At 37.6% G+C, this 60,135-nt stretch overlaps 1 protein-coding gene across 3 annotated transcripts; it reads right to left on the reverse strand.

Annotated features, from left to right (window-relative positions):
* Nucleotides 1-7,849: 7,849 nt before the first annotated feature.
* On the reverse strand, nt 7,850-47,210 carry smarca2 (SWI/SNF related, matrix associated, actin dependent regulator of chromatin, subfamily a, member 2). Of its 3 annotated transcripts, none has more exons than XM_027138282.2 (35): nt 47,064-47,210; nt 43,784-44,033; nt 43,553-43,682; nt 41,815-42,168; nt 41,379-41,477; nt 38,210-38,498; nt 37,156-37,282; nt 35,518-35,691; nt 34,889-35,062; nt 34,631-34,801; nt 34,180-34,230; nt 33,945-34,075; nt 33,575-33,632; nt 33,343-33,443; nt 33,000-33,147; nt 30,844-31,007; nt 26,553-26,619; nt 25,606-25,716; nt 25,231-25,473; nt 24,968-25,081; nt 24,740-24,847; nt 24,573-24,659; nt 24,420-24,466; nt 24,076-24,242; nt 23,672-23,835; nt 22,525-22,752; nt 17,333-17,404; nt 17,082-17,159; nt 16,720-16,938; nt 13,232-13,449; nt 11,552-11,657; nt 11,100-11,201; nt 10,518-10,638; nt 9,889-10,025; nt 7,850-8,824 (listed from the first exon to the last, which is right to left on the reverse strand). In XM_027138282.2, exons 2-35 carry the CDS (start codon nt 44,009-44,011, stop codon nt 8,789-8,791), a joined length of 4,824 nt encoding a protein of 1,607 aa, XP_026994083.1. In that variant the 5' UTR covers nt 44,012-44,033; nt 47,064-47,210; the 3' UTR covers nt 7,850-8,788. The 3 variants fall into 3 exon arrangements, with proteins under 3 accessions (XP_026994083.1, XP_026994084.1, XP_047674125.1); XM_027138283.2 differs by lacking the exon at nt 47,064-47,210 and adding an exon at nt 44,426-44,578; XM_047818169.1 differs by lacking the exon at nt 17,333-17,404.
* Nucleotides 47,211-60,135: the final 12,925 nt, after the last annotated feature.

Genomic DNA, 60,135 nt, shown 5'->3' on the forward strand with positions numbered 1-60,135 from the left:
GTTTCTTCTGAACTGTTGGAAATAGAGGGGAAAAGAATTGCTGTCTGTACTTCCTATCGTAACCTTTATAAAAAGAACCATCAGTTTTGGATCGTTATTTGCTGCCTTGCAAAGAATGCCAAATAACAACAACAACAAAAAAAGATTTCTAAATTCCACGTTTATAAACTCACAAAACATGAGCTAAGGAGATGGAATAATTTTCATGTCCAACAATAATTGTGTTTTGTACACAGGCCAGATGAGAAGACTAGAGGACTCGTTCTTTACATGTGCAATGGGTGAACGAATGAGAGAATGTGTCGTTGTGTGTTCTGCAAATACTGGATCGGCAGTGGAAAAGTGGCAGCATGTGTATACAGCTAAGTCCTTCCAGTAAGAGGGAGTGAAAAGAATGCCTTTAAACATCTAAACACACAAAAGAGATGTGAGAGAGGGTGAGAGAATGACAGAGAGCATAGCGCACTGAAATATCTGCTGCTTAGGCTCTCCACAATGCACACACCTGCTCTGCGTGCGTGTGTGTGTGATGTGTGTGTGTGTGTGTGTGTGTGTGTGTGTGTGTGTGTGTGTGTGTGTGTGTGTGTGTGTGTGTGTGTGTTAACCTGCATCCTTATTTTGGACATGAATTCCTCCAAAGTACAGATCCCTCTGAACACTGTGCTTCATCACCACCCTGGGTTTCTCCTGCTTTAGCAGCCTAACGTCACCAGAGCCACTTCTAAAAAGGCACTCATAAAAAGAAAATGGATGGAAAAACATCTGTTCGGGAGCAGAGAGGTGCTCAAATGTGGATATGACACAACAAATAATCATTCAGTTATCAATAGTAAGCATGAAATGATTTCGAGGAAGGTGGTGGAATCTGCTTTGACTTCCATTTGCCTTCAGGTGGAAGGTTTTGTAAAGTCTGCACTAGTGAAGTGTTTTTACTAATTGTGATCCTACGGTTCTTTCATTTAAATCCAAACTATTCCACTCACATAATCATGCACAGAATTGTAGCTGAGAGATAAAGGTCATCGTTGACACTGGCATTTCATTAATAACTCATAAACAGTCCATGAACTCTATTAGTCTTTCACAGAACCACAGGACCTCTTGACTTGTACAAATGGCTGGTCTTAAATCCATTTTCCCTGCCTATTTTTCATGACCTTTCTGCCATGTCGACTAAATAACTTGCTGGAAATGTGTTCACCAGCATTTCTTAGAATCAAATGCGGTAAAATATCTGCTTCAAGTGGTAATTGGACTGCGTCAAAGTGAGGCTCAGAGGGTTCAGAGACTTTGCTTGCAGTTTGCAGGTTGCCAGCAGATTATAGGAATAAACAGACCTGTGGGCGGAGGAAGCATTAGATTTGTGAAGCCTTGGGAAGCCTTTTAAGAAGGACGACAAAAAGAGATCCTCCTAAACCTAATGAGGCATGAACGTCTTCTGGCAAATTCACACACTCTGGATTAGGCAGAGAAGTCAGCACATTCCATATCCATACTGAACGTATCCTGGGGCCCAGAAAACGTGCGGCCCATTTAAATTTTCAACACGCCGTTGGATATGAAACGTAATTTGTATGAAGCTGAGCATGATCACTTGGGAAAGATCCATCCTGTGCTTATTCACTGAATCAGCATTAACACGTTTCGTTGAAAATTCTTGAAAAAAAAATCAAAAAATAAACACAAGAGCATATGGGCTAGACTTTTTCACACCTATTGAGTAAAGGAAATCATCCATCGCTCAGACAGCAAGAAATCTGCTTCTAACAACGAAATCCTTCACAAGTGGTGCTTGTGTGGTGGCTTGTCAAAAGCAATTAAGTTGTAAATCAGCTGATGATTGCAAGTGAATGTGAGAAACTGCCTCATTTTATCTATTCAAAAGTCAACACCGAGTCTTACCATCGCAGCTCAAACACTGCTCTCACACAGGCATGCCAACCTCAAACGTTCCTCAGTCTAGGTTATTAATGTGAGGGGCTGATAAAGAATGGTGCTGAACTGTCATAATGTTTTGGGGTATTTTTTTTTTTATCAAGTTCAGACAGTGACTGGCAGCCAGAAAAATCAACTCTGTATATATGAATTTTACCCAAAACCCAGTGACCTGAGCCTTAAAAAAAAAGAAAAAAAAGAAAAAACTTACTTCAAATTCATTCATTCATTTTCTACCGTTTATCCAAACTACCGCGTGTCACGGGGAGCCTCAGGTGTCATCGGGCATCAACCCTGGACAGAGTGCCAAACCCATCGCAGGGCACACACACACACACACACACACACACAACAGACAATTTTTCCAGAGATGCCAATCAACCTACCATGCATGTCTTTGGACCGGGGGAGGAAACCGGAGTACCCGGAGGAAACCCCCGAGGCACGGGGGGAACATGCAAACTCAACACACACAAGGCGGAGGCAGGAATCGAACCCCCAACCCTGGAGATGTGAGGCGAACGTGCTAACCACAAAACCACCGTGCCCCTTGCTTCAAATTATGTGTGATAATCTACTAGGCAAACCAGTAATTTAAGTTAGTTCATGTATTTGGTTAATTTGTTTCACTCATGTTTTTCGACAATTTACAGTCTAATGTGTTTTCTTTATATGTTTTTGTTTAATGTATAATATTTAATATATGATATGATATATGATATTTCTCATAACTGGGTCAAAAGATCCTACATTCCTTTTTCTGGTAAATTGTGCTAGTTACGATGAAAGAACACGTTACTTCTTGAACACAACACAATACACAAATAAACTGGATTCAGACAACAGCTGACCATATCCCCATCCTACATAAACTCATTCGTTTATTTGTTCATTAAATAACAAGCATTTGGAGGCAGAGAAACTAAATGTCTGCTATGTACAGATGACATGCTGGTGCTGTCACCAAAAGAGTGACACAAAAACCTCTCACTGCAGGATTATTACATGGATTATTACTGCTGGAGTATCTTCAACCACTGAAATCTTGTGGAAAAAACGTCTCACAAAGAAAGCCAACGGTGTCCTGACTCATTTATAATCAGTCTTGCGGCGGCAAAATAATTCAGGCATGTGGAATGGAACATCATTGTAGTGGACAAAAGTGTTAAACCAATCCATCCAGGCCAATTTAAAACAAGCAGAGAAAAAAAACAGAATTGAAACTGATTCCAAATTGACACCATACCTTACTATCATTAAAGATTGCCAAGATCCTGTCAAAGTAGTGTTTTAGTGAGCGCAGGCTGCCTGAAGAGAGACTGACAGACAGAGTTGGCAGCTCAGAAGGAACAGACTGTGCTGCACTTCCTCCCTGAATGCAGCAAATACACCATTAGAGACTCTTAAAGCAAATTCTACTTGAATTCCTTCATATAGGCAGTCTAGTTCAACTCACCTTACCAACTCATCATATGGGAGAGAAAGCAGACTGCATTCAGCTGGCAGCTCAATGTGTCCTGTCACTATATGAGGGAGAGAGACTGACTCTTCAGTAATTAACATCCATCCGTCTATTTTCTGTAAAGCTCATCATACTCAGGCTTACAGGGAACCGCTAGTCTATCCCAGAGACTCAGGGTACAAAACGGAGGACACACTGGACAGGGGTGCCAACCCAATCACATACATACATACACATATCCACTACACACTACAGACAATTTAAAGATGCCAATCAGCCAGCAACACATCTTTGGACTGGTGGAGGAAACCGGAGTACTGTACCTGGAGGAAAAACCAACCCGCATGTCGTAAACTCCATACACATGGCGGAACCTGAGAATCGAATCCACAACCCTGGAGGAGTGAGGCCAACATGGTGACCAATCAACATGGAGGCCAATCATGGTGACCAATTCGACTGTTACCCCCCAAATCAACCATCACCCACCGGCCACGCGAATATGCAGCAAGTTAATCTCATTTACTTTTTCCCACTTCTTATAATTCAAATTCAAATTCTATTTATTTGTATTGTGCAATTCCCATTGTCTCAAGTTAGCTTTACAGTAGTATGGAAACAGAAAAGAGAGAGAAAAATATAATAATAATAATAATAATAATAATAATAAGAAGAAGAAGAAGAAGAAGAAGAAGAAGAAGAAGAAGAAGAAGAAGAAGAAAAAGAAAAAGAAGAAGAAGAAAATAAGGATATAAATAAGTAAATGAATATATACAATTAAAGTTTAAAATTAATTTATGTATAAAATTAAAAAATGAACTTAAAATGTAAAATACTATATATCTATCCCTATACCTAATGAGCAAGCCGGAGGTGAAGGCGGCAAGGAAAAACTCCCTGAGATGATATGAGGAAGAAACCTTGAGAGGATCCAGGTTCAGAAGATTGATTGTGTGACACTGGACAGTAAATAGTGTAAATGTAAATAATGTAATTTCTACAAGTTTATAATAGTGCAACCGAGAGCTCCTGAGGAACTAATGGGTCATCGGAAACTGAGTTCAGCACAGACCGGATTGCTGATAAAAACCAGACCATACAACTTCTTCTTTCCCATTGTTTTCTCTTTTTTTGCCATTTGTTTACAATGTCTTCTTATTTGTGTATGTGCAGATTTTTTTTATGCTTTAAAATGTGCTAAATGTGTATTACTTAATACACTGGCAACATTATGGTACAAAAACTATAAAGCTAAAGTTAAATCCAATTGAACACTAATGTAGGGTATTTTATTTTATTATGCTAGACTATTCTCTGGAGATGTTCCTAATTATTTTCTTACATGGTAACATTGTTGACACCCTAAAATGTTATTAAAAACAAAAAACCTCGATAACAATCTGCTACTCTTAAATTGTGCTCAGTCTCTGTGGACTCTGTCATTTCCTTTGACCATAAACTGTTTCACTGGGATAAAGTTACAAGTTTGCACAAAAATAAAATCAATATAAGTTGAAAGCCAAAGTGATATGGACACAAAAGTCACATCTGTGCTACACATAGGTTTTTCGGAGCGTGTCTGAAAAAATAAATAACAAAAAAGAAAAACTTGGAATCTTGAAAGAATCAAGAACTTTATGAAGGGATGTTAAGGGTTCTTAGCTTCCTAATAGTGTTTTCTTGGCGTGCTGGTGAATAGGAAAAAACTCTGCTGCAAGGTTCTACACAGAATCATTACATGTAAAACCTGAGGGACATTTTGGATGCCGGTATAACACGTTACAATCATTCACGCTCTCGTAGATCACAAAACTCGGGACTTCTGGTAGTTCCCAGAATATGTAAGTCTACTAAAGGCGGAAGAGCGTTTTCATATTTAGCTCCCAAATTTTGGAATAGTCTTCCAGATAGTGTTCGGGGCTCAGACACACTTTCCCAGTTTAAATGTAGATTAAAAACTCATCTCTTTAGTCAGGCGTACACATGTACACATCCCATAATATTGTGCACTATTATATCAGATTTGCAAATATTATGAACAGCAGATATGTTAATCCCTCTCCACTGCTTCTCTCTTTCTACCCATCCCGAGGCATCCAGAAATTGTACCAGCTCTAATCGTCTTCCGTGCGATGAAGATTTTGGACCACTGAGACAAGGCAGTCCCAGCGAATCCTGAGGCATCCAGAGATCTATCTGACTGTATATTTATAATTACACCCATACCCAGTGTCACCCATATGAGGATGAGGTTCCCCTTTGAGTCTGGTTCCTCTCAAGGTTTCTTCCTTACCATCTAAGGGAGTTTTTCCTTGCCACTGCTGCCTGAGTCAACCCAGACTTGCTCATTGGGGATATATACATACACAGTGTGAGCTAAATCTATCTTATCTTAATCTTGAATTTTGTATTCTATTAATCTTTATATTATTCTTTATAATAACCTTTTGTTCTATGTTAATGTTCTGTAAAGCTGCTTTGAGACAATGTCAATTGTAAAAAGCGCTATACAAATAAACTTGAATTGAATCGAATTATAATATTTATGTGCTCCAGACTACTGTACTGTGAAAGGCCTCAGCTTCAGCTGATGACAGTCATAAGCTCCAACAGCATTTGTTACTATACAATAACACAGTTGAGTGTAGTGCATCATGCAAAAGATACGACATTATGCTCTTTCATTTTGTTAGCATTGTCTTCACTATAAGTGCAACAAAGCTGTGATTTCACTCAGAAGTACTTAAAGTTCATAGCAATCAACTCCACCAACTGCAGATTGTTGAGCAACTTGTAATAACAGTTTATAACCATCTACTTTTCATCATTTTTTGTTCCCGGGGTCTCACTTATCACACCAGTCTGTAACACTGGTGTGAAAAGCTGTCCAGTGGCTAAAAAGCACTTTTGCGAATTTACAGCCAGCCAAGATTCTTCATTCTTTGCCAACAGCAAATTCTTGTGAATAAAGGTCTGCTGGAGGACAGTGTGTCTCGGTGCTTAGATATGGAGAAACATATTCCATCTAGTACCTTTTCAAGTGGTGCAGATTTGAGTTGCTTGGCTTCTTTCCAAGCCAGCTGAATCAAGAGATACAAAGGATCGATTTATGCGAGTACTTTTAATAATAGAAAGCACCTGGCTCTTTCATATCAATCATACATGACTACGTTTCCCACCAATCTGAAGGACTCACAAAGGCTACAGAGGAATAGCATGGAATGCACTGGCACCTGACATTATAGCTGACATCTCGGGTGCTGAGACACGGATTACCGTCCAATTTATCTCTTTTTTTTTCAGAAGCTTAGCTCTATCTAAACAGCTCTGTACTTCAAAGTGCACGACAAAAACAGGGGCAGCAACGGATGGCTGCAGACTCTCAGGCAAAATTGGCTTAGTCCAGCTCCGTTTAAATTGTGCAATCACTCACACTAAAATTGAGCCTTTTTGATCTTTGGGGGGAAAATTAGCTTGATGCAAGTAGAGGCTAAGATTTCCTTTCTACTGTTCCCCGGTGCTCGGCTAGGACAGGGTATGTAAGGACAATGATGGATGCTTTATGACCATCTTTCAGTGGTTCAAAACAGATTGTGACATGTCAAATTATTTTATTTCTTATTATCAATGATCCATCCCAAGTACTGTATATTACCTTGAACATTATGCCATTTACTATAGGCCAGCTACGGTCATTTATTAAAACGGTGAGTATAACATGTAGCATTATTATTTAACGTTATTACAAAGAGTCATTAGTTTCAATGAGTACTTATAAATGCCTGGCCTGGAAGTAGAACTACGAGAGCATTTAAAGGCAGCATACTTTTCAAGAAGAATTTCAGATTACATATATAGGATCAGTATGTTTCTGGTAGACTGGCTGATTCAAAGAAAAGTATTATAATCACATAGAAATGTCTGACGTCGTTAAAAGCCCATTATATCGCAGGATTATTGCTGCTATAGTGACATCTTATTTACGAGGACTTGTATGGCAGATGTTTATTCTTCCCTCATGTATGCGTAGGCTTCTAATTGATAACTAGTGTAAAAATGTCTTTAATTCCATTTGAATGTATATTTTTTAATAAATATGAGATTATTCTGATTATTTTTAGGCATGTTACTTATTGTCTTATTTGAGACAATATACCTATTTCAAGGTATGGGTGCAATCAGTGTTCCAGTTCATCCCAAAAGTGTTCAGTGTGGTTGAGGTCAGAGCTCTGTGCTTGAACCTTGAGTTGTTATACTTCAATTTTGGCAAACCATGTGTTCGCGAGGCTCGTGTTGCACACAAGGGCATTGTCATGCTGGAACTGCTTTGGGCCTCTTAGTTCCATTGAAGGGAAATTATAATGCCTCAGCATACAAAGAGATCCGTAACCATTGTTCACTTCCAACTTTATAGCAATAGTTTGGCAAAAGACTACATAAATACAGCAAACCTTCAAAATCAGTGACATTTATTTGCTTTGGGGTATGTGATACAACCACAAAGACACTGTGCAAAGAAAGCAATGATTATGACACTTCAGAAAAGGTGACATGCATAAAGCAAAAATATATAAAGATACACAGAAGAGATTGCTGGACAAAAGGACAAACATCAGGACAGATAAAGCAGACACTAATACTGGTCAATGCAAGCTCATAGCAATACACAATGTACTTTTGTAATATCCAGAATTTTAACAAAAGTTAAAATCTATGAAAAAGATAATATAAAAATATCTAGAGCTGTGACGGCTGCTATTAATCTGCTATCATGATCATCAGAAGCAAGAGTGAAGTGTCACGTATAAGATAATTCTGTTCAAGTGTCTACTAAAACTGCAACAGGTTTATCTGTGGGCCAAATCATAGTCAAATTCTTTCCACGTTTAAACATCTCTACTGAATGCACCTACATTATATGAGTTTATTCAGTTTAAGGCCATGAGCTCATCTGGTAAAAATGTTAGAGTATATGAAATTCAAAGATATTTATTTGACACAAGTGTGCCGTTTACTTGATAAAATCATTTCGATAAAAATCTTAGATATTTTATATGTAAATTTTAAGCAGGAGAACTGCTATTTATATCGCAACAATCTAAGCAGAGATTTCTGTAGAACGTGTTTTTTTCTGTGCTAAAAACATTTATAGATGGGTAGAACATGTACAAGCGCATAGGGTCAGTTTCATCGTCACGCTGCTTATGGTGAAGCCAAATGAAAGACAAATAAAACAGACATGTTCCAAAACTGTCAAATGAACCGAGAGCAATCCAGATCTAAACGTCGCATTGTTTTCAAGGACTTTGGAAGGTACATGAGTAGGTATGATGGCAATGGACCCAAAAACAAGACGAAACATATGACAGAAAGGAAGAGACAGGTCTGTGGTCACTCGTCTTCTGTGCGGCTGCCATCGGACTGCTCCTGTGAAACACACCAACACTTCAAATAAGATGAGATGGCAGATGGAAGTACATATCAGAGTTGTAATACCAACAATCAACAATCTGCAGTTCAGGATTAACAGCCGGTCTCAAGAGACTTGGCTGCTGTCACATGTCACACTTGTGTGGGATAACGAGACAAAGCATGTTGCCCAATGCTACACTCAAATATTAACAGATGCTCTAATCCTGACTGGATTAAAAATTGTGAGGAACGATCATGGGCCTCTATTATGAAATCAGGATGAACAGTAGGAGGGAGGCGAAATGCTGACAGAACAACAAATAAATCTTGATCCATATCAATAACTGCCTCCTTGGTATATTAATATGAGTCACTGCTCATACACTACATGGCCAGAAGTAAACGCCTGGCTGTCAGACCTAAATGCGTTCAGACGAACATCCCGTTCCCATTGGATTGTAATATGGAGTTGTCAGTGCGTCGCCTTGACCAACACAAGCTTTATGTTTCTTTTTCTTCAGTTTTTATTTAAGATTGAGAAATCTGAGATTTTTAATGAACTGTGTGTTTTACTACTGTAGTGATAACACCCATGTGACCCATGTAAACCATGAACAACAAAAATGTAATATATGAGCGACGATCTACTTTTAGAATCAAAATAAACTGAATAAATAAGTGTGTTTGTTTTGAAGGGTAGCTAAAGGTAACGTAAACACAGATCAGATTCCATATTTAGGCAACGTGTGCATTCCCACGTATTACATTTCGGCTCAGATTCAGTGAATTATGTCCACAAATGACATTAATTGTTAGTGAGTACTTTAAGCCTTCTATGTTGCTAAATGTCGAGCATCTGAGACACCTTTTTTAAACAGCACAAAGAACACGGTCGTAAAACAAAGCTATGTGCCGCAATGTCAAAAATTCAGGAACAGAAAATTTGGACTGAAGAAGAAAAAACATTTTTTGTGCTGTCAATGTAATACAATGCAACCAAATAATATAATGCTATATGCAGTCTGGTGTATTCGAATGTGTAGTTTGTAATGTGGCAAGGTGATTTGAGATAAACCTACATTCTCTTCCTGATCATCATCACTGTCGTCGTCACTGACCACAGGCTTGGCCTTGACCCGGCTCGGCCGCTTCTTCCCCCTTTCTTGGCTGCGCTCTTCCCGCTTGCTCAGCTTGATCTTTAACTTCACTGACTTAGCTGGGGTGGAAACCATATTGCGAAAAATAAACCAAAAAAAATATATTACCACACATACAATCTTCCTTAAAATTCCAGTGTGTGAAAATTACGTTTTCTTTAGCTTCTAACGTGACACAGGCCTTATGCTTGCAATGGGCAGAAATCACACCAACAAGTAAATTAATCATTAAGAATGACATCAAAAGTGAGCAGCAAAGTTACTCTAAGTCAGTTAACTTAAAGCCTTCTGTGTGATGAAAAGGAAAACCTAGTTGTTTTATAAGGCAAATGCTAATGTTTCAAGCTGATGCAACCACATGAAACATTTATGCAAAATTAATCAAACGCACTGTTGCTGTGTGTTAAGTTTATTTTGAAATCCCTACATGTTTTATGAAATTTTAAGATCAGTGTCTTAAAAAAAAAAGATATATGTTTGGTTATTCATGGAGTCCATAAAATGATGCTTGGTCATAGAGCCATAACAGGAAAAATCAGATCTTTTCTTACACTCAGCATCGGACTCATCCTCATCGTCTTCCTCATTGCTGTCATCCTCACTCTCCTCTTTGGCAATCTTCTGCCTAGCACTCCTAAATACAGACTGCAGGACTATGGAGTCCTCGAAGATCTAGAAGATGGCATCATATAAGCTCAATTATTCATTAATAAAGGAAAAGTTAGACATAATCTGAAAAGCGACTGAAACAAAGCTTGATAACCTCTAAAGTTTTTTTTAAAAGTGTAGTGTGTAAGCTGTGTTAACGTGCCTGAAATAAAACTACATAACCTGTTTAGTGGAGGCACAGAATGCAAAAAATTCCTGGTTCTCAAAGAATGTAGAGGGAGTTGTGTTGAAATACAAATTCTCTTTACAGATGTGAGCATTTTGAAGTAGATAAAATGATGGAATCAATTACAGAGTAGAGAATTTTGGCCCGTAAACCTGCACTTCCTGGCAAAAGCTCCGCGACATTGCAAAAGAACATTCTGTGGAAAGTTAGTCTCAACTCTCATATGGCCAGTATTTAAAGAACCAAGTCCAACTGCACTTCTGGTCTGAAACTATAAGATGTGCTTTCAAAAACTCACCTGAGAGCCTTCTAGATTGTAGGTTTGAGCATTGTGGCAGAGGAGCATTACGTCTTTTTCCAAATCTCCCAGGCTCCTGTACTTATGGTTGCGCACTCTGTCCTACAAATATACACACCACTGATTTAATCATCTCTTAGAATTGGAAATGACAACATCTAAAAAAAAAAAGATGGTCCACTCGTAACCTTATATTCCAAGTGAAATGAACCCAGTAACATCATATTAATTCAATGTCTCGTTGTGAATTGAAAACCTAATTTTACATATCTGCTTGTTCCTGTGATTATCTGTCCTGAGTAATTGAAGTGTCACTCAAGATTTTATCTATCTAATAATGTGTCACAACAGTGAATAAGGATGTTATTAGAGAATGGAGTTACATCTGAGAAAGGGAGGTAGCCATTGCTTTTACCTGGTTTTTTTTTTTGGTTTGTTTTTTAAAAACATACCTTGATCTTCTTGAAGTCCACTGGTTTCCTTATCAGTTCGTAGTACTCTGGGAGCTCTTTCCTGGAAGGCAGTTGTACAAACACCTCACTGAGCTGACGGCCTGATCTGTAATTTGGAGAGAACAGAACCTATTTTAAGAAGATTCCTCTGGACTAGATGGAGAATAATTAAAAAAAAAAAAAAAAACGTGATTGATTTTCACAGCTCCAGTGGAGAACCAAAAAGTTACGCATAGGATGAAGATATTTAATGTCAGTTTTTAAACACCACACATTTCAGTTTAGTACACTTCTTCTGGCAATCACGGCATCTACTTTGTACACGAGAGGCCGTTTTAAAACAACAAATCTGACGTGGATTGATTAATAATTTATATTTTATTTCTGTTTATACATTATAGTTTTAATTTGTTATTTTAGTGAATTTCAATGGGTCAGAAGATGGCTCACGAAGTTGACTGTTGCTGTAAGCAGACTGGAAGACTGATGATAATTAGTAACAAGAGAATTAGCAATTTAGAAGCTTGTGTCTGGGCAATAGCACAATTTAAACCTAACTTTAAAGTGCATCTGTAGTTGTTCTGTGTCTTAGGAGCAGATTCCCAACAAGTGAAAGAAACAATTATATACGAAAATGGAAATCATCCAGAGATGAACAAATTTTGGTCTATAATGTTTAACTACACCCCGAGACAGCAACAAAGAAACTGGAAAAGGTATCAGAGACACTGGGCACATTTATAATAAAGGGCATTTTGGTGTAATTACAGTCTGCTGGATACTTCTATCTTCTAGAAAGAGATTTTCAGAAATAACTCATAATCACACTCATGACCATTTACCTTCACACTCCATGGCCTATTTTATATCAGCTATAGGGATAGTAAATGGAATTGACCAAGAAATAGCATTTTGCCACTAGTGACACTATGAACAATCAAGAAAATTACCATAAATATTGTGCTGAGTATAATTAAGAACTCAAATCGTTTGTAAACAGGAGTAGGGACAGTTATAGAAGCATCTTTAAATGTTTTAGGCTTACTTGCTTGGAATGAGTATAAACAATATGAATCAACCTCTGAGATATATCAATAAGTTCAGTTTTGGTCAAAATGAGCAGGAACCATATATGCTGTAACCATGGAGACACGACAATGCAGCGTGAGCTAGAATTAAAGTGTCGGACCATGCATGACCTTAGTGCTAACGTGTCCTGCCTGTTGTTCCACTTGACTGACAAATGGTGCTTACTCAATCCTTATAGCAAGTGGCCCCAGACTTCCTTAGCTACATGGCAGAACTGCCAGGCAAACCCTATGTGATATTCCCTACTAATCGATGTCAATCTCATCTTAATTATATACAGTTAAAACAGGTCACCACTGCCATGCAGAAAAATATCAGCACCTTGTGAAGTAAGCACGGTCCATTCAGTACAACATCACAGACGTCCCATCTTTCCATAAAAGGGGACAAAAATATCAGAGTATGTGTGCCTCAGTATGTTACATAACCTGCAATAAAATGAAACGTTCTTGGCTTCCCCTGTTAGTGTTTTGACTGGGGTAAATTGATAAAGAGTTTTTTTTGACAGTCAAAACAATAAGAGAGATCAAATGTGAGACAGAGGAAGATCTGAGTCACACACAGGAGAAATAAATTTCTATACACTCATACCCATCTCTGTAGTTGATGACAGTGTCAATGATGGCGCTCATCTGTTTGGTGAGTTTGGGGGGGTTGGGAGAGAGCTTTTCGGCCGGAGGTCTTCCCCTCCTCTTTTTCGCCTTGTCGCTGTCCTCACGTCGGCTGCCTTTGTCTACGTGTCTCCTGCGCTTGCGCTTCTTCAGACGGATCTCCTCTTCCATCTCCTCCAGGTTGCCATCTTCAATGGCCTGTGGGACCAGACACACGAGAAGCTTTACAAACTTGTAAACAAATTTTATAAGTAGGACAATAGCAAAGGTAGAGAAAAAATTGATTTCATAATCAAATACAAATATAAATCTAAAGTGCACATGTGTAATACAGGAAACAAATTTATTTATATTTATATTTCATTACACAGCATGAAGACAAAAGATTACATAACATCCTGCAAAAAATGCAAATTTCACCAAGCGTATAAGAAAGCATATGTGATGAAAATATTCACATACAGTATGTTTTTTCTGGTTCTATATTAAAATGTATTCATTTGTTGAGAATAACAATGCAGTGATAATCCTAACTGCTTCCATAGTGCGAAGATTTTCTCTCTTCGACATGCTTTTGATTTCCAGATTCAAATAACACAAAACAGACGTTATTTCTGTTTTAAGAAGATGCGATATGACTAGGCCAGTTTAATTTACTTCACTTGATTCATATTCATTCCTGAATGTACAATAATTTCACAACATTTCTGTGCACACCATGAGATACAAGGCAGAAGATATAAGGCTTGGAGAATGTACATATCCATGGTGCACAAATCTAGCTGGCTCTATATGGATTGTGATTCATTTCTAGGGACCTAATGCCTATTAGTAATACTTTAAGTATAGTATACATTAAAAAAACTTGAAATAAACTTTAAAAAGGAAAAAAAGGACTCTGGGTAAAACTCTTTATCTTGTAATGACCTTTAAACTTTCATGTTTGGGCTTGAATTCCAGCACATAATAGATCCATCATAACAATCAAATTCTGCTCTTGTCTATTACTTCAACACACCTGCTGAAGATGAAGCCAAGTGCTTAGACAAGGAGGCAAATAATCCAAGGTTATCATAGTAAGGAGATGCTAGCAGTGTTCCAGACCTAATGATGTATTGCAGGTACTGTGTGGCTAGACCGTTCGATTTCAAGAACTAATCAGGAGGACAACAGACCCGAAACAGAAGGTCACTACACACAAAATTGAATGTGTGCCCTTGTCTAAACGCTCAAGCTCTTTCATTTTAAATCGATTAAACGCTGCAACTTTTCTGAGATTCTGAGGAATCCTAAAACCTTAAATGACTACAAGGCGGTTATATTTCACCGCAGAACTACAACGAACAAGAAACAAGATGAAGCTTATTTTCCAGGCTGAAATACACGTTCGGCTTTCGTCACATTAAAACGCGTTACTAAATTGTGTGTGAAAGGAGAAGGGAAGGATTACGACACAAAATCCCCTGAACATGCAGTTTATTATAAGGATGCAGGACTGCTCTGAGAGAGAGAGAGAGAGAGAGAGAGAGAGAGAGAGAGAGAGAGAGAGAGAGAGAGAGAGAGAGAGAGAGAGAGAGAGAGAGAGAGAGAGAGAGAGAGAGAGAGAGATATTATCGATAATTTCCTCTGGAACTTTCTATGTGTGGTGTGGTCTTAGCATGAACGATTACATCAAGATGTTGTCTAGCTTTTATATTGAACTTGTACAACGTCTCAATAAGGCTTATTGTAATTCAGACTGTTTACAAACTCAGTGAGCCATGAGAATCTAAAAACACGTTATAATGCTTCATGTACGGTTGTATGAAAACTACTTTCACAAAACCACTCGGATTTATGCTAGATTGACTCCCAAGATAAGATCTTCATCTCAGTCAAAACAACATACTGTAATAATGACAATCTGAATAAACAAACAACAAACAGTTTTTGTGCCGCTCATCCAGTCTCTGCCCAAATGTACTATGTCCAAGTCTCTCAACTTTCTTCACTAGAGCTTGGCTTCTTGGGGCAGGTTCAGAGCAAACTAGGAAACAAGAACGTGAGCTGGCATCTAACAAGGATGTGTGTCTCAGGGAAATGGAGGTGCAAAACAAGCCGGTTTTTAATGAGATGTCAGATGGCCTGTTTGGGCTAATTTATGTTGTTTCATTTGCAGGACTGTCTGAGAAGTGCTTTTCAGTCATGTCACAGAGACAATTACGCACTAAAAGAATAGAGAGAGTAACACGAGTTGGGAAAGATATCTAATTAGATTCTCTCTATTCAACAATATGCAAAATATTGTTTGCAAAAAAAAAAAAGAATTCATTTATTGAGATGTATTCTGTTGTGTGAGGTGCAGAAAGAATAATAATGTAATAGTGTAAATGAACAAGTTCAAAGTTACACATAAGTAATTGATGTTACAAAAATATTCAGTTATAATATAACAATTAGCAATGAAGATTTATTATGAAAGGCAATAATTTCTTTAAAGAATAGGATTTATAATGATTAAACCTGAGAACATGGTCCAGATCAGTGAGAGAGAGAGAGCAAGAGCAAGAGCGAGAGAAATATGTTCAAACCCAGAATATCTGGTGAATGTAAATGTATTTGGACTTTGATTCATACAAAGCTCCAGAGTGACTCAATATGTATGGCAACTTATATATTGTGAGACGAGGCCTGCACTGCCTCTTTTCAGCTGTATTTCTTTGCACTTCACTGTGCTACAGGCTGGGTACTGTATGGACAATGCCATTTCAACATCGCCAGTGCTGAAGCAAAGAGCAACATTTTCACTACTGTGAAAGTAAGGAAGAGTGCGGCATGAGGACATATCTGTGTTTTTTTCCTCCTCTTGTCCGCAGCTTTCTGGGTCCCACCTTGTCGCAGAGTCTCTGAAGCTCTGCACCACACCACCAACACTTAAGTTAAAGCTTTTTATTGCACCATTCCTGCATTTAAAGACTGCTTCACGTATCCACTGTGAATAAAACTGCACTTGCCGTGTCTGTGTTCGGCCAATCACAGCCTGAGAGTGCACATATATACTGTATATATGGTATATGTTGGACTTAATATATAAGTCAACGTAAACCAATGAGGTGATTTAGAGTAATCCTTTCTCTATTGAGGAGAGATTCTTCTACACATCATTTTGTCCAATATATATAATATAGTAAATGTTGCTCATCTGACAGAATCTATGATCTGTAGGTCATTTCTGTAAATCTGCCTGGTTAACAAATTTCTGCAGATGTTAACATGATTGCATGTGCTGATTTTAGTACATTAGCAGGGCACCTTTTTAAACGGTTTGTTCTTTACAACAAAGTCAGACGATTCTGTTAGTTTCAATTAAATATTACATCAAGACCTGGACTACACTAGAGGCTAGGTTTGGAGACAGAATGACATCTCAATATCTTCACAGTGCTACCTTTCAATTAGTAAAAAAATTAGGTGAAATTTTGGCCTTACTCTCAGCCACTGTTTCTCAGTCAGCGTGTCGCTGTAATCCACGTCCCTGCGGTGACGTGATCCACGAGGGAACATCTTCTCTTTCTCTTCCTCGCAGGTGAGCCGCTCCACCTCAGCATCGTCTTTAATTATCCAAGACGGTAGCTCGTCCTCCTCCATTAGACGAGGCTTACGCTTAGGGTTACGCGCATCTTCGCGACGGCGATCCAGGTCCATGCGCTAAAGGAACAAGACAATTTTATCCTCATGGCTTGCTGTTAAACTTATATGAAGCATTTTAAACTGATATAGATACACACATACACCCACACATGGATATAAATATTACACACTCTTGCTGGAAGTGATCATGCCATTCTTACCATGAAAAGCTCAAATTCATCCTCATTACGGGCAATCATTTGATTTAGCGTTTCATCATCTGGAACTTCATCTTCCTCCTGATATTATAATAAAATACACAAATAAAAATTATAACGGCTGAAGTGAGGCAAATGTCTGTCTTGTTTAAAAACTGTGTTAAGACACTGCTCAGTTTTTTTATGACTATAACAAGGGTTTAGAACAAAATCACATGGCAAACACAAGTAAATATGTAAATTCCTGTAAAAACCTGTAAAAGCAGTGGAGCAGGTACAGTCCAAGCTCCAGGGTCCTTGGATTGGTCCTGAGAGTTGATTACTGTCTGTGTGGATTAGTTACATCCCCAAAACCAACTGTTAGTCTAATTCATTTAAATTGTCTGTAATTGTATGGGCTGTGTATGTATGGAACTCCCACCCAGGTTGTATCCCTATTGTGTGTCAAATATACAGATAGTGGATGAACTATAGCCTTTGCCATGATAAAGCATGTGCTAAAGATGAACAAATCACTAAAATGAACTCTCATCTGTACATCTAACTGAAATTACAGGTCAATCTTGTCTGTTCAAGAGCTCTTGATGACCAGAAAACAGGCATTTCAAAGGGAAACTCTGCTCACTTATAGATGAATACTGACATGGGCTGCAATTTGCTGGACAAAATATGGTGTGTTTCACTCTGTGTTCATAACTAAATGTTAAAAAGAGATTAATGGGTGTTATTACCCAGGCATATGTGTTGTGTTTCATGTCTTTCTGCATATATTGTGATAAAAGTGAAATGCTGCCCTGATACACACCATCATCGAAATAAAACATTCACATTAAAACAGCAAAAACTGTAATCGCACTAGAATAACTCAATACCCCCCCCCCCCCCCCCAGCACCTAAAAATGAGAATATGGCTAACAAAGACAGACAAGATAAGGAAAGTATTAGTATAGGTTATATAACATATACTGCATTTACAGATATTGTAGTTGTGCATACAAATTTAAATTTACATACAAATATGCCTAGAATTGTTCTGATCACCTGCAGGAGCTTGACTGTGATGAGGTCTGCTGCCTACCAATCACAGCTCTCTCGCTCAGTCTAAGCAGTTTCTAATTCATTTTCCAATAAATGTGTTGAATAAACCTCATAAAAGTGAGTTATTTTTTAATTCTGATCAAATATACTAAGACACAAACCTAGGAAAGGGAGAAACACTTTCTTTTTTTTTTTAACAGTCGGTATTTAATGCGTTAGTGTAGATAAAAGAAAAATAAATACTTTAAAAAACAAATAAAAATGAATGAATAAATCAAGCAAGGAATCGATTAATTATAAAATATGTAACAGCCTTCATCTTGAAGGCAACCTGACCTGTCCTTAGCCTGTGCATTAAAAAAAATTAGAAATAGAAGGAAGGTAATCTGTGTACAACAGAACTGAAGTTAAAACTAAGCAGTGTGTACAGAAAGCTGCCAAAAATGTGCAAGTACGTTAGTAAGAATGCGAAGTGCCGTGAGCGGCATGTCAATGTAGTTTAGAGTTTCAAGACAGTCTTTATGGAGTCCTAATGAATCTAGTGGACATAACCGCGTTACATGGCGCCTTCCAAGCCTCTCGGTTTTAGCCATTCACTTTTTTAGACTGTTTACTTATGCTCTGCCTAATGTATCCCATTCCTTGAAAGGTGCCATAATGGTGGTTAAGACACTGGAATAGTGATCAGAAGATTATGGGTTCAAATCTCACCGCTGGCACTGCTGGGCCATTAAACAAGGCTCTCAAGCCTCAACTGCTCTGAAATGCTGTAAACGTATATAGGGCTGCAGCATTGGATTGTTCGTATTACCTGGTCCTTATAAACCAAGGATATAAATCTTATATGTTGGTTTGGTTGTGACACAAAAACTCTATATGACATTTAAATAAAGAACACAAAGATAAACCTTTTAAGAAAGCAAACCACTTTTCTTGTTGAGAATATAAGTCTATTTACAGATCTGAACACTGACCGGACTAATAATTCTGTCACAGTGCCTCCACTTTCCTTTTGTCCTAATTTTAGACTTTGTGTAATAAGTGCTTGTTTCATAATTTATGCATTTAAACAGTTATACCTTTTAAAAGTTACATAATAATGGAAGCTCATTTTAAATTCACACAGGATTTACAGATTTAATTATATACCGGTGAACTGTGACAGATTTCAATCTAAGTTCAAGGTATGCTAGCTGTGTCATGTATATTTAGATTGCGAGTTATTACATTTTCCTGAAACCTTTAGCCAATCATAAAACTAGCAAGAAAACTAATATTACACTCAGACAGTAATGAAGCTTTAAAATTGATAGGGCCATCATTTAGACCTTAAATGTGATGCAAATGAGAGAGACAGAAAGAGAGAGAGTGAGGGGGGGGGCAGAGGGGAAAAGAGAGAGAGAGAGAGGAGCAGGAAAAATGTCCTCACTAGGATAATATAATGTACTATAACGCTATGGCTGCTTATTTACTTCATATCCCAGTTAGCAGCTTTCCTATTATAATAAAAATCTAAATATAATTTAAAAACCTTTAGTGGCCTACTACTATAAATACTATCCTACTATACACTATATTTTATATATTTTATACAAAGAAAACTATAAGTTTTTTCATTCATTTTCTACCACTTATCCGAACTTCTCGGGTCATCTCAGGCGTCATCGGGCATCAAGGCAGGATACACCCTGGACGGAGTGCAAACCCATCGCAGGGCACACACACACACACTCTCATTCACACACAATCACACACTCTGGACAATTTTCCAGAGATGCCAATCAACCTACCATGCATGTCTTTGGACCGGGGGAGGAAACCGGAGTACCCGGAGGAAACCCCCGAGGCACGGGGAGAACATGCAAACTCCACACACACAAGGCGGAGGCGGGAATCGAACCCCCAACCCTGGAGGGGGGGTGTGAGCAAAGCCACCGTTCCCCCCCATAAGTTTTTTTATGTAATACTATTATCTTACTACTATCTATGGCCAAAATATTTAATATTCAGTAATTACTTCTACTACTTACTAACAATTTATTTGCATTCTTTCTACTAAGTCTAAAGTTGCAGCCAAGGTAGGCAAGTTAAACTTTTCCACACACATTTAACACCATATCAGAGGAAGTTCGCAGTGTTGTCCTTAATAGAACTGCCTGATCTTAATCGAATTCAACCTACCAGAAACCCAATCAAGATGTTCTGGGAGGATTTACAGTATATGGAAAGGCTGGACAGAGAAAAGAAGCTCTATGAAAAGCTACTGTAGAGCATCTGAGCATCAGAATGGCTGGAAAAACGGACTGTTCATATTAAGAATAAATTCTTTGGATGAATGTATAGCTGCCATACATACTGTAGGTATACTTTAATATATTAAGTTATTGCATACTGTCAAATAAAAAGTCCATTTATTAAAAATTGCTACATGGAAAAAGAAAAGTCCTGTTGAAAGTAAATGTATATAAGCAGTGAGACTGACCGCTTGGTGTTTTGTTCACATATGAAATTGATTAAAAATCTATGGTCACTCAATTTTAATCGTAATCCATCTCAACAGAGAATTAATTTTTTATTTAAGAATTAATATTTTAATTCTTATTTTAGTAAATAAAGCAGGACCAGTTCTAAAAAATGTGATGGTTAAGACCACAGGCTGTTGAAAAAAGGAGGTGTTTACGGCATTCAGCATAACTGTGATCTCAGACCAAGACTCTAATCAAGAGCTCCATTATCCCACCTCAACACACGTTCACTATCCCAAATATGCTCTGGACCCCTGCATTTCAAAATCCACATTATCATTCTAGTTTCCTGCAAAAATACTTGAACCAAACATCCTCAGTTTAGCAACACCAGTGCTCAGGAAAGGCCTGTTGAAAAACTTGTGCACAACCAGGTAGAGCTATTACCTGTGTTTTGGTGGCATATATCGAAATATTTTCGGGTGTCATATCAGTGTGTGGATGAATCTTCTTGTAGCAGGTTTCACTGCGTTTTTTAATTTCAATATCATTTAAAGAAGAAATTGTTAAACCATGGCATTTATTTGGAAAATATGACTTGATAATGCAAAAGATTTTTTTCTTATTTAAGGATAGTGGTCATGTGAACTCATAAATTATCACACAGTTGTTCGACTTCTTTTTTAAAACCTAATGATAACTGAAACCTCCTAAAGAACCCTCATCGTAAATTAACGTATCCTTGAATATTTGGCCACACACAGGTTGACACATGAGGTTTAAATGGCTATCAAAGTGAAGTAGAAAAGGAAAACGATATCTCACTTTTTAAATACTAGTCAGTACTGTTCAAGCTGATAAAGAGGCAGAAAATAAGAGCTTCTGTTGATACTAAGCCACTGTCAGGAAGACCAAGAAAAATTTGAATTGTTCGGGATGCAAAGAAAACCCACAAACATCTTCGAGAGATATACAGGCTGCTCTGGAAAAAAAGTGGTGGTGGTGTTTCAAGAAGCACAATAAGGAGGTACTTGAAGACAAATGACCTGCATGGTCGAGTTGCCAGGTGAAAGCCATTACTGCGCCCATGCCACTAGACGGCCCACCTTCAGTACTCCAGACAGCACCTAGACAAGACTCACAGCTTCTGGAGCAGAGTCATTTTGAGTGATGAGACAAAATTGAATTTTATTGTCTCAACTTTATAGTCAACAAAGCCTACGGTGAAAAGTACACCATCCCCACTGTAAAGCAGTGGCTGTGTGATCTCCAATGGCACAGAGAAGTTTAATGGCAAGATGAATGCAGCATGTTATCAGAAAATACTTGCAGACAATTTGGATTCTACAGCAAGAAAGCTGGAGCATGAGACGCTCTTGGATGCACCGACATTACAGTCATCCAAAGTACAAGGCAAGGTCGAGCCTCCAATTGGCGACAGCAGAAAAAGTCGAAGGTTCTGGAGCGGCCATCGCAGTCTCCTGACCTCAATATCATCGAGCCACTTTGGGCAGATCACAAACTTGCAGTTTGTGCAAGGCAACCAAAGAATTTACAGGAACCGGAGGCATTTTGCCAAGAAGAATGGGCAGCTATACCACCTGGGAGACCTAAGGGCCTCGTGCACAATTATTACAAAAGACTGCATGCCATCATTGATGGTAATGAGGGCAATACACGATATTAAGGACTAAAGATATGCAAACTTTTGGACAGAAATTATTTCCTTATTTTCTTTTTTGTTATGCTTGGTTTGATGATTGTGCCATTTTGTTTGCCTTACATATTAACTTATAAGAAAGAAAATACATTTGTTTTGCCTTCTCACTCACGTTTTCTTTAAAAAAAAAAATGGTACACATCGTGCAACTTCTTCAAAAGGTATGCAAACTTGAGCACAACTGTACCAAGGTTGTTTCTTTGTCGGTTTCCTATTGGCTCACCTCATTCTGCTCCTCGTGTTCCAAGATGGCCTGCAGGAAAACCCTGCGCTCGTGACCAGAGGATTTCTGGTCAAACATGCCGGCCTGGATGACCTTCTGATCAACGTTAAGTTTATATTTTGCAGCAGCGAGGATCTTCTCTTCTACGCTGTTGACGGTGCAGAGACGCAGCACGCGCACCTCGTTCTGCTGTCCAATTCGGTGAGCACGGTCCTGAGCCTGCAAATCCTAAAGACGGAAAGAGCATTCCAAAGAGTCGGTGCAACTAGAAACGTTATTTCCATGCATTGTGATGAAACGTAACCCTTATGTTTTCTTTGTTTCACAATCATTCAATCAGTGTTTTAAAGATTTTTTTGAAAATATGTAATAAATAGGCATTTTTAGTCCCTGTTAAATTATTTTCCTCTTCATTTTATTTCCTGTACACACCCAAACATCAGAAGAACTGTAAACAACTGAGATATATTAAGTATTCAGAATAAACATCTGTACTGAATGAAATCTAAATCTTTCCGTAAACAGTGCACAAGTAGTGAACTCAACAAAGGGTTTCATTACTAGGTTGAATATAGCAGGTATCCTCACTGGTGACTGTTACAGAGAAGGTCAAACTATTAATCATTAGCAATTATGTAGGCCATTATCAGGCATACTACGTAGCTAGCTCAAGAAGGTGAAGCTGGCTGACTAGCTTTCATATTTTGTGCTCAGCGGTTAATGTGCTGGGCTACTGTTCAGAAGGTCATGAGTTCAAACCCCAGCACCATTAAAATGCCATTGAGAAATGCCGCTAACTCTGCAATGCTTAATTGTATAAATGAGGTATAGGTAAGTCGCTCTGGATAAGGGCGGCTGCCAAATGCTGTAAATATAAAACTACAGTAGTAATGGGTTCATTGGGAGAATTTAAATGTTTTTAAATGTCAAACCCAGACAAACAGAGTGTTAACTTTAGCCTGAATATAAGTAACCCTCAGATGATGCAACTTTTTCCAAATCTTTATCCAAAAATATATATTATTATTATTATTATTATTATTATTATTATTATTATTATTATTATTAAAATCTATTAAATAGCTGATGGGAGCTAAGCTCTAAGTTTTCAATAACTCTTAATATCTTCAGTCAGCTAAAGTCAAACCTGGTGGGGATTCCAGTCACTATCAAAGATGACAACAGTGTCAGCAGCCTGCAGGTTGAGGCCCAAACCCCCTGCCCTGGTGCTCAGCAGAAAGATGAAATACTGAGATCCCTCATCATTAAACTTCTTCAGCAGTGCAGCACGATCTTCGGACTTGGTTGTTCCTGGAAAACGAGACCAAAAAAAGTTTCCTGGCTTGAACCAGCAATGGAACCCAACTATGTTTAGTATATATATAACACTTTCCTCATTAAAATTTATATAAGCTAAAACACCTACTGATGAATTGAAGTGAAAACAAGATTCTAAAGTACTCAGATGATCGTCAACAGTTGTTCATTGCACGTGTTATTCGACAACCTTCAACTTGCTTATTTGGTAAAACGAAATAATGTGTTGATCACCGTCTAGACGTAGGTAGAGGAAGTTGCGGTAGGAAAAGTAGTCCTCCATGATGGTCATTAGGGAAGTCATCTGACAAAAGAGCAACACTCTGTGATTCGTGACCTGCAGCTTAGGCAGGATGCGGTCCAGCAGCTCAAATTTTCCCGAAGCACGATACAGATCAGGACTGTAAGACAAAAAGAGAACATCTCATAAATCTTCACCCATGGCAGACCACTTGCAGATTGGCAGAGCGGAAGGCAGCGACAGGTTTTGTAACCCAAATACGAATCAGGTCATAACTAATCCCTTTGGCTTGTTATTGAGGTTACGAAAGACTGGGTTTAATTTAAAAACTGCTCACCCATTGATGATGCCATTTGGGAAGCCTAAGTGCTCTGCAAAAGATTCCTAAAAGGGGAGACAGAAAATGGAGTGTGTACAGTTAAAGACACCTTCCAAGAGTGAGACATTTGGATGCACTTTGCATTCCAGCAGTTTGTCAGCTGGCACTTACCTCAATGTGCTGGAACATATAAGGGTGGTTGCAAATCTTCTTCAGCTGCATGATGGTGTTCATCAGAGTCTTTGCCCCTCCTTTACCCTGTGGCAGATGAAGGTAAAATAAGGATCATGAATGCAAACAGACTAAGCAAAAACTCTCCTGCACTTTCTTTCACTTACCTTCTTGTCTTTCTCTGAGCCATCTGTAAGCAAAATGCCTTTGGCTTGCATGTGCCTGTATAGAACTTTCTGGATAGCTGACATGTCACATTTGATCACATACTCCACCTGCAAAGTAAGGGGGCATTTAAAGAAAACTTTAAATAAATACAATAAACTGAGAGATAAAGATGAGATCCTGGTATGATCGAATTAACGTAGTGACTATCTACAGTAGTTAGCCATCACCTTTTCAGGCAGCTGAGACTCAACTTCCTTCTTTAGTCTACGAAGCAAGAATGGGCGCAGCACTTTGTGAAGACGGCGGATGATCAGGATGGTCTCCTCTTCATTTAGATCCACCTGTTACAAATTTGTTACTATTACAACCTTTGTTGGCTTATAATGTGCACTCACAGGATAAAGAAAACGATAATATTATTCATGAAAATGCAGGCAGATAGAGTAGGGATCAAAGAGTAGCATCCTTGAGAGCTAAAAGATTATCTTACCCTTTCCCCAGTCATTGCAAATGGAGCGTTGAACCACTGCTCGAAGGTGCTGCAACTTTTAAAGATTGTGGGAAGGAGAAAGTTGAGCAGAGCCCAAAGCTCAGGCAGTTTGTTCTGCAGAGGAGTACCGGTCAGCAAAAGCCTGCGTGGGGCAACGTAATGTGTGTTCAACACCTGTGTAAGCTTGCAGTGGTGGTTCTTCATACGATGCCCTTCATCCACGATCATGTACTTCCAGCGGATCTTAAAAATAAAAGAATAATACACAAAGATGTAGAGAAATACTTGATTTGCTCTATTTTTTTTTACCAGAATAAGGTACATTAGCAAAAGCAAAACCAGCCTGTTTGTGTGTAACTTACTGCATGCGCTTACCTTAGCTAGAATCTGTTTGTCCTTGATAATGTACTCATATGTGGTTATGAGGACGTTGAACTTCCCGCTACGAAGTTGAGGCACTAATGACCTTCTCATCGATGGCATGCCCTTTCACAAAAAGAAATAAATGAATAGAGAGATAAACAGAATGACTGACAGACAGTCAGTAATAATTAATTAATTCAGTAAGTAAGTAAGTAATTAAAAATAAATATTTATTTAACTTGAAAAATACCGTTTTCGGGTAACAGACTGACATTCTCAAAATAACAGCAGTGATCTAGCTGTAGTTGTCTACTAACTTTAATACTTAAGCGTGCGAGTCAGTCAGGAGAGAGATGGAAGTAAAGATTCCACCAATCTCCTGACTGCCAGGCCTGAAGATTACATGCGGGGGAAAAAAAAAAACACAAGTAGGTCCTCTGGAGAACCCAATAATCTCCTGGATTAACCCTTTACACATTTAGACAAAGAGGGTAAAGCAGGCAGCCTTTTTTTTTTTTTATAGAAATCCTTTTTTTATAGAAATCCTCAAATGCTGGAGCAGCGATAAAATTGGAATCCAATTCATCCTTCTTCGTATTTCTTTAAAGCATGCAAGCATGCACCTCTTTCTGTGTCTCCTCATTCAGCAGATATTTGCTGAACAAACAGCGCAAGAAGATTGTGAGATTTCACCTATATTATTTGTAAAGCCTGTGACTGAATAGGCTTTATAGCCTTGGCTATGGGCTTGACAATGGTATGGGGATCCTTGCCTGAGATTATAAATAGACTAGAACAAGATGTAATCTTTTTACCTTTAATCAAATTCCTTTTTGGGTAGAAGAGGCCATTCTAAGCACAGCAATGCCTAAAGTATTCCCAATAATGGCATACCAAACAAACATTTAAAAGAGAGACAGTTATATGTTATGCCTGGACTGTTAGCAGCAAATTCATACCTTGTAAGCTATTTTCACAATGGATGGAGCCCACTTGTCAAGTTCATAAACCCAGTTGGACAAAGTCCTATAAGAAAAGAGAAAAATAATCAATCAATGCATTCGAAAATGATCTGTGTAACTCCCTTCATACCCAAATAAACCAACAAATGTTTCCTTGTTTGCTAGTGTTTTTTGCACTGCAACTACGCAGCTAACGCATTTAACAACACTTACAAAAAAGTGTTGTAACAGCTATGTTAAAGCAGAAGCGCTTTATGTCTTAGTTAATTTTGGATCGTAGTGATTCAGATTGGTTTTTTGCTCATTTAGAAAACCATTCAGACACAAATGATAAGGACAGTGTGTAATTATGAAGGGGTGGGATTTTCTGCATGTTGATTTAGCCATGCAGAAAATTCTCATGCTGTGAACATCTCTGTTTCTTGGAGTTTATACAGCTGAATATAACATCTTGGATTTCTTTCTATTGTCATCCATTATGCAGAGTTTATTTTTAAGTTTCTGCTCACAGCTTGCTTGCCTTCTAGTTTTTGATGTATGCCAAGTCTACAGCAGCATTATAACAGACTGGAAATGATACACAGACAAATGCTGTCTAAAGACATTTTATAACAAAAGTACCATTTGCGGAGTGAGAAAGCCGTTCCAACGACATGCATGAGTTTTTCCACACAAATAAATGACAGCTGAGAGTGCAGTCTTACAGCTTACGCTCAACAATAAGGCATTTACAGCATTTAAAAGGTTATCTCTATACATTTTTTAATTATTTAGTTCTTATTCATGCATCTTATTAGGAGGTTAAAACATTTCAGTATGAGTCAACATGTTTTATAGGTGGTTTACATGAATCTTGTGGAGAGTCAAAAGTAAAGCAACATTGTCAATAGTGGTTAGTGTAGGTAAGCCACAGAGACAGATATATGATATTTATACAGTGAAATAAAAAAAAAAGCTTTGGTTATCATAATGGATTCTTCTTATCTACACTCTCAATTTCAGGAGACATGTTAGACAACCATGAGCAAGAAAATTGTGTATAAGATGCCATGGACATACAGTATGAGTAGATGTGGATATAAATATTTGTACATATGAGAATATATATATATATATATTATTCTAAGATATCTAGGCCCCCTCCATGCCAAAGGATTCTACTTACTTTATACACTTTATACCCATATGTTACAATTCACACCACTGATTTTCAGTAGGCTTTGAACCCTTTGAACTCCTTCCCCAATCTCCTCACTATGTGAAAGGACAATGTGCTTGTGGGTTCAAATCCTTACTATTTCAGACATCTGAAACTTTTTTGTTATGGCCCTAAGCTTAAATATATATTTTAAATATAAAAATATTGAACGAAACAGCAAATCTGTAATATTGACCACGTTAGCTCTTTTGTACAAAAGGTCAGATTTCGTGTCTTATCCCTTTTGTTGATCTAACATGGATCACCAGGCTTTAGACAAACTTGCAGAGTTTCTGCAACTATGAAATTCAAATACTACGAAATTCTAAAATGTGTGTTTACGTTTCTAAAATATTCATTGTTTCACAAGTCTTTGCTGATAATTTCATTTACAAAGAAAAACTTCATGTTCAACTGGAAAAGAATGCCAAACTGGAGCAGTTCTTCTAGTGCTCTCAGACTTTTGGACCCCACTACATACTGTATATGTACAGTTGTGTGTGTGTGTGTGTGTTTGTACATTATATGGCTAAAAATATGTGGCCCTCTGACCATCACATGTTTATGTGCATGTTGAAAATCCCATATCAAATCCATGTGCATTAATATAGAATGTGCTGCTATAGTAACCTCCATTCTCTGAGGACAGCTTTTTTTTCAACATTTTACAAAGTGTCTGTGGATATTTAGGCATAAACGCTTTAGCGAGGTCAGGCCAATGACTATACATACACATGGTCATCGTAGCACAGAGAAAAGCAGAGTAAAGCTAAGGCTTCCAGTCCATTCCAAAGGTGTTCAAATTTGAGGTCATGGCTCAGGTCAATCGAGTTCTTCTACCCTGCCTTCACAAACCATGTCTTTATAGATGTCCCTTTGTGCACAGAGGAATTGTCACATTAAAACCTGTTGTTATTTTAATTCCAGTTATTGGAAATCTTAATGATGGTGCATACATGACACTGTAGACAAGTGTGCTTCAAAATTTGTGACAGCAATTTAGAGAAGCCCTAATATATATATATATATATATATATATATATATATATATATATATATATATATATATACACACACACACACACACATATATATATATATATATATATATTTTTTTTTAATTAAGGCCTGCCCAACTTCACTAAAGCACTTGCGGCAGAATTAGCACAAATCCCCAAAGCCACGTTTCAAAACCTAGAAAAAAGCCTTCCTAGAACGGTGGAGGCATAATCATAATTCCAATGGAACAAGTCCATGACAAGTAGCATTTGTGAAATATTCCATTTGGATTCTCTTGGTGCAAGCAGTGGAAACCAGGAAAGTGCAGGTTTAATAAGCAGTTGCTTAATATCAAGCTTGACCAGTCAGAATTCGATTCGGCTCGATCTCAGGGAACAGCAGTGAAGCACGTCATTTACAGTACATTTTAAAAAGCAATGATTCTCCAATGAAGCCTCCACAACCTGGCCAAAGGCTTTGTAAATCATCTCATTCAAAAATTAATAGTATATTACTATTACTAATTACTAATAGTATTATATTACTGGTTCATCCCAGTATGGCTAACAAGAAAGTTATCATCAGGTTATTTTAGTTGCATCTTAATGCTTTTCTAACAACACCTTCACATACTTTGCCACATTCAAGGGAAATGTTTTTAGCTCCACCGACCTGCCATAATGTTTTTATTATGTCATTTTAAAATGTGTATATTGATAAGTGTATATTGATATGTACATGTATATTGATAAGTGTACATCTCCAAACTCTTTCACATATTGTCACATGTGCACACTGTAAACATGTTTTCATCTGTGAAGAGAACAGGTCACCAATTGCCTACAGTACATGCTCTGTAAGGCTCTTGTATTGCTCCTCCTCACACAAAGGATCATATTCCGGTCCTGCTGCCGGGTTGTTGCCCTTCTACGGGCCTGTTCAGCTCTCCTTATGTAACTACCTGTTTCCCAAAACCTCCTCCATGTTCTTGAGACTGTGCTAGGAGACATCCTGGAGAACCGGGACTAAAAGTAGTGACAAGGACCCTAACAAAACACAAAACTAGAGACAAATCAGTCAGAAATGACAAGGAGAGCACAACTGTCTTTGGCCACAACTGGCAAAACCATTCCCTTTTTTAGGGTTATGTTGTGTTTGCCTTTCCAATGTACCTGTTACTTTCATTTGCACCAAAGCAGGTGAAACTCATTCTGAATCAACCATGTTTCTGTCTGGACAGATTGATTTCCCTCAATGGAGTTAGTGTTTTAATAGTGATAATGTCTAATGTTAAGTCCTGCCCATGATTTTGAAATGCAGACATCATGGTGTGCTCAGATATCCACATCCATTTGGCCATGCAGTGTATAAACAAAATATTAGGGATGGTGTCAATTTTTTTTAAAAAGAAGTGCCTATTCAACAATAGGAATTGTAGCTAACAAGAAGAGGCTACAAGAACTGGAAAAAGTAAGTGAGATTAAAAACCCACCCAGTTCTAACCAGTTAGAGGAAAACAGAAGGAGGTGAGAACTCTGTAGAAACCTTCTCTAGGCCAGCTTCATTCTTTTATTGGCACTTTATTTAAGATCCTACAGATCAGGGGTCTTCAATCCTATCCACAGAGGACTTGTTTGGCTGCAGGCTTTCATTCCTACCCGGCAGGAGCCACACCTGATTCCACTTGTTTAATCAGTTCATCTTGGTCTTCAATTAACTACTAAGTGTGCCTCCTATTAGGCTGGAATGGAAGCCTGCAGCCAGGTTGAATGGTTGCAGATAAGACTGAAGACTCCTGCTATTGAAAATAGTGAAAAACTGATCCCAAGCAAGCATCTAACTTTAACATATAGAAATAGACTTTATTTTTCTAGCACTTAACCTAGGGGTTTTCAGCTTTGACAAACCATGGAATTGAAGAGGTGAGTGGAAAATGTTTACTACAGATGTACGTTCAGTTATTTGTTTTGCCCTTTAACACTGTATTAATGTTTAATATGCCACTGCCTTTCAATAAGCCCTTTATTATCTAATTTGTAGTGCCTTTTTGTGTTACCCAAGCATGGTCTGTCTGTCAGCATGTTTACTTACGACAATGGCACGATGATCAGATATGGACCATTAAGTCTCTTGTATTCCATTAGGTATGTGATGAGCGCAATGGTTTGGATGGTCTTCCCCAGCCCCATCTCATCTGCCAAAATGCCATTTAGATTATTGTTGTACAGGGACACCATCCACTCCAGCCCCTGGATCTAACCAAGAGAGCAAACAAAAGTGTTATAGTTTGTCAGCTTGTTAGTACACATCCTTCATTTAATATTGTTCAGCTCTAATATTTTATTTACAAGACAGCTCCTATCATTTAACACTAAAATATACACACTTCCTTACATAGTAATTTTCATTAATTGTTTAAATGCATATACTTTCAAATTTTTTTTATTTCTTCATTAGAGCTACACAAATTTGAGTCTGTTTAGCTCCATCACCTCCAAAGCAGAGATCAATTTCATATCATGCCAAAATCACTGCTATAGGCAGAAAATACAGAAACATATTTCTAAAAATACAGAAATCAAAATATAGATATTGAATTTCAGCATCAAAAAGTAAAATACAAAAACACACCATTTTTGCCTGCTTTATCGAAGATTGCATGTTTTTCTCAACTCCACTAATGACTAAAATGACCCCTAGTAGCATTTAACTAAAATCCGTGAATTTAAATCAGTTTAACTACTTATCGCTACAACATCCCTTGCCAAGCCTGTTTAAAACCCCTAGAAGTCTGACACTTTCACAGAAGTGCTTAAACAAGCAAGAGAAGTGATGATAAGAAAAGAAAATAATGTTCTCTAAATCTACAGATAAATCCCAAAGCAGGCTGTAGCTGTCAAGGGTGTGATCATGTACAAGATAGAACCAGGATGTGGCATTCAAGGGTAACTGGATTCCATGTTGTCTATTTATTTTCTATTTCAGCTCAGTATGGTGTTGGAAATAACAAAGATCTGTTGTATACCTACTGAGAATAATAGTAAGTTGCCACAGCAAAAAAGCCCTAGGTTATTTCATGGTTGCGTTCCTTCTTTTTGTATATCAAATATAGAAAAAAACATGTATCCTGGTTCTATATTGATTTGTTTCTAAAGGCCAAATTTGCAGAAAAGAAAAAAAAAATAAGATCTTTTTGTGAATAGAATCATTCAAGGGGTTGTGAATAAAATTATTCAAAGGAGACAAATACAATAACAGCAAAAATATCTGAACAATACATTTCAGCCTGTAGGCCTACTGTAGCAGCATTTATGATGGTGCAAAGGAATTAGTCACTTGGAACAAATGTTTGTAATAACAGACCACAAGAGATAATTAAAAGGTATTCTCTGTCTACACTGACGTATACATGGCTACATCTAGTGTAAATTAAATATTGCTGCAGCATGATCAGTGTGGGCTGCCTACCTCTTCCTCAATACTCATTATGATGGCAGATGCAACACTATTCTCATTTTTACACAGTGCTCTTACTGTGTCTGGTGTGAAAGTGAATTTGTCTTAGTAATATTGGCATACAAATTCCTGTTCGTTGAAGTCAACCATATGTTAAATTGGTATATGGAGATTAGGTTTAAAATCAGCTGAAGCATTAATTTGAAATGTTTGCATCATACAGTTGAAATTTAACACACTTTAATTTTTATTTGTAGAATGTAAATTCTTCAATGTCAGGAATGGCTGGGACTATTCCCTACCTGTACACTAGGGGGACATCATGGCGGTTTTTGTATCTTGTGCTATGTGTTTTTGTTTTGTGTGTCTCCTGTGTTTGCCCTGCCCTATCCTTAATCCCTTCCCACCTCCACACACCTGTTCTTTGTGTTTTTCTATGATTTTCCTCCCCTATTTTATCCTGTGGTCTGCGTCTGATTTTGTTTGAGTCCTTGTGTTTGTGTTCCTGATTGTGTTGCCCTGTCTCTTGTTTTTGTTTTTGTTTCCACGTTCCTAGTAGCCTTTGTTGCCTTTGTGTTTTTTTCCTAATAAAACCCCTTTTTATGTTATCCCTGCTTTTGGGTCTGTATATTATACCGATGAAGGCTCCCCCATTTCGTGACATTTAACGGTTTAATCATAACACATACATAAATGATGATAACTTTGCATATCACTAAAGTTTCTAATCATACAGCATTCAGTCAATTTAGCTGTTTTTTAAGTTAAAATGCTCTGCATTTTATATGCACCTGGTATTGCTTGAGTGTCCCGTTGATCAGTAAGGATGACTGCTTCTCCACCTTCTCAATGACCGCATGGGCTACTCCATAGTAAGACTGCAAGCTGGTCTGTCCAGCATCAACACTATACTCATCATCCACATCTTGCTTGGCCGACCTACAAAAACCAAATAAGACATGTGGCCTCACATCCTATTTAACTGATGAAATCAGCTTACAGCTCTGCCTATACTGTGCTTATCTTAACAACAAATCATTGTAATCCAGTGAGTATAACAAACAAACCGATATCAAAGCAGGTAAAGAATAAAATCAGCAGAGACTATTTTTAAAAACAAACATTGGTACGTACTCTATGATGTGTTTTGCTGCTCGTTCAGACACCTCATCGCTATTGGGATCAAAAGTTTTCTTTTCTTCTGTTTCTGCCCGAGAGACCACTTCTTCTTCATCCTAAGATGTCAGACAAAAAAATAAATGCAGAGCATCTTATTGGCTCAATAAAAAATGACTAGAACAGGTGTGTGTGTGACTCACTTGCAAATTTGAACGTTAAGGCTAAGAAGAATATTGCGAATGCTCACCTCCTCTTCAAACTCTGAACCGCTCTCTTCACTGTCTGACCTTGGCGCCACTTCATAGCTAGAAGGGTATACATGACACATAAGTGCTTGGATCTGTGTACTCAAAACCTTCTTTGTTTATATTAAAAAAAGAACCACTGTCTTTTACTTTATGCAGTTAAAATGTTTAAATTCTGTGTGATGAAAAAAGCTGACACAAACTGGCTAGAAGATATTAGTCAAAAGAGTACACAAAAACTAATATTTAATAAAAAATATATAGTGCAAATGTAAAATTCTGTTTTCTGATTTGCACTGAATTCTAGGTTATGTTAAAAAAATCCAAAACACACATGAAACAATGATGGGGGGAGGGGACAGACAATCTTACCCAGGATTCATCTCAAGCCAGGCCTCCAGTTGGCTAGACTTGGGAGCATCGGTGCCCTGTAGCACCTTCCCCGTCTCTGTCTGAATGACTTTGACTGGGAGTTCACTCATCTGACTGCTCTCATCAATGGGCTGTGTGAATTAATCAACAACAGTTTGTATATCTGACTGCTTAATGCTGATAACTGCTGCCATACAATAGATTAGCAGCCTGTCTCTCTAAGGATTTCACTCACCTCCCCATCAGGTCCGATTGCTCCAAGCCCTTCAGTATCTCCATCTTCCTTCTAAAGGTTTCAGGCACAGGAGAAAAGTGCATTTAAGTATATTAGTATATTATAGCATCTGCTTTCAAATTTGCATTTTCAAAGTGATGAAAATGCACAATAATGATGTTAAATGACTCACAACCCTGCAGTAGCCATTTTTGCAATGCCATTATCTATGTTGGGGTTTTTTGTGATTTTCTGATTTTGTGTCTGTCTTAGTTGTTTATTCATAGTTGCCCAGATACCATGAATGTTTAACAACCAAAGAAAGAAAATAAATGCTAAGATTCATTTGGCAGGTTTAAACATAGCACCCTTATTGTGGTGTGTATATATGTTTGTATATGCTGTATATATTTCAGCATTTACATTTAAATAACTGTGTCAGTTATAAATGCTAATCCGTGTGATCATCCACCTTCTTCTTCTTCTTCCTCTTCTTTTTTTCCTTGGCAGCCTGGGCAGCCTTGTGTTCATAGACCAGGGTAGTGAGGTTGGCCACATACTCGTCGGTTTGCTGGAGCAGGTAAGCTAGACGCTTGTCCTTCTTCTGGTCAATCAGCTTTCTGTAGCCCTCTTCATCCTCTGCCTAAAGAGAACAGACAAATGTTGCATGGATGTTCTTCAGATGTTCCTGGATATATGGGTCTGCATTATGATTATAATTATAACAAACCATCAGCCTTCTCATTCTCTCTTTCTCAATTCTCTCGGTCTCCTTCTTCTGCTCCCTCTCTGTGTTGGCATGCCATGTGGCCACAGCCTTGGACAACTTCTGAATCTTTGCAGAGATTGAACGGTGATACTCCTTGAAGTCTTTAGCATGCTGGAGGATGCTGTTGAGGTATTCCTGAAAATAAACAGGTACATGTATGATCATTATGTGCATCACAAAAGATGTTGCTTCAACGAATTTAAATTGAATTCTAAATGAAGCTTTACTTACACATCATTTTTTTTTTTTAGATCTTATGTTTATATTACAATATTATGATCAATTCATAATATTGTAATATTATGATCAATTCATTAAGCCATTTCTCTTAATTGCACTTGTACTATATTATTTACTAAAACGTATCCTGGGTGGATTAATAGAATTGTTGCAAAGAAAAAAATGTAAAAGAAATAACATGGAGTAATAAAGTGACATGTATTATGGCAATGTCACGGTTGTGGCTCAACTGTACTTTTTTAATCGAAAATAAAAAAGTCTGTTCTGTATAAATGTAAGTACAGTGAATAGAACATGCAGGTTGATATTCATGCACTGTAAGATCTATGCGAGAAGACCTACTACAATACCTGATGTTTCTGGCGGCGTTTTCTCTCCTGTTCAATTTTCTGCTGCTTTTCCAGCTTCTCTGTCATGCGTGCCTCCCTAAGTGTCTGCCTCTTACTGCGCTTGTAGGCCTTGGAATTCAATGCCGTCTCCAAAGTGGTATCTTTGCGCATACAAGCCACAACGTCCTGCCGCAGCTGAGGGGATACATGAGGGTAGTACTGGTTAATAGGTTAATCATATAGTCAAGGTTAATAATATGCTTGGCATCCATGTAAATTTCAGGTCAGATCAAAACCCAATGCAAAGGTTAAAAAAGTGTCATAAGTTATCTAATTTTGTGATCATCTTGTTCTTCAGACCTGGTAGAGACCCAGTATAGGATGGTTTATAACTGGCAGTGTTTACATGAAGTAAGAGCTCCCCCTAATGAACATCCTGGAGCACTTCATAAGCTGAACTGGGGTGTTTGTTTCAGTCACTGGTACACAGCAGTTAGAGAGAGGGAAAGGTGTGAACATTTATGTACAGGCAAATAAACAAGTTATTTGATACCATTGTCTCCAGATAGACAAAACAATCTACCATAGTTATACCAAAAATTAAGGTTAGAGATACCACCAAGCTCTCGCACTCTATTTTCTTCTCTTCACACTACATAACTAGGCTAGTGGTGGCTCAAAAGGTTAGAGCTGTATGTTATTGATCAATAAGTTCAGGGATTCGATCCCCAGCACTGCCAAGCTGCTACCATGTAGCACGGCCTTTAGCGCTGTTTACTTAAGGGGTGCTGCACCACGGTCGACTCTGCACCCTGTGCCCTGACCTCAACTTTCTTTCACTGTGCTTTAATGTATATGTGACAGACTAATTCTTCAATTATTTTTTTGGTTTAGTTTTTATTTATGTTTATACTGTATGTGAAAGAAATAGAACATCTCTGGCAAAGCCAAAGTTTGCCCTGAACATTACCAGCATACAGGGAATACATATGACCCTACATAGGAGTCTGCATTTGTCCATTATGTACCTATCTTGGCAACGCACTAGGCAGTTAATGTCAGTCAGAGACCAGGTTCCTGTATACTGTAAAGGGGATTGAAACCTCATTCAAATAGATGGCAGATACCGGATACCACAAATGGACTGAAAAGATGACCTTGCAAACACATTTAAATTTATCTGCACATGTTCATGTAGGAATTTCTGGCAACATCTTAACCAATAAGGTGATTTGGCTTGTTTTATTGTAGACTTATTGGATTCAGCCTCCCATGCACCAATCATATTTCATCTCTGGTAAAAATACAAACATTTTTGGGTTTATCAACCCCAACAAAACATCAGTTCAATTAAATTTTGTTTTATATTAAGCTTTAAACAAATATGAATACACACACACAAAAGCACTGATATTATGGATGCATATTAAGCAAATTAGGAATGTTTCATACTACAAATAATATTGGGGATATCTTAAATAAATTATAATGTAGCAAGTGTGTGTTCTAGTCCCCTCAATCCATCAGTGCTTATGGCTGGTACTCGGTTCATCTTTCATTTTTTAATTTGTATGTTTGTACAATTAGGAATACATAATTATCACCATTTAATTGGACATAATCGGTTAAGCATTCCTAATGATATCATAGAGGCTTTACCTGACGTTGAAAATTAAGAAGCCTTAAGGCCTTCAGCTCGACTGTTGCTTTAGTTCTCAGGTCAGGAGGCAAAGAACCAGGCAAATTTTCCAGCTCTTGAATTCTGTGGGCAATCCTGGCCTGCAGCCTTTTAAGAAAGAAATATAAAGTTTAAGGCTTTGTAATGTAATGTGCAAAACAAACAATTTGTTACAATGCATTCAGCGTTCACTGCCTCTCAGACAGTGATTTAGGTCATTTTAATCATTAAGTCATATAGTATCATTCATTAATGTTAATTGTGTGTCTGTGTGTGTGTGTGTGTGTGTGTGTGAGAGAGAGAGAGGGAGAGAGATTTTGTTGGTGACATTGAATGCTACACTTGAGTGAAATGCTCAAAACAAATTTCTCCTTTATTCCCATTTCAAAAATTGTATTTGTGGGAGCCCTGAGAACCCTGCCAAAATATGTCAAACTCTGTTAGTATGAAGACTAAATGGAAAAAAAAAGTCATTTTAAAAAGTAATGTCTGGCATACAGAAAATATCACATAATTTGACTTTTGATTTGACTGCTTGTCTGGTAAGGGCCAGCTGCTTTATATGATAAATACAGAAAAAGACAAAATTTGCATGTTCTTGATTTGTCAGACAGGTTTGTTGAAGAAAAACAGAAAAGAAGCAGAATGGCTATGACTTTTACACAGATAGGCCGTTTGTTGTCAACCCCTGCAATCATACACTTTCTACATCACAATCCACTGGATTATACCATCACTGGATTGACAACCTGAAATTAAGGACAGTGTGGTCAATTTGATGGACATTTTGTTAGAATCCGAGCTGAATGCCTGGGCAAAGTATGTTTACGCTGATGATCCATAAACAAATTATATAGTATTTTTTTTTTTCTCATTCATGGAGAAACTCCAGGATCCACTGGAATAATGATGGTTATGAGAGTCACAGGCAGTGTCACTTTAAAAGGCTGAACTGCAACGTAAAGTTTTGCTTTTTATTAATTGGAGAATTAAGTGAAAGAAAAAAACAAGTTTTTACAACTTTTTATTTTGTACCTGTACTCTCGTTCTTGTAGAAGCTCCACTGGGTCCAGGCCCTGCGGCTTTTGAATGGGTGTGATGCGGTTCTGCTTCTGCTGCAGCTGGATCATTAGCGAGGTCTGTCCAGGGCCTTGTTGCTGCTGGGGCTGCTGGGCCTGGGGTTGAGATTGGGACTGTGGTGTGATAGATGTACTGGGCATGGCCTGGGTGGCTGTGGGAGCCTGAGGAGGAACAGGAGAGGGCCTGCCACTAGGGGCTGGCACAGGGAGCTTCTGGGAGCTGCTACAGGCTTCAGTGCCTTGACCTAAAATCAGGGAGGAAGATGTTACAAAAAAATGCCTCTAAGACAGGATTAGGCATGGATCTGAGGATGCTTTGCTTTGAAGATCCCAAATGAATAAATTAGAATCAGAAAGAGCTTTATTGCTAAGTATGCTTGCATACAAGGAATTTGTTTGTCATAAGCTTCCAGTACACAGAGACAAGATGAGATTACCAAAAAATAGTCATAAATAAATTGTATGTACAGTTTTGCTATAGATGGTAGAATAGAATACAAAAGAACAAGATGTAGGGATGTACTAGGATGGAGATGGTAACAATTAAATGTAATTTTATTGCACATTGTTATTGCATAATGTTGGGAACAATTATCTATTCATGGGGTAGATTGCCTAGGGGAAGAAACTGTTCTTGTGCCTGGTTGTGCTGGTATTTGGGGCTCTGTATATCGCTAACCAGATGGTAAAAGTTCAAAAAGTGGATGACTTAGATGTGAGGGATCCAAAGTGATTTTTTTGAGTCCTTTTCCTTATTCTGGATATATACACAGTTCTTGGAAGGTGGGCATGGGAGCACCAATAATCCTTTCAGCAGACCAAAGCATTCAATGTAATCTTCTGATATCTGATTTTGCTGCTGAGCCAAAACAGTCTGTTATTGAAGTGCACAGAACAGACTCGATTACAGCTGAATAGAACTGTTTCAGCAGCACCTGAAGTCTGCATACTGTATGTCCCTGATTTCTTGAGGTGTTGCAGGATGTAATGCAAGTTTACTGCATCATTCATGGACCTGTTTGCTCTATAAACAAACTGAAGGACCAGAACCAAATTTTCGAACGACTTCATGACGAAAGATATCAGCGCCACAGGTCTGTAGTCATTAAGTCCTCTTATCTTGGGTTTCATCGGTATGGGGATGATGGTTGAACGTTTGAAACAGACAGGGACTTCACACAGCTCCAGGGATCTGTTGAAGATCTGTGTGAAGATGCGGTCCGGCTGGTCAGCACAGGTTTTCAGACAGGTTGGTGTCACCCCATCTGGGCCTGGTGCCTTTCTTCTTTTGTTCTTTCTGAAGACCTGACACACATCATCTTCACTGATCTGGAGCGCAGAGGGGGGGATAAAGGTTACTGGAGGTGTTAAAGTTTGTGTAAAGAAATGATCAGAATAAGTGTGGGGGTTTTGAATTTACAATAAAACTCAGTCAGATCTTCAGCAAGTTGTTGATTCACCACAGTGCCCCATATGGTGTCTTGTAGTTGATGATGGATTTCAAACCTTTCCAGACTAAAGCTGATTCCTTAGAGGTGAACTGAACCTCCAACCTTTTAGCATAGCTCTTCTTATTTAAGGCCCTATCTCCATTTCTGTAGGCATCCTCTTTGGTCTGACAAAGATGTAAACCATGGCTTATCATTGTTGAATGTTAGATGACTTCTGGTAGGGATGCATATGTCCTCACAGAAAATGATATACTGTATGAAGTTACAGTCTCAGCGAGCTCGTCCAGATCATTGGGAGCAGCTTCAAAAACACTCCAATCAGTGAGGTCAAAAAAGGCTTGTAAAACCTGTTTTGTTGGTCCATCGCTTTACATTCTTTACTACAGGTTTAACAGATCTAAGTTTTTGCCTGTAGGTTGCTATAAGGTGAACCAGGCAGTGAACAGAAAGACCCAAATTTGCCTGTTGGGCTGAGCCATATACATTCTTTATTGTGGTGTAACAATGGTCCCGTATATTACTGTCTCTGGTGGGACATGTAACGTGCTGTCTGTATTTTGGAAGTTCATGTGAGAGATTTGTTTTATTAAAGTCCCCATGAATTATTATAACGGAGCCTGGGTGGTGGTGTTCTGTCCCTTTAATATGATCAGCGATTTTTTTGTAAAGCCAGGCTCACGTTTGCTTGCGGTGAAATCTAAAAACTCAAACTCTTCAAAGTACTCAACAGTACTCAAACACTGTTATATCTGTACATCATCCTCTACTGATGTAGAAGCATGTCCTGCCGCCCCACAATTTTCTCGCTGATTCCGCATCACGGTCTGTGCTGAACAGCTGAAAGTTTAGCAGATGTAGCGTATTGTCTGGCGTGGCATCTTTAAGCCCGGTTTCCATGAAACACAGTGCAGCAGAGTGTGAAAAATCCTTATTTATCCAAAAGAGCAGAAGGCGTTTGTCTGTTCTGTTGTGTAGAGAGAGGAGGTTCACCAGGTTGATGCTAGGCAGCATCAATCAAAATCCGCTCCGTGTGAGCTTCATGAGAGCACCGGCTCGCTTCCCCCGTAAGCCAGTGACCAGTGCCGCCGCTCCGACAACTACTCTTCTTTTTGAAGAACACAGTTTGGTTTTCTGAAACATTTGCAGAGTTTTTATCCAGACTGAGATTCACCAGTTGATTGCCCCTGCTCAAGGTTAAGATTTGTACAGATTTATTTGTAGTTTGCATCACTGTGGCTCTGTTTGTTCATTGTGTAATTGTCATCAAATAAAGTACGTTAGTGATTGATACTAAGATCACTTTGGGGATCAGTGGAGATCTCAAGACCTGGATCTGAATTAAGTGTTTGTACTTATTACTTATTACTGTTGGTACTGAGTTGGTCAGAAGCATCTAGTGTTTTGACTTGAACCTACCTCCTCATTTGACTGGCACTGAAACCTTTCAAGCTATTTCAGGGGACTGGCTAGAGGTTTGTTCGGATATTACAACTTCTTAACACTATTTCGAAGATATAGGAAGCAGGTTAAAAGCACTGCATATATTTTGTAACAAGGATTGTTGAAATCAATATCAGGCTTGGCACCTTCTAAGACAACAGCAGAAAACGAGAATTCCAGCGGAAGCGGAAAGTCTCAGTTCAACGGAAGTGTGTGTAAGACACTCAGAATTACCTTCTGCCCATGGTTTTGGCCCGGTACTTGGAGCATGTGTCTGCATGCCTGCAGTGGAACATGGGCCAGATGCAGGGCTTCCGTGGGGTACAGACATACCTGTGAACACAACACAACCAAATATGGAAAAGTAAATGACTATTTAAGTGAAGCAAAATATCCAATAGTACCACCTAGACAGTGGGCTTTAAGGTTACTGTAATAAATAAAACATAATTTTCGACTATAGGCATAAAAATATTATGCAAACATTTCACAAAAATCTCGAACTAATGTGATGGATAGTTAATGGAGCATGGTTGGCGTTATACAGCCCAATGAATCCAATATAATACAATTAATCTGCAGAACATGCAGATGCATCTTACACCACAATTAATTATATGCATCTTACACCACAATTAATTGGATTAGATCTACTAATCCCAGTACACACCTGGAGGCCTGTTGTAAGGTCCAGTGTTAACAGGCTGCTGCTGCTGCTGCTGCTGCTGCTGCATTGTGGGAAGGCCCCTCTTACCCTGCACAGCCAGTTGCAGGTTATCAGGCAGGGGCTGTCCCCGGCCCAAGATCTTGTAAGCCAGAATCTGAGCGCGGAGCTGCTGCAATTGAATGGGGCTGAAGGTTGAGTGGCTACGACCCTGCTGCCCCATTGCCTGAGGCTCCATTGGCATCATTGGGCCTGATTGAGCCTGAGACATCTGTGGTGGTGTAGGACCCCCTCCAGACATGGGGCTGGATACATGCTCAGGTACAGAGCCCATTGGGGAAGGATGAGGCGACATGTATCCTAGAAATAAACAAGTCGTGTATTCACAAAGAAATTCCCCTCTAGAACAATTTGATTGTCTTGTTAAGATCAAAGCAATATTAGTTCTATTACTACTTGTAGTATTACTAATATTACTAAGAGAGAGTGCTCAAGGATGTTTCCTGAGACTACACTTGTTCTACTTATTTTTATCCACAGTAGATCAGAGCTAAGTGGATATAAAAAGCTTAATGTCCATAAGTTTGAATGATATTAGGTACAAAATATCTGCTGCCTAACTAAATAAATTACTCAAAAATGCCCCAAGCGATGAAAGACTTTTAGAATTTTAGATATTATGTTTGAAAGGTGGAGACCAAGATATACTTTCCTTGAAGGACAGGGATGTGAGGTCAAATAAACCAAAATGCATCAGAATCTATGCTTAATAAATGTATGCTTCTTAAATTCTAAACAATGATCTTGTTTGCTAATTGAAAAAAAAAAAAATTGAAAAAATCTGGTGTGATATAAAAACCCAGTTTGTGTGTTGCAAGACAGAACCTTGTCTCAGTAATGCTTTATATAAACGTCACACTCTCGCCATGTAATAAGCAGATTCTTTGTAAAGTTACTTGATGCAATCGTAATTAAATGACTTATTTAATTCAATTACTTATAAGTAGAATATTAAGAGAACAGTGATCAAAGATCATATGCAATCAAGCTGCATGTTGGTGTTGAGGTATAATTTCTGTAGGTCTATCAATGTTGGCTAGATCAATGTCTGGGGCTGCGATTGTGTATGTGAGTTCTAAGTCTTTGTCCTAATTATTGATTTCCACTGCCACTTTACAGTGACACACAAATATTAAAAGCAACTTAAAACTCAATGAAAGTGATTATTCATCATGTAGGAATGGTGCAGATAACTTGATATAGCACTTCCTCAAAGATCTAGGCACATCATTTGAACCTGAATAATGTTGATTCATGTAGGGTCAAAATAATTCTTGATAAATTTCAAATAAGCTAATAAGGAAGTACCTAATTTGTATTTAGGAGGGTGAGGAATGCAAGCCTGGACCTGCCAACAACTTCCAGGACATTAAGAGGTTCATTTAGATGAGCCAGTGTCTAGTTTAGCATCACTGAACATGATGTAGTCTCATGTTGGTCTTTGCTTCTGTTCACCACAGCTGTAAAGAGTGGTCTTTGGTGATTTAGTGCAGCATTCCTGTCAAACTAAACCGGATCAGATCTGACCATTCTTCTCTGACCTTTCTCATTAACGAGGCATTTTCACAGACAGATGTTTTTCGCACCATTCGTTGTCCAGAGACAATGACAATGCAATAACAAACAGTGGATACAAAATTCCATTTAATGATGCTGGTGAGTGTATATTGCCACTAAAACAAACCTTGGCTGTGCTGATCCATTGGACTCTGTGGTGGGCCCATGCCACTGTGCAGGGATCTCATCCCAACACCTTTGATCTGCCCATAGTGCATTTCGTCTCCCATGCCCTTCTCATGCATTCCTTCCATGGACTGAAAAGTGTTGGGAAAGAGAACGAATATAGATTTTCTTCTTATGTCTATTCAAAATTTAAATTTTGTCTATTCAAAATTCACCTGTGTAATCTGCCTACCTTGTGCATTGGATGCATGCCATCCTGAGAATAGTCTCCTGACCCCTGGCTCTGCATGCTGTGAGGTACACTGGGAGGTCCTGGGCTTGGGCCCATCACACTGTGGACAGAGCCTGGAGAGGGGCCTGGACCAGGACTGGGGCCTAAAATGGGCCCAGGGGAAAGGCCTGCACCAGGGGAGGGACCAGGGTGAGACATTCCAACTGAAGTATCAGTTGGAGTGGCCATTTGTCAGGCGTGAAGCTATGGACTGGAGAAAAATAATAGACATTAAAAGAAAGTTACCTGTTATTCACACATTAGTTATGCAACACACAGTTATAACAGCAAAAAAAAAAAATTGATGCTCTCCTGCCCACTCCCCACAATACAAGAACCAGAAACCTTGCAGGAAAAATCACTAAAATCTGTTCTAAAGTAAACTCTTTATCATACCTGACGCACATTACTGTTATTTGCACTAACATGCACTCTCTCAATGTATGTACATTACTGATCTGTCATATACTCTGTATTCCTTTTTAATACTCGTGCTGTCTATATAGTCTCACATTGTCTATATTTTCATATAGTCTGTCTTGTCTTGTCTGTTTTTGTCTTGTATAGTCCAAGCTAAATGTATAGTGTTATTTATGTCTGTACCTTTTGAGAGTCACCAACAGGTAGAAGCAAATTCCTTGTGTGGGTCAACACACTTGGATAATAAACCTGATTCTGATTCTGATTCTGCTTTAGCGTGTGCTTTAAAGTGGAATTGATGGTCATAAACAAAGTTATTTTAAATGATATCTCTTTTTTGTAAAACTGCCTTCACCCTACTCAGTCATTTCTGTCCTGTTTGGATTAATCTAATAGTGGCTAGGATATACACTGATCAGCCATATCATTAAACCCATTCACAAGTGAAGTCAATAGCATTATCTTGTTACAGTTGTCAAAAGTAACAGTCAGAACAGTCAGTTCTCAAAGTTGATGTGTCCAAGATGGCGATATGTCTGCATACTAGCAGGAGGTGAAGCGGCTGGTGCTATGGTGCAGTCAGAACAGCCTAGAGCTAAACACCCTCAAAACTGTGGAGACGAGAGTGGACTTTAGGAAAGACCCCTCAACACTACTCCCCCTCACAATATCCAACAGCCCTGTCTCATCTGTGGAGTCCTTCAAGTTTCTGGGCACTACCATTTCCCAAGACCTGAAATGGGAGTGCAACATAAACTCTATCATTAAAAAGGCCCAGCAGGGTATGTACTTTCTACATCGATCAAGGAAGTACGGTCTGCCACAGGAGCTGTTGATGCTGTTCTACACTGCAGTCCTTGAATCTGTCCTGTGCACATCCATCACCATCTGGTTTGGAGCAGCAACAAAACAGGACAGGAACAGACTGCAAGGCACAGTCAAAACAGCAGAAAAAACAAAAGAATAATTGGTGCTCCCCTGCCCACTCTCCAGGACTTGTACCATACAAGAACCAGAAACATCACCGGAAAAATCACTACTGACGCTTCGCACCCGGGATACAACCTTTCAGCTCCTCCCTTCTGACAGGTGCTACAGAGCTTTGTTTACCAAAACTGCCAGACACGGGAACAGTTTCTTTCCCCAGGCCCCTTATCACCCTGAATAACAACTCACCAATATTATATCTACAAGTACTGCATTATCAGAACTGTCAGTCATCACATCATCAGTATAGGTTACACACACTACCGCTGCTGAATATTGCACAATATTGTTATTTTCACTACCATGCACACTCACACTTTATGTACATAACTGATCAGTCATATATTCTGTATTCATATTTAATAATCATACTGTCTATTGTATCAAATCTGCATTGTCTTGTATAGTCTGTATTATCTTGTATAGTATAGTGTTATTTATGTCTGTACTTTTGAGAGTCACAAACAGCTGAAACCAAATTCCTTGTGTGTGTCAACACACTTGGCCAATAAACCTGATTCTGATTCTGATTTAAAGCAGGATAAAATGGGCAAGCGTAAGGCTAGGAGAGACTGGTCATGAGCACCCAAGGCTCATCGATGTGCATGGGGAATGAAGTCTAACCCATGTGGTCTGATCCTACACAAGAGCTAATGTAGCACTGTTGCTTCTTTGTCTTTGAGTGTAGATACTGTATAACGATATTATAATGACTTTATAGCATCTGTACGGATATGAGTTCCGAAAAATTTTGTAGCCGGGACCCGCTGAAATGCAAAATAAATCCTGCAGATTTATTTAAATAACATTATAAAACACAATAAATAATATTTCATCTATTTGTAAGATGTTAACATTATTTATGAGCTAAGTTACTGAGGTCTAGATTAAACCTACTGAATTCAAGTGAACAATCAAACTGGCCAAAAAATTTATGAATTTAATAATATTATTTGGTAGATTGAGGTCTAGAACTGTAACTAAATAGATACTACAGTACTTCTATAAGAGAGCCATTATGTCGAGGCTGTTATATCTAGATAAAGCATGAACAGGAGCTGACATTTCACACCTCTTTTGTGGAACAGCAATGTTAAGAAACACACCGGGGTTTAGGGTCGAATTGTATGGCATCGAATACAGTATATGATGTATAAACATCTGTTGTGTGCATTAATATGCAGCGTGTCTGACCTTTTTTTAACGTATAATATCCTTTTCATATCAAAGCTTATGCAAGGAAAATGAAACTGTATGTTTTCAGATAAGTAATTTTTGTTGCTGTTGTTTTGCTTTGACCAAAAAAAAACCCCAAAAAACACCTTAACGGAAACTTAGGGTAAAAAAAAGTAACCACATATAAACATAATACTTCTCCTTAAAACTAATTTCTATAACTCGGTAACTCTCTGTAGTAGAGAACTTGTTTTAGTAGCGAAAAGCTGTGTATTATTATGATTATTTTCGGACAGAGTTAATCATGGCTTCCCCTCCCCAGGCTCTGCTTCGTCTTTTAACGCCATTGCAGTTTGGTTAAATCTGGCAACAAAAAAGTTTCCAAAACGTTATCACTGTCTGTGAATAAATATATACACTTGTAAACAAAAACAGGCAAGTATTAAAATGTAACAACTGCTTTTATAGTCGATGTATAGTCCCTGCCAAAGTTGACACTGCTAGCTACATAGCTCAATATCCATTACCATTACCAGCATTAGCAACAAGCTAATGCTAGCAGTGTAGCAGGTTAGCTGCATCTGTACAGTCATGTTAGCATACAAGCTTCATAGCTTCATAGCTTCCTAAACAGAAAAAGAGCATAGAACCTATTTACCTTCCGAGAATCAAAATTCAATTGATCTAGTGCATTATTTCAGCTTCAGAAATATGAGTCTTATTAGTTCATAGCCTTCCTTCTTTTTTTTTTTTTTTTTTTTTTTTTTTTTTTTAATATATATTGTAGTTTTATTTTTTTATATGTTTCTATTTCTGATTTGGTAACAGAACAGGAAATACAGGTTACATCGCGCTGTGATTGGTCGAAATGCACATCAATCACACGGTTTGTGTATTTTGGGGCGGGATGTTATTCTCATGGACACATTCACTGCTCTGCTGAAAGTGCTGGAATTCACAGATGATAGAATGATGCAGGTCAATCAGAATCATTCTCTTCACTTTCTTATCCTGTTGTATACTGATGTTGTAGCTATTCCAAGGTGAATTGTACATAAACAAATTGTATGCAGTTGGCTGGATCTGTTGAACACAAATCAGTTGGAAAGAAGTTTATAATTCATATTACTAATATATCAGTATCCTAGGGACAATATTTACTTTTTTTTTCCTTTTACTTACTAACTTGTAAAATGAACCATAAATAAACCTCAAATAAATTCATAAAATGATGTAGGCCCATTGCATTAGTACATATATCCTACATGTGTCCTTTTAAAATGGCTTCCTTAGCATCACAATACAGACCTTAAGATGCCTTTTGATGAGCAAAAATAAACTGCAAACTTTTGTTTAGGTTTTAATGAATGGAAGTACATAACATTAATAACATTAAGCTTATATTCACAATTAATATGATAAACAAGATCATGCAATAAGAAATGATACATTTTAAATTATTATTACATATTACATATTTATAATGTCTTTTTTTTCACAATTTCACAACTCTTCCAAAAAAGAAAACATAAGCCTATATATATATATATATAAATACACATACATAAATACATGTGTGTGTATATATATATATATATATAATTTGTTATGTATTATTAAGTTATTCAATAAAAAATATATCCAGCAATGACTAAACACAAGCAATTAAATACTGTATGCATATAGAATAGAAGTATGTATGTATGTGTGTGTGTGTATATATATGCTTCTGTTTATAGCCATTTTTATACCATATGTAAGAGGTACAAAATGTATACTATCTTTGAAGGGACATGTCTCGGAATAAATCTTTGTGAAGGACCATGTTTTCACCACGCGGTGGCGACTCTATCTAACAAATCACCCTGGTGACAGCTTGCGTCTGTAGTGTCTGTAAATAGAGCAACAAATAAATTTGTAAATAGTATATTCGGATGAACTGCAAACATTTTGCTCATATTATTATAATTAGATATTATAATTATATTACTATTATCATAAAAAAAATGATACTATATTTTTTTCACCGAACCATACAGTAATCATATTAAAATAAAAAATGACGTCATGCAAAGTGCAGGAAAGCTTTAAGCTTTATCTTAAAACAAAATAACAATCATAAATAAGCCACAACACATCAGTTTGCTGACTAAGTATTTTTCCCCAGTAGTGTGTGTTTACTAATACACATTCCCAAAACATAATTTGCCTTGCAGATTTGTGTGTGTGTGTGTGTGTGTGTGTGTGTGTGTGTGTGTGTGTGTGTGTGTGTGTGTGTGTGTGTGTGTGTGTGTGTGTAAAGGACACCTGGCTGATGCTATCAGGTGAGATAGGCATGTTGTTGATTGCCAACCCAGAGTGTTGGAATGATAGATTATGCTTTTGGTCGTTTCTCCTCCTGAGTTTCTCATTCAGACCACAGGTTTATATTAATGGCTTAAATAAACGATGCTATGGCGATAGCATGCATAACACACACCGCAATGATGTAACACACAGACACAGGTACGCACGTACATACACGTACAGAGGAAGAGACAGATAGCCAGGAGGTTCAGGATTTTTTTAAATTACATTGAAATTACAACCCAGTATTAGCAAAGCAAATATCTGTTTATTATTGAGGTTTTATAATTATTATTTAGTTAAAAAATATTGACTAATAATTCTAAGACCTTGACTTGAATTGAGCAGATTGAATCCATAAAGCTTTACCAATTAGTCTATAAATAAATTAAACTCCTTGAGGTCTGTAAAATATTATTTGCAACATAAAATTAATTATTTGTAATTGTATTCTTATGAGATTATGAGTTTTATATTATTAATGTATATTATTGCTGAACAATACAATCAGACTAGTAAATTTGCTTGCGAAGCTGTTGAGATAAGGTGCTTAATTTGACCAAATAAAAGATAACTGCAAATGTGAGCTGCCCAAATACTTATTTAAGTAATGCTTCACCATTTACATATACATTAGTTATAGGTCTATAAGTAAATCACACAAGACTCTGTTTGGTCCTTTAACAGTGGAAGTTATAATGTCAAACGTTCAACATCAATAGTATCTTGTTAGTCTACACAATGTGAACTCAATGCACTGATTAGGATTTGAATAGCCTATAGGCAGATATACAAAGCACATGGTTTCCGTCCTGTCCGAACTTCCTTTCCTCAACAATCCTCTCCTTTCTTAGCATTTTCAGAAAGGATGTGTGCAATGAACCCTAATGTAAATGCAACCAAATAAAACCCCCTAATTAACCTTAGTGGTTGTTTTCACCACACGTAATGCATTGGCTTTGCTAGCGTTCATTTGATAGGGAAAATGACAGTGGTTGCAGAGTAAGTTTGCCTTAAAACCAATGCCTCTTCAGGTTTACTGCCATGAAATTATTCAAACATCAATCACACGCACATGCCAATAACAGATCTTTTAAGACGTAATAAAGAGCCACTGCAGCTAACCAAGAGCAAGTACAAATTACAGCAGAATATATCAAAGACAAAATTGTAGAGGAAGACATAATTAGAACTAGTAATAAATCATTATGAAAATCTAATCTATTAAGATAAAACTAAAATAATATTCTTAGTATTTATCACTAGTACTATTATTATTATTATTATTATTATTATTATTATTATTATTATTATTATTATTATTATTATTACTATTACTATTGATAATAATATTACTAGTAATTAAATCATTTTGAAAATCTAAAAATATACTAATATTCCTAGTATTTACCATCATAACTATAAACAACAACAATATTATTATTAATAATAATAATCATCACCATCATCATCATCATCATCATCATCATCATCATCATCATCATTGTTGTTGTTGTTGTTGATATCATAGTTGCATATGTTTTCCAAAAGTTTCTCTGTGCATTTTCTATACACAATACTGTAAAACTTCATCCCTTTAGAATCTCAGTGTTTCTCTTCAATCACAAGGTGTATGTTTGCTCAGCGGCTATGGCTATATTTAAGACAGATTCCCGTGACTTCCATATTTTGACTAATAGCCAGGTGTGAGCCAACAAAAGGCACGTTATATATAGTTTTACATGCGACGTCTGTCAATGGGCCTTGTTTGTTTTACACCACTGGCGCGGTTGATGCTGTGTGCCAGGTGGATAGCTTACTTTAATACGCCGTTTCACATTTAAATGAAGATAGAGACACACACAGGAATTGAAGGTAACTTCATTATAGGTCAGTCCTAACATTCTACCCCTAAGTATCTGATGGTGTGAGTAAAAAAAACAATCAGTTAAAAGATTGAGCCGCCTTAGAAGACCTATATATAATTTTAAATAACAGATGATGTGTAAATTAGTACAGGCTACTAACTTAGACCTAACTTGAATTGCAAATGTGGAAGTGACATCACAAACAGGACTGGCTTTGTTGTTTTGTCTTTGAAACAGTGGACCTGAAAAGGAAAAAGGCTTTCTTACACTTATAAAACAAGCTATATATTTCTTCTTTGTTCCAAAATGAAGAAACCAAAGACCCAAAGTCATTCAGTAAAATGAACTCCTGCATCTTTCCCACTGTCCACCTGCTCAAGCGGTCTCTAAAACATTCCTCTGTGGCCAATTATTTACCTTGGCCCCCTTTTTCATCTCACCTAGAAAGGTCAGTATTTATTATTTACTTTGTCCCCTTATGCCAAACTCATGAAAGAAGAAGCTGACTAGATTTATGCGCAGGTGTGGAACGCCATCTATCGCTTGACCCTCCACATCATCTCAATGGATGTCCAATTTGCAAAAGGCCACACTTTTAAACACAACCAGGAGAGTGGTGTCTGATGTAGAGCAAATCTTTTTCCAAGATGGCGCAGGATTCCAGCAGGGTCACAGGAGGGGCGGGGGCTGGGCAGCACCAGTGGTGTAGGGCTTTTTGTAGTCAGCTTTGTCGCAGGTGCTCTACCAGTCACTATTATCCCTCCAGGGTCTGCTCGTCTGCACAAGACTTGTATGACATCTGGTGGCTCGAGGCATATCATGGAGGCCTGGAAGGCTGTATGCACTAGTAAGACACATTAAAACGTGCTGTAAGGATCAGAGTTCATTGGGGTTGAAGATTAGAGAGGTTGTTGAGGTAAAGTTTGCATTGACAAGAAAGAAAAGCAAGCCAAGCAAAAATACTTATATTATTTCATTTCAGCTAAGACGTGTTGTCAAATGATGTCCTTATTTTCTTTTAAATTGAGGAGGATGCGTATACTTTTTTACTCCCCATGTATAAGGGCATGTGCATCTGGCAATACAAGAGCACAATGTGTTTTAAACTTGTCACACTGAATGCTTGCGGCTCGTGTTGTGTGATGTCAGCAGAATACCTGCCCACCACCAAGGAGCCACCAGCATCTGGGAGCTGTTAAAGCTACTTTATCTTCTTTCCATCAGTCTTCAATAGACCCGCTCTGTGTGTGTGTGTGTTTGTGTGCGCTCTTCAATTTTGCGTGTAAAGCAATCTCTCTCTCTCTCTCTCTCTCTCTCTCTCTCTCTCTCTCTCTCTCTCTCTCTCTCTCTCTCTCTCTCTCTCTCTCTCTCTCCTTCTCTTTCTCTCTCTCCCCAATTATATGTCTTTAATTGTCTTTAATTATGTCGCACACAGACACCCACTCAGAAATGTTCATTTGTTATTTATTACATTTTTTATTTTATGTGAATAATCTGAAAATATAAAAAAATTGCTCATAAAAAATTTGTCAATATAATGATTCAAATAAAATGTGGAAAAGTAACATATTAAATATTATTTTTATGCTAAAATATGAATCAGTAATTATACATTTTAAAATAGGTAATAATAAAAAAATATTGAAAATAAAAATAAAATGAAAAATGTAAAGATTGATTCTTGATTTGTTTTTCAATAATAATAATAATAATAATAATAATAATAATAATAATAATAATAATAATAATAATAATATTTAAAAATATTAAAGTATACACTTGATGGGGTTATAGTTAGAGTATATGTACTGTAGTGATTAAATGATGGCTGCATTGTAGAACTTAATAAAGTAGGATTTAATAATAATAAACTAGTAATTAATTGTAAGGCTGAGTCAAAGAACACAGACATGGCACAGTGCCATTCTGGTCAAACTCTTGCAATCTGATCTAGCCCCCGGGCTCCTGTCATTTTAGATATAACAACCTCGAGTGTTTGTTCCTTTGAGAATTCAGTTGCCATTGTCCAGTAAAACTACATAGCACATACAGTACACATACACGTACTTATTCCTTCCTCTCCCTTCTCGGCTAAACCACTCCACGCTTTGTTTTGTTGAGCACAAAGGCAGCTCGGTGTGGCTGCTATTCAGTTCTGATTCCTCTGCACACACACCTCATCTCACACCATCCCACACTCTTTGTCTGAAGTAGATGAATCCTGCTTGTTTTCTTTTTCCTCTTTTTTTAGTAAGGAAGGATTCAGCAGGAGATTTTTCTCCATCCCCCAACCTCATGGAACCCAGATGTGTATGTAACATTTTACGTGTTTGATATCGTGTGACAACTTGTCGCTAATAAAGACGGCATCGGGGTGACTGAATAGCGTTTGGATTGCAGCCTGAGTAAATAATTACATTGCATGTAACAGCTAGCAAATAACAAGGGCATCCTTCATCAAGGCACTCGATGAGCTTTGAACATGAATAACAAGCATAGCCATGGTGACATATGAGGACAACTTTATTAAAAGTGTTAAGGATTCATTTAATAGGTATGCTTACTTTAGACCTTTGCTGTCCAAAATGATACATATACAGTATATATATAAACCCCATGTCATTCTTATGCACAAAAAACAACGTGTCAGTGCATGATAAACTACACCATTTTTTTTCTTAAAGATTTAGGTTTGGGATTCTGACGAATTCCTGTATGAAACGCTGGAAAGAGCACACACTACAAGATTTTGCTGTCAAGTGTTATGACATTACGAGTTCATTACGATTACATCAGCTCATCTGCGCTGGCAAAAAGAGAATACTTCCCACCTGCACCCATGAATCAGACAAAAAAGGCTTATCTTGGGCCATTGTCTCAGCATTGTGGTCAGTTTCACATCACTAAATCACATGCAGGACTGGAATGAAACTGCCTGATGAACAACGTTTCCAGGGCAAAGAGCTTCGATTTAAAATGATCTGCCCCTCAGCAGACAGCACCGGTAAAAGTTGACACCTGGAATCAATGAAACTGCATTCTCCCAGTTGCACTATGAAAAAAAACCTTTTTTTTGGCACAAACACATTCATATACCCTCCATCATACATGCAAAGGAGAGCCTGTATTTAAAAAGTCCATGTTTTACATGTTGTAAGTTTGACTAGCAAAGGCAAAAAAGGAGAAGATCTCACATTCTGATATCACATATTGGCTTAATGCTGAAAAAGAAACACATGACTAAATGCTCATGGGCTACAGAAGATGATAAATTGGAGCTTCATTTAGTTTTTATGTTTTCATTTTCTAGAAAAGCGAGTTGGTTTTGGCTCAGAGGAATGACTCAGCTAAATGGAAGAATTTGTGTTATCGAGAGGGTTTGCTTTTGCAGTTCAAACAAGGAGTCATGAATTATAAGCTAGCTAGTGGCAACCTGTCCACACTTCACATAAGGAGAGGTGTGTTCTGTCCTGCTAAAACAACACTCTGGAAACAAATCTGACACAGCCGGAAGAGTGACAGATGTGCGTGATTTGGCATCCTCAATGCAACACGGAGATATGTTGATACTTTTCCTCCCACGCTTCGTTCTGTGATTGACACACCTGAAAAACGTTCACACCTTCTTCTTAATTTGTTGAGCAAAAACTGCAACATTTTGAAAATGCACCTGTGTAGGACAATGCTGTTACTTTTGGTTGCAGTGTCTTGCAAACTTTTCGGTTACCTAAATAAACAAAAGATATGGACGTTTATATTAAGCACCATGTAGCGTGTGCTATGGATCCAATGCTGTTAAGAGGGGGAAAAAAAAACTTCATAAAAGGTGTGCATGTATGTTGTGCAAACAAAAGAAAATCTTTTAGGATGAATAACTGTTCCACACGGTGATATGATATGCCAGTTTGTTCTATTTAGCCACACATTTAGATAAAAAGGTTTACGTGGGGGAGGTGGGGTGGGGTGAAATGGGATGGCCAAAGAAAGAAGAAATGTCATCTAATCATCGAAGAATACAGAATAATTAGAAAGACTAAAACTACAAGTCATTCAAGATGCATTTGGGTTTTTTTTTAAGCTTTCATAACCTTGTTTGTCCTTTTGGGGGGAAAAAACCTTCACGGTTTCATGTACATGAGAGTTTCTCTCCAAATCAAACTCTTTTCAATAACTATTAACATATAAATGAACAATAACAGCCCTTAAAGTGTTCAAAGTCAAAACATTTGTGCCCCTTGTTCACATTTATTGTAAATTCACAGTCGAAAAAGAAAGACACTATAAATCGTGCACATCGTAAACGAGGCCGATACTTCCTTCCTCTCACATTCCCAAACAGCAATTTCTCTTTGTCAGGCGCATATCATGTGTCCAAAATCCAAACAAATCTCTTATGAATGCCTATTTGAGGACTTCAGTTCTGTACAAGTCTCGACTCCACCTGTTAGACGTGCGCCACTGGACATGCTTTCTCTGATCGTCTGATAACAAGAGATCTATATTACACAGGTGTTTGATAGAGCTTAGCCTGACTGTGCACTGTCAAGTCACACTCATTAATCACCACACCGGAGTCAAACCCATTACTTTTACTTCCCATCCCCGTTTACAAGCTATTACAGGCCACAGTTCTAGAGTTGCTCTGACTTGCAACTCTCCATTTGATGATTCAAGTAACCCATGTCGCAATGTTGTATTTTACTTCTTCTGTTTGACTTTTTTTCCACAAGGTGCTGAAAGGCTTGCACACACTCATACCCTGTTTGCATTGATCATATAATTCTCAGTGTCAAACCTTGATCAGTCTCTCATCACTTACTGGAAAAGGATCTTCAGATTTGGCCCTTAATTGGCTTGGTGTAGGATAAGGGGAAGTCCATGCCTTGATAAAAACTTCTTTTTTGCTGACTGACGGAAATTAGCTGTGGTTTGAGCTCATGGTAAACATTATTGTGTCTGATTCCTTTAACTTGAAGGATCTCTTTCATAAAATGCTTGAAATAACATAACAAGACCCCTGGAGTTTCCCAAGCACCCACATCTTATTTAATACCTGTATCTTTGCTGTAATCATTAACATTTGGTTCACTCTGAGTTCAACTCTTGCTGGATGGTTATTAAGTGTGGGCTATGAAAGCGGTCTGGTTTTCAGTAAAACCACAGGAGAAGTGCTGGCTAAATTGTTTTGGTTAGCATGCCCAAGAGGAATCTTGGTGCAATTGGGACACTTTCATTTCAACGTGGACCGAAATAAGATGCCTCCTCTAAAATTGCAAATGAGCACATTCTCTTGAGAAGTTGCATTAAGATACAGAGTACAGTGCTGACAACGTGGGTGAATTAAAGAGTCTTCAGCTTGCCACTGAAGTGGGGGTGGAACATACTGTACTGTATATGCGAGAACCGAAAATCGCAAACGGAACTCTATCCAAGAGCGCTTAGACAGGCGCCATTTTCCCCAAACAGCGATTAGAAGTTCTATCAAATATCAACACTAACCTTAAGTGCATTTCTGGCTTTAAAAAAAAGCCTCGCTATTGTGCGCCTTCTCACTGAAACTCATGAAACGTGATATTTTATATGAAGAATCTCTTGGGTGAAAGGAAGTAACAATTAAACTTTGGCATGGTAACCATTAGACAATTTAAGAACATGCCCCAACTTTTTACCTTTATGCACTGTAAACTTGACCTACTGTAAATCCCTCATTTTGTGATCAGCAGGAAAGATCTGTCATGGATTTTAAAAGAGAATATAGCACAAATTTGTAAAAATCAAACCGATTGTGTAACATTCACCACTTTTGAATAAAGCACTGTCTAAACAAACCTGCCCAGATAGAGAAGTTCAGTAATCCAACCAGGTCCACTCACTTCCCAGATAATTACTGGCTGCAGTCTTTGCAAATCCTAAAATACGGACCTGTGACTAATGTCGGAATTTAGCAAGAAATCAGCTCTGGTTTCAAAAGGCTTTATTGGAATAAAGCATGATGCCCGCCACAGCCCTCCCCGCTCCACCACCCAACCCTCGGCTTATGATAAATTGCACCAGGCTAAGAGGCTGGGTTGGGCTTTCCCCTGCTTGTCTTCCACTATTAGTTTAGTGTTAGTGCTAATGAAAAGTGTCAGAGAAGCATGTAACAAGGCTTTTCAGTCCATTGTAAAAGAGATAAGCTAACATTAAGACAAGAATGATCAAGCTGGTTTAGTGGTAGTTTGTTTCTCAGCTGGCTTTCTACTTTAAAAATGTTGTTCAGCGTAAACACATGAGTGGAATTTTAGCCTGAGGTGAAAATGTGACAAGAGGTTGTGTAATATCTTTTTTCTTTCTTTCTTTTTTTTTTTAGAAAAATATATTCAAACAAATAATAGTATCTAGTAGAACCAGTGACATGCTTTAACATACTTCAGTTTACATAATATAATCTTAAATTTGTTGTTACTACAGTAGAATTAGGCGTTTTTGCGAGGTTTGTTTTTTAAATTGTCAATAAACCGTGTGATCGGTTAAACAAGTTGACAAAGCAAAGAGTGATGATGCACAAGCCTGTGTGGAAAATTTCTGGATTCTGCGAATTGCCAAAACATGTTGGTTTTTCTCAGAAATTTCTAAATATATTTTGAAAAAAAAAAAAAAACACATTTTCCAGTTTTGTAAAACATGTCAACAAATAGCCGAGCGTGTATACAAAACAGAAATGACCATCTTGACCATTTTTTTATTTTAAATTGTTATTTTATTTTAATATTGTTATATTCATTTCTGAATTTCTTTTTGATTTAAAGTCGTTCATTTTGGTTTTAGTTTAATATTTTTTTTTTCTTTGTTGTTATCATCATTTTTTGCATGTTAACAATGTAGCCTTAAATGCTATTGTGGAATTGTCTGGAGAATTTTAAAACATTTCAAAACAAAACCATACATCACTTACATACTCTTAATATAAAATCACCACTACTTATGTAAACAGTTTAGTGAGAAAAGTCCTGGGAAAAAAAAAATCCACAATAATACTCAGTCCCCTTAGACTTGTATTTACACATACACATAGAGCAGGCTGAATACACTCCATGTCCCAGTTCTGTGTTTGATGTTAAATACAGATTTCTGCTAAAAAGAAACGGTACTCTTCAACACAGCTGTTTTGTAAACAAATGCTACCTGTATTTTCCAAGATAACACTTATTAATCTTGTTTAATAGATAAACTGTAACAGATAACCGAATAAATTGCATAATCATTTTGACCACACACATTTGACTGATTTTTTTTTTCTGGTGAGAATTTAAAAAAAACAACATATATAGTGCAATATTAAATTTTAAAAACCAGAAACAGTTACTATAAATGATTAAACCTCAATCTGATGGATTGTAGAAGAAGTGAAAAAAATTAAACGTTGAATGTCTTTATACAATTTCTCTTTATATATTTTCAGTTTGAAAAGAAAAAAACCTTTCTACTCCCCCCTTAGGTAAACACATACAGTATATAAAGGTTTCATAATGTTGTTAAATAAGCCTCAGCACAGCTTGATGTCATTGAGGATTTAATAGCCCATTTCCAGTGCAGATATAAACTCTAGTATCCCTTAATAATTCCCCGGAGTGTAAAGCGCAGTTGAGGAATGAGAACACGCACTATCAGTCTGAAAGTACTTTAGCACGTGTATCCCATTCATGACAAATGAGCTGTTAACATTTTTATACCATCTATCCAGGACCAGCAATTCTCACTCCATTACCGAAACCATACACTGTAATGCATATGTGTATATCTGATAGTAATATTTTTGCAGAATTGAATTAATTATGAATAATAGAGTTGCAGGGATGGATAATAGGTGACATTTTCCTCCATAGATTTTATTGAGACCTTCAAAGCACTTGGTACAAATCTCAGATATCTCTTCTTCTTTCATGAAGCCAATGACTACACGCTATACATCAATACAGTGTGCTCCTGTGCTTTTGAGTTATATTTCAGTTTAAAGCATCCAATTAAATCCAACAGTGTAGAAAAAAAACCCATCAACAATCATGGCAAGTAATCATCTGCTGAGATTTCATGCTACACAATGTAGTCAGCGCTATAGCTATCCGTACACATCGATGACTTGAGCCTCAAAGACTCATATAAATCAGGTGTTTATTTTGCTTCCTAACATAACATGAAATTGATCTAATCTTAAAAAAATGTATGTTGAAGTCATTTCACTAATTTGCCAATGTTAACTGATATTTTATATTTTTTATTTAGTTAGCCGGATTTCTTTGCTAATGCATGACTAAGACAAGCATCAATTTCTGGAATTAAATTAAACAGCTAAGCAGCAAGTGACATTTTTTGTAGCTAATAGTAAATATTGCTTATTTATATATATATATTACTACATATTCACTATTGAGATAAATTACTTCTGATGAACTAATTTAGCTAATCTTACATAACTATGTAATGATAATTGTCAGTTAATTCCATTTTAATCCTTCTAATCTTTAATACCTGAGTACATTTACCTGAGTAGCAAATTTCTGATTCCTATTTGATTCCATTGTTGACTTTCACTTTTCACCAAGTAACACTTTGACACAGTCTCTATACTTACACGTAAAAGTACACTTTCCCACGTAGACTTTTTCTGTACGTTTTCCAACCCTGTCGATTTGTAACTATTTAGCTATGAATATTACTCAGAATATTGAAAGGTTTCTAAATATTTTCTTGTGCACACTTTTCTTACAACAAGTTATATTGAAAAGAGCATACACAAAATATTCCTGTCTTAAATCTAAGCCACATTTGCGCTTACCATGACAACTGTCAACACTGTATTATCAAGCATCAACATCTACAAACATCATTTTAGCATACAAGCATGCTGTAAATGCTACTGACCCAGAGACGGGGCAGAAGATACAAAACTGTGTCTAAATCTTCAAAGCCTGTCAAACCATTAATCAGCACCTCCATGTACATTGCATTCAAACAATTTTACAGAACCCCACAAGATTAGAGTTCATGTATCGGCCATGGACTCTGGTTATAGAAAGTCGTCCTGAGATTTTCTTCTGTGTATAATTGGTCATTTGCCTTACTGAAAAAGCCCCTTGGTGTATCTAGGCCAGCAGTGGAGCATGGCAAAATATTCTGAGATACAGGTGTTGAGGAATTTTAAAGAGGTACCCCAGCTGGTTGTTGATCAAACACAAGATTTGGACCATACAGGGATTTTTAAATTGTATGTTAGACACAATGAATATATTTATGCTTCCATTAACCTGATGGAGGCATTTTGAAGTTTAGCTGTGTATAACCAGGGACAATCACTTCAAACGTTGACACTGTTTAGGTCTGGTGAAAGCATAATGTCTTTATCACGAGTTGCTCAGATTACAGAAGAGCAAAACTTTCTCTCACAGCCATGCAGCAAGCATTTATATGGGTGCCAACAAGTTATGCGTGATAGCGAAACACAGTCATCTGGACGTTTTATAACAGCAGTTCTCAACC

This window comes from Tachysurus fulvidraco, chromosome 9 (genome assembly GCF_022655615.1).
Source record: "Tachysurus fulvidraco isolate hzauxx_2018 chromosome 9, HZAU_PFXX_2.0, whole genome shotgun sequence".
NCBI classification, from domain to species: Eukaryota; Metazoa; Chordata; class Actinopteri; order Siluriformes; family Bagridae; genus Tachysurus; species Tachysurus fulvidraco.

Coding starts and splice junctions, on each gene's coding strand:
- smarca2 (XM_027138282.2), bottom strand. CDS start 44,011: ATGGCCACTCCAACTGATACTTCAGTTGGAATGTCTCACCCTGGTCCC. Junction 35,063..35,517: donor AACGCCGCCAGAAACATCAG/GTATTGTAGTAG, acceptor GTTTATTTTCAG/GAATACCTCAACAGCATCCT. Junction 8,825..9,888: donor ATGATGATCAGGAAGAGAAT/GTAGGTTTATCT, acceptor TGTGTTTCACAG/GAGCAGTCCGATGGCAGCCG.